General features: G+C 41.2%; 2 protein-coding genes across 2 annotated transcripts in view; both read left to right on the forward strand.

The window, feature by feature from the left end:
• The first annotated feature begins 4699 nt into the window (after nt 1–4699).
• arhgap20 (Rho GTPase activating protein 20) lies at nt 4700–36593 on the forward strand. Its single transcript, XM_061088770.1, has 15 exons — nt 4700–4814; nt 7704–7789; nt 15155–15331; nt 16470–16619; nt 17189–17230; nt 17562–17646; nt 17770–17847; nt 18160–18226; nt 18661–18864; nt 22845–23035; nt 23653–23817; nt 24944–25053; nt 25572–25761; nt 31470–31584; nt 33267–36593. The coding sequence occupies exons 1-15, from the start codon at nt 4707–4709 to the stop codon at nt 34964–34966; spliced, it is 3468 nt and encodes a 1155-aa protein (XP_060944753.1). The 5' UTR covers nt 4700–4706; the 3' UTR covers nt 34967–36593.
• Nucleotides 36594–66592: 29999 nt separating this feature from the next.
• Nucleotides 66593–71948, forward strand: part of LOC133021572 (radixin) — a 21378-nt gene continuing 16022 nt past the window's right edge. The window contains exon 1 of the mRNA XM_061088479.1: nt 66593–66634. Within this exon, the coding sequence (XP_060944462.1) occupies nt 66623–66634 (12 nt within the window). The 5' untranslated portion in view covers nt 66593–66622. The remainder of the gene's footprint in view (nt 66635–71948) is intronic.

Consider the following 71948-nt stretch of genomic DNA (forward strand, 5'->3'; position numbering starts at 1 on the left):
TTTTCCTTGATGGGATGAAATCTAGCTGTTTTTAGAGCTTAAAACCTGACTTGTCCATGTCAAACCACTGGAGTCAGGTCTGTTCAATTTCCATTTTCCACTTCTCCACAATGTTTCTTTAAATGTCTTTCCTCCCTCTCCTCCACCTGAGTCACTCCCTCTCACCACAGGCTTTGTCTCAGTCTGGTTCTCCCAGGCCTCCGCCGTCTGTCTCCCCCCCACACGTCTCCGCGGCCCCGATCGTGCATGGCCTCCCCGAGCCGCAATGTTTAGACAAACCGAAAGAGACAGAGACGCGCTGACTGTGAAGGGAGAGTGATGCCGAAATTTCCGCCTTCTCGTTCTCTGTAACTTACCCTGGTGTTTTGCCTCAGAGGCTTTAAAGGCTGCATCGTAAATCCCAGAGGAGTAAACACACCATGAGAACACTTTCAGAGAATTGTTTTGGCAGCGCTCGTTTTGAATGCAACGTTATTCTAAAAAAAACTAAAATTGCTTTTGTGCAATGGTTTTTTTTTTTTGCGATAAAGATAGATTGTCTAAAGTCAAAGAGATAAAGGATGGATGTATAAACGGATAGACCTGCAGTATCAGAGTTTTTCAAATGTTTTCAATCTGAATATTGCTTTCTAAAAAAAAAACACTTGGAATGACCAGAAACTACAGAAATGCCCAAAACATATTTCCCACCCACACATTATTTTGTTTTCCACAATTTGTTCAGCCATACCTCAAACGTTTGTCGCCCAGAAACCTCTGGGTTATGCTGTTCAGGAAAAAAGGGAAACAGTGGGTCTTTATTTTTGGCAGTTGACGTGGAAGTCTGGTTTCTTAAAGCAGCAGTGGTGGCGTTGGCTCTGGTGGTGGAGGTGTCTCTTCCAGGGAAGCCAATGCTGTTTTTGGTTCACAGCGACTCCCTGTCTGCCTGAAACATTTCTGTCATCTGTCACACATCAATCCCCTGGATCCTTCCATCCATCCACCCCCCCGCTAAACCTGCTCATCACGCGTGTTTGTTTTCAGAAGAGGTAGAAGTGCTTTCCTTAAATGCATATTCAGCTACGTTTTGTATGTGAAGCTGCATTTGTGCATTACAGTGCAAATTGCAAACCCAACACCTGAACCCTGCACAGACGAGAATAAAGCCTCCCATCAAAGCTCTGGACTCTGTCCAGCTCATTTTCTCTTTCTCTGGGATCGACTGTTTGCCGTCCAAGTCAATACTCTCCTCGGCTTCAGGTTTTCAATAGCCTGACTCCCCGGGCGTGACGGAGACATTCCCTCTCAGCCACACTTCAAAGAAAATGTCAGATGATATTTGCAAGGACACATATTGATTCTCTGTCTTTCCTTCAGAGAGGAGAATATCAGTATAGTGCAGATTAGGATTCCTATTTCTCCCCCGACCTGCAGTCAGTCGGCTCAGGCGTGAGGGGAATCCTGGAGTTTCAGATGGCGAGGTGGGTTCTAAAGTTATCACAGAGAAAAGTGTTGTTTTCTGCCATGGATACTGGAAGTTACAAGCAATAATAAACCCAAACACGCTTTTATATTTTTTATTGTCGCAACCCGGTGACAGAGTGGAACACTGAGGTAGCAGAAACGAAACAGTGCAGCACAGTGACAGTCGTGGTCGACCGGCGGCGTTTCCAACCACATTTCTGACACACCCTCAATTTATATTTTTCCTTTAAATCCAGACGACTCCTGAAAACAGCAGGAAACTAAAGCCGTCATTTCACCCCTAAAACTAGAGAGGGTTTAAAACACTATTTGTTTTAAGTTCAAAACCAAATGTGACTTGACCCAACTGGGCCCTTGATGAAAGGATGATTTAACTGCAGAGGGAAGGAATGTGGTTTCCTGCTCATCGAGAGACCTACAGACAGAAGCCGGCGGTGTTCCTCCGGCTGTTGTTTCATGCGTCTTGCGACATGATCAAAGGGGAACCCAATCAATGTTCTAATCATTGCATGCAGGCCACTTTTCATTGGACAGATAAGACAGAACAATTGGTGCATACCTTTGTATTTGTGCAGACAAGACAGTGGTCTACAATGATCTGCCTTACAAAACAATCCTGTCAGCTTGACACTGTTTTTACGATTGTTGTTGTTGCAGATGGCATAAATAAATAGCCTCGCAGATGCCTCATGTTTTGGCTTTTAGCTGTCAGACACATCAGAGTGTGACTCAAGCTCCAGTTTTCCGTCCAAGCCAAAGAGAAAACTAAACAGATCCACTCTGAACACGACAGGTATTCTGTTTTTTGTGTCCAAACCCTACTCAAGCCCAATGTTTTCCCGGATAACAGACCCCGGCAGTGTAACAAAACAAGTAGAAAGCCCAGCCAGCGTGACAGAAAATCAAAAAACAATGCAAATATCTTTCTCAAAATGTTTGTCCGTGTCCCTACAGGTTCACATTTAGCATAACTCATGCCTATTGGCTAGTCGGACACGCCCCCTAACAAAGCCAGGTAAAAGAGGCCTACGTCCTACCTGCATTTGAAGCGGTTGACCAATCACAATGGATTGGAGAGGAGGAGCCTGGGCTTCATAAAGAGGGGCCTTAAAGAGACAGGAGCTAAAAGCCGAGGGTTTCAGACAGCGACTGAAAAGAGGAGCTGCAGCAATGAACAATATGAGTAGAGTGAGGGGTTTTCTAAACATTAAAGCAAGTCAACATTTGCGAGTAATAACACAAATCAAAAGGATGAAACTGAATAAAAGAAGGCCAATAAAATGCCTCCTTTAATGGTTACTGATACAGGTTTATCTATATTACTTAAAACCAAACAAATCCATTCAGCTTTAACGGGGGTGTGTGCGCTCTGATCACCTTCAGTCCTTTGAAAGATAACACCTCCAGCCGCTCGGGGGAAGCTAACGTACAGTGAGGTGTACTGTAGCTACAGTGAAAAGGCCAATGTGTCAAACGTGTCCCGCTGTGGCTGTCTGCTCTGACATTCCTCCTCATCACTCATGTTATTCTTGGCGCTGGCAGAACATTCTTACACCTGGACCCTGTGGAAACTGCTTTCCTGTCGTACGAGAACAGTTGGCCTCTCTGTGGTGCTGACTGCCAGACAAGCAGAACACATGATGGGTGCTTCAAATGAAAACACACACACTTGTAGGTAAACACAGTCAGGATCAAGAGTTAAACCAGAGCAAGCGTTCATATCTGTGAGGCAATAAGGAAAAAGGAAGTTCTGCTTTCAAAATAAAAGCACAAATAAACTGATGAAGAATACCCATTCACACAATAACGTGAAATTAAACAAAAATCCTTCATTAAGTCTTGTTTTTGCTGAAATCAAAACATTTTTTTTCACATTGCCATTTAAAATTTGAAACAAAAGTGATGTAACAACAATTACTACCAAAACACAAAAATTGTAAAGATTTATAAACATGGTGCATTACATTAAACAACTAGATTTTATAGTAATAATATATATAATTTCCTTTTTAATTTTTTTTATTTATATAAATCTTTGGAACACCCACATTAATAAATAATTCACATAGTGAATCTGTCTGGATGTCTCTCTATTCATGATCTGTCAGGTTCCTTGTATCTTAGTTATTTATTCAATCATAAGGATATTTATTACCTGTCTATCTTTAATGTCTGTTGCAAACCCATTGAATCACATTTGCAGGACGAATAGCTTATTCCTGCAATGTATTATAAAACTGATTCTAATGCAACCAGATGCTCATTTAAACTCAAATTAACTATTTATAAGATAAAGCCAAAAAATAAGCCAATGCTCCAAAATTGTGTACTTCCCTGACCTATACTGCATCCTCTCTCAAAGGTTTGTAGAAAGCGGTTCTGTGTTTTTTTTCCATAATCATACTTACAAACAAAGCAACCAACCAACAAACAAATGGAAAGTGGTGAAAACATAGCTCCCTCGGTTGAGGTAGCTAGCATGTTCCCTTTTCAGCCTGTATTTATCTTTATTGGCATATGTATATATATAAAAATATAGATTAGATTAGATTAGATTAGATTAGATTAGATTCGACTTTATTGTCATTGCACAGTACAAGTACATATGCAACGAAATGCAGTTTAGCGTCTAACCAGAAGTGCAAAAAAAGGCAGTAAAGTGCAGAGTATTGTGCATATTAAAGTGAAAATGTAATAAATTGGATCTCTACAGTAGAAATATATATGGAATATAACAGTATTAACAGGAATTAACAGGAATTGAAAGATATAAGGACGATGAATACACTATGAGCAGGCTAAAAATATAAATATATATAAATATGAATACACTATAGGCAGGATAATACAGTATAAAAAAACAAAGTAACAGTCAGTGCAATGTACGAATGTTCAAATGTTCAGTGGTTGACCAAGAATATCAAATTACAATGGTTCATACTTGGATGGGTTTTTCATTCTCGCCTGTTTTATTTTGACAAGGTAGAGCAGTGCTCGGCTGATTCACTTCCTCTGACTTTACAACCTCAGACTCAGAACAAACTGCGCTCACACCAGGCTCACACACACAGACACACACAGACACACACGCTGTGGAGGTTTATCTATCGGAGGTTCATCATCTCGCTCCCCGGGCATCATGAGCTCTCCTCGGACTCGCTCTCTGCTCTTCGCCGGATAAACGTTGGACTTATTTACGCTCGTATCATGGGAATATACCGTCGGTGCGCTCGGCTCCGTGGATGTGTACAGCCTTGATGGAAACCATGTCACCGCAGCAGGGGACCATGGGCCAGAACAGGTCCGACTCTCTGACCGGAGAGAGCAAGGCGCCCATTGAAAACAAAAAGGTAACAGCGCTTCTCTGCTGATGGAGCAGTGGACACAGTGCGTCCTGTGCGTATTTACGCGCAGAGACTCCAGGCGCTTTCAATAGAGATAAATTAGTAGATTCAAACCTGACAGAACCCTCCCAATAGAGTGTATGTTTTTTAAAAGTTGACTATGACTATGGATGATTTCTGCGTAAAATGTCTGAGTTGTTAATTACTTATTTCCATATTTTAATGCTGGACTACTGAAGTTCCCTTTTTCTCACTGGTCTTGGAAATCTGCAGTTGTTGCTTCTCCTTCTCACCAGGTCAGTTTTTTGGACTGGATAATGATTAAGTCGTTGGTGATCATGGCTGTTTTAATTAAAAGACTTATCAGATTAGTTGCAAATGAACATTTAAACCACGATTAAGCACTTTTCATTTATTTGGTGATTTTGATTTGTCATTTGTGAAACTCGGATTTGATTTTTAAATGCGTAAAATCCATCTACATTGTGATATTTATGGTGATATTAAATTGTTCTGACTTTTAAACACCCTTTTAACAAAGAGAAACACTCATATACACTGGATTGTCTCTTTTTTAGTCATTGTTATCTCAAATAAATGTGTATATTAAGATAAACCAAACAGCAGATCATGCATGATAAGGAGCTGATAGTGAGGATTTGTCAATCAGATAGTCAAAGGAATGATCAGCATTTCAGGCCTCTCCAAAGTTAAGTTCCTCTTTAAACAACAGAATTAAACTCCTCGTTTTAACATATGATTCATCACCTCTGACTCTGTGGTTTAACTAAGCTGCAGTGACTGTAGTTCCTCCACCAGTTTTTGGTCACTGGCTCTGATTGAAGGGCTGATGTGTGAACTTGTAGTAAACAGCGCCCCCCTCCAGTGCATGTTAAAATAAAGGTTTAAGAGTATTTTTTCTGCAGCATCTCAGAAGGATGTGTAGAACTCATATCTGCTAAAATGATTCAAGAAAAGACCAAGTCAGCCATTATCCAAATTTTGAGTGTTTTTTAAACATTTATTTGAATATTGTTAAATATCAAAGCTGCCCTTTGTTCTTTGAAATAAGCTCATTGTCTTGCTATTGTCTGCAGAAATAAGTTTATATGTTGGATTATATATAGATATGTAGACTTTATGTCCCTGTTAATTGGGTTTTAATGATGTAATACCTTTACCATTATCGCTTAACCAAACCAAAGAGTGACGGTTTATAGCTCCTTTACAGCAGCTACAGTCAGTAGCTCCAAGGACCGTTCCTGTGTTATTGTCTGATTTCTTCCCCTCCAGGATATGCACGGCCGTGTTTTTATATGAGGAGACTTAATGTTTTCCCAAGTATTTCACCACTTCCCCGGCCCGCTGCACTCGGCCGTGGTTTGGAAAGTTTCTGCGCTCGGCTCAGCTTTGGGAAGTTGTGAATAAAGGGCTGTCAGCGGGCCACCTCCAGAGTAACTGGAGCCGCGCTTCATCGTCACGTAAAGTGTAAAGTTTCCACATGCCTCCCTGGGCTAGGAAGTTGTTTTTCTTCACACGTTTCTGTCCAAATGTTGAGGCTTCTTGACATGTATGACAGCTACATGTATAGATGGTATCTCTTTGTTGTTAACTGAACTGAAAACATTGTTGTTTTCTTTAAGTTAGTGCTCACAGTTCAGGATTATCCTTGATTTGTGTGCAGTCATCATACTCTGATAATTCAGGACTTCAGCTATCTCTGATTTACTGACTTTTGACCTTAATCAGAATATGATATATCCGATAAGAGTAGTTGCTTGTAGATTATTCCATTCATATTCCTGTTTACATGTTACAGGGCATAGTCTGATGATGATGATGTCTAGCAGTTGCAGAGCGTGACAATATAATGCGATTAAGATGTAAACATGTCCACATTATGCAACTAAGGTCAGAGTACCCCACAAGTCGTAGAATTGGTAGAATGGGAAGAATGGGGTGACTGTGGCTCAAAAGTTAGAGCGGTCATCCTCTGAAGAAGGTCGGGGATTTGATTCTTTCTCTTTGTGCATGTTGAAGTGTTTGGGCAGTATACTGAAGCCCAGATTGCCCCATCTCATAGATGCACTGCATAAATATGGTTGATGGCAAAAAGCTTGTGGTAAATCTGACTCTGCAGATTCAGCTGAGACATGAAAGTAATGAAGTCCTAAAACCAACCTCAAACATGACCTCTTCCTCCTCCTTTGGTGTGGTGACTTTGGACTTTATAACATTTCTATAGAAGGGGAATGTTACTCCAATACGTCTCCACACAATGAGACCTATTTCATATCCGTACTTTGGAATTTCTAACTGTTTCCATACCATATACTTTTTGGGGTGTTTATGTCTCAGATGCTTCTGGAATGTTGTAAATAGATCAGCCTTAAGTGGAATGGCTGTGGTTGCCACGGGGATGACTGTCATACTTGAGGCTGCACGTAATTCATCATGTTACAGTGAATATGAGAGGGATCGTAAACATTGTGCAACACCGTGAGACGACGTGTTCCTTTGCTTCACTCTCCCCCCGTCCGTCACCCCCCCCCGTCCGTCACCCCCCCCCGTCCGTCACCCACTTTTCTAGTCCATCCTTTACTCACTTCCTCTATTTCCTCTTTGCTGCTGTCACTTCTCTTTTTCTTTACAAAATCCTTAGACAAACAGACACTCACAGACACACACAATGGAGTTTTTTTCTATTTCCCTGTCTGCCTTTATTTCCTGCAAGCTTTAAGCCGTGCTGGCTGTGTGCTCTGCATTTCCATTTGGCCTCCTTCTCAATAACCACCATACAGAATGTCATTTATCATGGGATGCACAAATGGCACTAACCATCACGTTCAGTCGGTGCTTGCATTGAACCTCCCCCCTCTCTCTCTGACTGCATAGAAGATGAAGACCTTGGCCCAAAGACGACAGTCGGCGCCTTCGCTGGTAATCAGCAAAGCACTTACCAGATCGAGAAGCACGTCCAGGTATGAGCTCACACACACACACACACACACACACACACACACACACACACACACACACACACACACACACACACACACACAAACACACATTGGAGCCCTGACATCATTGTTGGCCTGTAGTTTGTCAATGGAGCGATGATATCTCTCAGGAGAAAACTGAAATTTGCAAAAAGAGTTTATTCGTACTCGTTCTGTATAAATGACGATTCCTCTGATTAAGGTTAACGGTGTTATTAGCGGTTTTCAGACCAGTACAGAACAGGAGATTTCCCTGAAACATTCTGGATTTATGGTTTAAGGGTTTAAAGGAGAGACATTTTGTCTCAGAATTACTAACGCAGGGATTTAAGCAAGTTATACATAGATATTGCACAGGCTAAAATCACCGGACTGAGTAGAAAACCTGAATGAAGAAAGTGGGAAGAAGTTTTTGAACTTTCATGATCACATGATTTGAAGATTCAGATTATTTACCACTCTGCTTTGAACGCTGACCTTCCAGACTCATTCATGGCTTAGAGCAGGGTCTAAATGCTTACCTCTCTCAGAGCTATCAGGATTTTCATCACCCTTGCCCACTATCAGACAAATCCTTTCCTCTTCCTTTTAACAGGGTCGGAAATCAGCCATTAAAAACCTCTCAGGGGAAGCATGTATTTACCAGGAACTTCACTCTGTTTAACTTAACTCTTTGCCTCTGCACTTTTTTGGGGGAATTTCATGGACTTTACCAATTTCAATAAAAACCTTCTTGTTACAGAGAAATAAATGGTTTGACGTCAATGGAAACATATGGAATAAAACCAGGAGGAATGTGGTAGTGTTTCAAACTTCAAATTTCTACTCTAAACCCATTTAGACTTTGAAATCAAAGTTTATCTGCCATCATATTTTCTCAAGTGAGCAAGTGTCTGTCTGGTGTGTTTATGATGTGTGTGCATGCTGGTGGCAGTTTTTAGTGACGGCACAGGGAGGTCAGGTTGGCCGCTGAACTGTGAAACGGGACCATTAGACCAGTGCTGAGGGAAACTCTTCACACTTTTAAATGGGTCAGCGCTCTTGGGGCAGTGTGTGCTTGTGTGTGTGCGTGTGTGTGTGTGTGTATATGTGTGTGTCTGTGTGTATGTGTGTGAGTATTTGTGGGGGGGGGAGGTGCAGAAGAAAGTTAGGGCAACTCATATTCTGCTTGCAAGCACAGAGGGAGGGAGAGACAGACAAGCTACTGAGTGAAAGACAAAAAGAGACTGACTGACAGAGTCTCTTAGTCTGTCCAAGTCTGCCCAGTGTGTGTGTGCGTGTGTGTGTGTGTGTGTGTGTGTGCTGGTTTTACAAGTCAGGAGGTATGGAGCCAGGGCTTGACACTCTCAGCTGTCACCTTTGACCTTTGACATCTCATCAGGAGGTGTACGGGCCGCTTGGGGTCATCTGGGGTCAACACCTCTCATGTCGTGTGAGGTGTTCATTAATGTCCGGATGAGTGTGTGTGTGTGTGTGTGTGTGTGTGTGTGTGTGTGGTGGTCGTCAGGTGACTCACAGTAGGTAAAGGTGAAAGATCACCACTGTGATTATGCGCAGGGGATATCAGTTATTTCCATATTTTCATGATGATTGATTAAGTTACTGGTTTCTTGGTTTCTTTTATTTGTTATGAATTTGTTTTGACAGCTTTTCATGCTTTGGTAGCTGTGGTATAAAACTTGCTATTAATACAGTTTTTATTGGTACACCAGTTGTGCCAGAAATACTTGGCAGTGGGTCACGCAGCACAGCAACACCACTGTTCTCCTTATCCAAATAAAACTCCTTGGCTCAGGTGGCCATTACAAAAGAAGGAAATAACCTATACCCTGTGTTTGTCAACCTAAGTGTAACTGAGCGGGTATTTGTCTTTCTGAGAACTTTGTACGATCACAAATTAAAGGAGGATTTTCCTCTTATATCAGAATCTGTTTTGTGTCTTTGAGGCGACCCCAGCCATCCACAAATCCACAGGGGTTCTTTCACATCTACCACATGAGCACAGTTCCTCATAAGTTACTTTAGTTCAGTAATATCTCACTCACACTCATTTTGTGTTTGTCAGTTCCACATACCTGTCGTGAGATGTATTATATGATTCTATCGACATTAAAAATCGATTATTACAGAATTGCTTTAATCATGTATTGTATCAAGCCTGCGATTCCCACCACTTTTAACCTTGTTTTAACTTTAACATTTTATATTTTCTGGTCTGATTAATAAAAATGTAATTAAACATGAAAAATCAAAGTTCTGATGTGCTTAGTTCGATTGATTTCATTGTAAAGAAAACAACATCATATAACAGATATTGACATTTACAGGGTTATTTTTATCAATTGTTATATATACCACTGACCATGTAGCCCTGTGTTGTCATGTTAGCTAATTTAGTGTGGCTGTGGCTCAGAAGGTTGAGCGGGTTTTCCATTAATCATAGGGTCAGTGGTTTGATTCCCTGTTTGTCCAGGTGGTGTCTGGATGTCTGTGTGCACGCTTGAACATCAACTGTATTCAAAAGCACTTTGAGTTGTGAATATGAAAGCAGTTGGTTTACCATCTCAGCGAAATACAAGGTTTTCACTATATCTCTTCTTTGCACACTTTTATCGTTTCTTCTCTTCCAACCTTGATAAACAGCATCAGCTCTTTGTGCTACATTCACACCTGTTTAAGAATCTACTCTGGAAGCACAGAATTACTTAAGGACAAAAGATCTTTTCATAAACTCGAGTTCTTGCTCTTGTTCTTATAACAACAGTGTGGAAATTAAATTTGTTTTAATGTGAAACTAATTAGAAACATCAGCTGAAAGGCTCCTTGGCCTTCAGCTCAGACACTTACATCACACACACACACACACACACACACACACACACACATACTGACGCACTTCACCCAGAAGTATATAACCTCATCTCACAGTGCAGGGTATTATACTGGAGTATAAGCAAATTATGGTGATCTTTGAACAAGACAACAAATACATGAACACACACTCACTCACATTTCATACAAAAGCCATTTCCTGCTTTTAATAGTGAGATCTGCTCAGGATAACATGGCCGATAGCCCCTGGCCACTTGTCCTTTACCGACTGAAAAAAAGGGGAGAGTTTCATTATTCTGACCTCATCCGCTGTCTGTATGTGTATGTGAGGGCATTGTGTGTCAGCCAGGGATGACATTACACTTTGCATACGGAAACGATTTGGTCCAGCCTATGTTGGTTCAGGCCAATTTGAGTCAAGGGGAAACCCGAAAGACACAAAGGGTGAAACAGACAGAAAGTAAATCGATTTTATGGAGGCCTGTTTTTATTTGATTTAGTGTAGAGATCACCTGTTAATGAAACAACAAGAAGATGAGCTTCTCATTGAATCAAAAAATAATGTTTTTGGAGGTGGGAATTTTTTTGCTTCATTAGCTGCCTGTGGTTTTTCTATCCAATAAATCAGCATTTTAAATATTAACACTGGATCATTTGATATATGTCGAACCTGTAGGAAGTCATCACCAGACTTTTGTTTATATGTCAGAAATTTATGGACCCAATTATTTGAAGAAAACTTAGTAATATTTTAAGCGAAAGGGATCTTGGTATGTTCCTTTTATCATATCTTTGTTTTCACAGGCTGGTGTTGTTTGTGTGTTTGTGCAAAGTGACGTCCTCTTTAATCTGCATGTTAACAGACAGTCTCTCTCTCTCTTTCTCTCTCTCTCTCTCTCTCTCTCTCTCCCTCTATGTCTCTCATAACATACAAACTGAGCTGTTGCTGCTTGTCTGTACAGCCTGTGTCTGGGATAAAGAGGTCAACCTACCGGTGATGCAATCCTCATGTCGAAACACACACACACATAAGTTTAATAAATGCCACTCCAACAGACTGTCACACACACACACACACATACCATCTGACATTCTCTTCCACAAATTCCTTCCTTCCTTCAAACCTGTTGTGTTGCCTCAGATTTAGCAAAAAAGCTGATGATACAGAAGATATAGAAACTCACATTAACACACACACACAAACACTCACAGGGACATTTGTGGGGTAAATAATAAAGCTGACCAGATGTGCAGAGTTATATAAGTGTGTGTCATGGCTGCCCTGAGGGAGACTGTGGACTCGGTGGGGGTTGGTGAGGGTTGTAAGCGGAGTTGACATTGCTCAGCGACTGAATGGTGTAACATGTTAATTAAATTATGTCAATGGGCTATTTTATTAAGGTATTGATCCCTAAAAACATTGACAAAACTTAAATTTAGGATGAGGAAAATGTGCTTGATGCAGAAGAAGAAAGTGAGAACGACACAACATGACATGAGCTGAGAGAAAAGTGGGATGACAGACATGTTGGAGAAGAAGAAAACATACACAGGGAAAAAGTGAGAGAGAAGAAAGTTACAGCTGTTTATCCAGTTGTTGTCCTCGGGGTGTATCGTACTTACACCTGTTGGATCATGCTTGTGTCCATGACTGAAACTCTACTCATCTGTCCCACCCCAGCCTCCTAGATTTAACAACTAAGTGAATCAAATGGGTTATTTCATTCGTGATTTTGACTCGTCCTACTTTGAGATTTACGCTGATAACATCATCCCTTATATCCAAATCTTTCCTGGTGGCACTTAAATATTCTTGCGGGGGCATTAGTATGCAGTGCTGTGTTCGTCTTTTCTACACCGGGCCCTCATTGTGTTTCAAAAAAGTCAACAGTTCTCGGCACAGAGCCGTGCCTCGACAAAGGTGGCCATGTATGCGCGGGCGGGACGACCACTCGATTTATCAACATCACATGTTGCACAATGGAGCCATTAGCCGCTCATCCATCAGACTCAAAGGGCGGCCGGCTCAGCTGTCAATCTCACATTCAGGAGTGAGGGGTGTGCGGCGAATACAGACGATTTTTGGGCAGCGAGACGTGAAAGGGTCTTTACAGCAAGGTTTGTCCGCGTGTAGAAGGTTGTGTGTGTGTGTGAGTGTGTGTGGCCTCTTCCGACTGGAGCATTTCCCGGACCTGCTTCGACAATAAGAACAGACAAGGATGTCTTTTTCAGACTTTTGCTCTGTAATGATTGTAATCGTGCTGCAACTTCACCAAGGAACTCCCCCAAAAAATCCTCCCGTCATCCCATTTGCATGTGGTCTCTCACCCCTGCTGTCCTGCGGTGTCCTGTGGCTTGACATCAAGAGAGCAGCCACTGCCATGTTGAGAAATTCAATAGGAGCTGAGCTTTGATGCGGAATTAGTCACATATCAAAGACTCTGGAGAAAACTCATTTTGAACTTTATTAGTTCTTTGGAGACAAAATTTGGAGAAAGAGCAGAGGGGGGGAAGAGAATAGAGTCATGTCCCTAAATTACTTCAAGCTGCAAGAGTCAACACTGAAAATTAGGATTTACATGTTGCAGCTTCCATGTCTTTGATACAGTTATAAAGAAATGCTTGATTTAGAGTAGTGGGCTGGTGGTTGTGTACATGTCTTCATGGTAAAAACTCATTTCACAGTAAAACCACATGGAGAGTTTTTTCTCTTTTCCAGGAACAATAGCTGATTGTTTTGCAACAGGCAATTTTGTCATTGTTAAAGCAACATGTTGTCATGTCATGTCTTGATAAAGTAAAGTATTGTTGACCCGAGAAATAAAAGAAAGACAAAACGGATGTATTCCTCTCAACCCATCCTTCATCTTCATTTCCCCACTCTTTCTCTCCCACGGGGCCTCAACGCTAAATTGGCTTCATTCATCGCTTTTAATTGAATTCACTCAGCAGCCCTTGGATTTATTTTTGGATGGCATACAAAGACGGACGAAGAAGGGATGCACTCCAGCGTGGTCGTCTGTTCTTTGTTAATAATTATATGACCAATCACTTACGCAATGCCGCTGGAAGGATTTTGGTGTATGAGCGAATTTGAACTTTCCTCCCAGCAAGAGTTGGACTACTTCTTCTATGTGGAAGGGGTTACAAACAGAGCTGTGTGTGGGGGGGTAAGTCCTAGGATGTGCATTTGTAAGAGAAATATGTTAAAGAGTGGGTGTGTACATGCGTGAGAGTGTGTGAATGTTTGTATATGCAGAGAGGCAGGGACAGAGATAGAAAGTGTGTGTAAGTACAGATCTACGTCTTTTATCTGCTAGAGAAGCGTAAACAGGAAAGGATGGAGCTCTCAAACTATTTCCTCTTCCTCCAAAAACTCCCCACAGTTTACATCTGTCCATCAGTGGCACATATTGACAGCAGAGATCGCAAGATAGAAGCTTCAAAATTAGAACCAAAGAGCCAGAATAGATGATGTAACACACACATTTTTTGGATGAACGATTCATGACCTCTGCCAAGGAGGTTATGTTTTCACCCCAGTCCCTTTGTTCGTTGGTTTGTTTGTTTGTAAGCAAGATTACACAAAAGCAATCGGAACAGATTCTCACGAAACCTGGTAGACGGACCCTCGGTCAGGGAAGAACCCATTGAATTTGGGTGCAGACCTAGATCAGCAGGGGGGGATCCAGGAATTAGTTTTAGTGCTTTTCACTGTTTTCTCAGAGAATCATTTGTGGATCTTGATGACAAGTTGCTAAATAGAATGGCAGACCATCACTTATTTCCTCACACATAATAGTAGAAGTCCTGTCGATGCTGGAAGGAGCCTCTGTTCCATCTCCTCCTTTTCCATCTGTTTATACTAATAGAGCCATCTTTGTGCACATGCAAATAATGTCTAACATATTTGTCCAACCAGCTTATGCAAGATTATATGTAGCCAAAGAATTGCACCATGGGTCCAACATTTATTTTATTGAAAGCACTTCATTTATGTGTATGGTTGCGACTGTGGCGAAACAGTGAAAGAAATGCAGTAAATAATGAGGTGCGTGTTACAGTTTTGCGCTTTGTTTCCCAACTGCACAAGCTGTTCTTTCTTCATCTTAGGTTCACCACCACATTCATGTTATGTTTTGTTACCTACCTCCTTGCTGATGTGCCATTATTCCCATATGCTGGAGGAGTTTGGAAAATCCCCTTAGTTCAAATGCAGCAACTGTAAAAACACTGGAATGAATCAAGCTTCCTGAGTTATTTCATATTCTCACAATCAATTCCTGCACTTTCATTCTTCTGTCAGCTGCTTTGATGCATTCAGGGGCCCAGTGCTTTGCTAAATGGCTGTTGAGGGGAGTGAAGAGAATTTGAGCCCAATGCTGCGGTCTGAAACCTGTTGATCAGAGGCTTGCCTCCGAACACTTCCAAACCACAAATGCCTCCTTTGGGGATCAATAGAGTATTTGATTCTTTGTGTTGTGTGTGTTTGACTCTGGATTGTTTTCGCCCCAGGGAAAGCTGCCTGACGCCAGTGAGCCCGGAGTCGTGTCCCCTCGTCCAGGCGTTCCTGGCTGAGTGTCCAGGCCGCCTATTCCTGGGACACGCCCAAACACAGCTAAAGACGGGCCTGCAGACTCAGGAGAGGCATCTCTTTCTCTTCACGGACACGCTACTCGTCGCCAAGGCCAAGTAAGTGCTCCTTTGCATGTCTTGGGAAATGACAGAGAGAGGAAACGGGTGTATGTTTTTGTGGCTGTGTGAGAGAGATGGAAAATGGAGACGGAGAGTCGTAAACAGGAATAAAACGAAGGACAAATTTCTGAAACCAAAACGCAACATTTCATCTGCTGCGCCTAGTTTCGCAAACAATAATATGTGGAAGATGGAGACGCGTCTTGAGCGACTACATCTTTCCCTCCATTCTTCCTCCCTCACTCCCCTCTTCCTTTCATTACTGCCTGCCCCATTTTTCTCCACTATATAATTATTTCCCAGCCAATTAAATCCATATGAAGCCTGGCTTGGATCAAAGCTACACTGGCCTGACTTGGGCCTACAGTATGGGGCTCCCCACCCACAAACTGCACACACACACTTTCAAAAATAGTCACTTGAAAAGCAGGGTTTTTGAAGTCAGCAAACACACACATACATGCACGAATGCACACATGTAAACACATGGGCATGTAGCGACGGAAACAGACTTCTGCTCTGTGCACTTATGTGCTTACTGTACACACACACCCCGAGTGCAGACACAGCGGGACCTCTGTGGTCTGTCCTGGTAGTCATGTGCCAGTGGGCGGAGTTGACCCTTCCAGCACAGAGCATAAGCTATAATTGGTTTTATTACATTGTGGCTGAACACAGGGTGAGTTGGAGGAATGTGTGTTGGCATGTGTGTGTTTGACAAAGAGAGATGGAGAAGACATTCATTTTTGTGTGTGTGTTTTTGTGCCTATATATCTCTGTGTGCATTCCACATGTGAGTTTGGAGTTTTTCCCTCTATAATCACACAAGTCGTGAGCGTGGCTGTGTTTAACCTCTGACTTTTAATATTCTGCTTCTATATTGAGTGTTTTTAAAGGTTGGCCATATGTTAGTGGTTTATGGAAGCTGTTATTTGAAGAAAACTTAGTCAGATTGGAAGTTAAGAGGATCTAAGTACGTTCCTTGTGGAACTCCTTGATAAGGGACTTTTCATTTTATGTATGAGCTTTTTACAAAATAGCACAAATAGAAGGTTTTTTAACCGAAAATCTTATGGTTGCTGATTTCAGCTTCTCTAATGTGAGGATTTACCTGTTACACACTGTTTTTTTGCAGGTCTCCAACTCATTTTAAAGTGAAAGCCCAAGTCCGGGTGTGTGAGATGTGGATGGCCAACTGCATTGAGGTGGTGTGTGAAGGAAGCACGAACACAGAGAGGAGCTTTGTCATGGGTTGGCCCACCTACAACTGTGCGGCCACCTTCAGGTATAGACCCACTCACACACTTACACACACACAAAAACAAATGTGCGCTTCCCAGGAAAATTTAAGTTTCAATTTCCCTAGACTATCGTAAAATTTAATAATTCGACATTCAATGCAATTTATCTTCCTCTAACATAGTTTAATTCAGGCATCCATTGCATGTCATTCATACCAAGCACACTAAACATATTATACATACACTATGTCCTGAGGTGCAGACGTATATTATAAAAGGAAATTTATAACCGAACATGCAATCCCAAAAGGGAGTTCTCAGTCATAAAGCTCTCAAACCACCTGCAGTAGAGTAGACAACCACAGATTCACAACAGGGACACAGGTGTCGCTCACATGCAAATACTTCAATATGTTCCTGTAACGATGGATAACACACATTCATTCTTCTTTATTCAATCTTATTACAATGTCTTACGCCTGGAATCCACTAATAGCAATGCATAGCTTAGGGCCAGGTCTGTGATTTTTACCCATCCAGAGTTACATAAGAGGGAAAAAAGATACACAATTTACTCTGATTATGCTTCATCTCTTTCTGTCGTCCTCTTCAGCTCTGAGGAGCAAAAGGACAAGTGGTTGGCGCTCATCAAAAGGTAAATGCTTGGTTAAACCACCCGCTACTTTCTGTTTGAAGCGTTTAGCTGGATTGTTTTGGTGATTTAATCTTTATTTTGCAAAGGAGATTTCCTTAATTTGCAGGCCACAAAAGATCAGATGGAGCAGAAGTGATTTAATAAGCGCAAATAAATTTAGTTTAATCACAGTGCGAACAGATAGAAAAAAGAATGTTATGAGATATATTTCTGAGATATGAAACATTTAATAGAGATCTACAGCTAAGATGAAGAAGTTGATATTTTACATGGTTGCATATTCAAATGCTTATTTCAAAACCAACCCTCTTATTTTGTTTCATTTTTTTAGTCGGATAATTGAGGGAAAAGAGAAGGACGACCCTAAGACCATTCCACTCAAGATATTCGCAAAGGATATTGGAAATTGTGCTTATGTAAGTTTCTCTTCTTTCCTTTTTAATGCGTAAGAGACATTAATATATTTTGTTTTGTAACTTATTAGCACACAAAGCACTTGATTTTTATTTGTTTATATGTTTCCGTAATGTTTCCATCAGGCCAAGACGCTCGCTGTCAGCAACAACGACAGCACCACTGATGTCATCCGGATGGCTCTGCAGCAGTTTGGCATATCTGTGAGTAAAGACCATATATACTTGTTATCATCCAGTGACTGTGGAAGGCTCAATAAACTCTCGGATGGATAAGCATTGTGCGTGTGTTAGGCATCTATAAAAGGAAATGTGATTTTTAGATGTTTTCACAAAATTTGTAGGATTTTAGATTTTATATCAGCAATTTTTATGTGACCATATCTAAATGAAGAGGATTTAAAAAACTGAAATTAACATCTAATGTTCACTGATGCAGTGAAATGATGAAGCATAACTTTTTAATTTACATGTACAATAGATTATTTTAATACAATTCCCTTTGTCTTTTTCTAGGGTTGCGTTAAAGATCACCGGTTGTGGGTGAGCTCCAGTAAAGACGAACCTCCGTACCCTCTAATCGGTAAGACCACCTGTCTCTGACATAGATTACTATTTAAAACATATTGTCTCATTATAGAACCACAGTCTTTTCCCTTCAGTCTTTTCCCTTTTCTCCATACAACATGCTTGTTATTAAATAATTCACTCTAACTTCCTCAAAGTTAAACCAAAAACATCCTTTCTCATCTGTCTCGTGACATTGTGGAAATCGAGTTGTATAAATAAACTGCTAAACAAGCACAAAAAACTTGTTTCAGTGAGTTATTTGTCACTGTGATTCTTCTGTGACATTTTCTCTCCATAATTCTCTGCTCTGTAGTTCACACCGAAATTCTAAAATCCTAATTTTGGATCGCTGATTCATCAACGCTAATTATTCCCTCGGCTCCGTGCAATATGCGCAGACTGCACATACCAAACCCTCTGACCTCTGCACCCTGACCTCTCACGCAGGCCATGAGTTTCCCTTCAGCATCAAGATGAGCCACATCCGGGACGGTGGGAGCAATGGCGGAGGACGCGGAAGAGGGAGGGATCCAACAAGTCCCACAGACTGTCCAGAGGTGATGCTGCTAGACCAGTGTCTCCCTCCCGACACCCAGTGCCAGTTCATCCTCAAACCAAGCAAAGTCACCCCAGGACAGGCTCAACTTCTAGGTGAGACTGGATTGAAGGTCCCACTACCTTTTCATGGAGATACTCCTCAAAACAAAACATGAATATTTCACAATCAAGTGCAGTTTTATATGTGGGTGACTTAAAGGCAGGAACGTCTGCGGAATTTTGTTGAGGAAACATTGCATCTTGTGTTATTCTTGTGAACATAATATCTTGAGAATGCCTTGAGAGAACTTCTTGAAATGTAGGACACATATTCAGTTGGACTAAAGGATGAATTGATTAGATTCGGGGGCCAAAGGTCAAGGTCAAGGTTGATGTGACCCCAGAAGTTTTGCCTTGTGAACACGATATCTCAGGAACGCCTTGAGGGAATTTCTTCATATGTGGTACAAATGTTCATTCGGATGAAAGCGTGAACCTGTTAGATTTGGGTTTCCAAATTTTAAAGGTCAAGGTCACGGTGGCCTTACTTAATATTTTTGACCCTTTGAAAAAGATATCTTATTCCTGCCTGTTGGAAAATTGGTTCAAATTCGCCAAGTTGTCACCTCAAAGATTAATGGGTTAGATTTCAGAGATCAAAAATCACTGTGACCTCACATAAAATGTATGCACGGTCAAACTGCAGGGCGGTCTCTCTGTTATTCTTTTAACATAAAACTGGCCCAGTGAAAACAACATGCATTTGTTTTCTTAGTTAGTTATTAGTAGAACTGCTTCCAAACTAAAAGTTGTTTGTTCTTATTAGAAGATAACAATTAGTCTTGCTGGGATTTAACCCCAAACAATCAACAGGTTTTAAACAAGTGGAGGTTTCCAAGCACATGTTGTTGTTTGGCGAGTGTCAAGGACGTATCTGTAAATTTAAGCCTGTGAAGCCACAGGAAGACGAAGGAGGATACAGACATATCAATGCACGACATATTTCCTTAAAATGAGTTTCACTTCCAAGGACAGTTTCTCTTTGTGTCAATGATACTCTCAAACATAGTCAGTTGCTGTTAGTCCTCATGATGAAACAACAGTGAGAAGGAAAAGAGACATGAAGAATGGTGGGAAAGGAGTTCTTAGCTGACAAGGGGTGACAGCAGGGGTTGGGACAGACTATGTATCAAAATAAGAAAAACAATAGAAGAGGAAGAAACCCCAGAAGGGAAGATAGAGTGTGAGAATAGGAAGATGGAAAGCGAAGAGAGGTGGCACAGCTATTGAGTAAGTCTGAAGGGTCAGAGGAGGTGGAGGAAAAAGAAACGCAGACATTAACAGATGGAGAATGAGGAATTTACAGAGGAACAGGCAGAAGGGGGGACCTCAGAAACGAGAGGAGGGGGATTGAAAACAGGAGGACGGAGGACAGGCGCGATGACGAGCTGCGGATACGGAGAAACAGATGGAAAAAGGAGGAGATGAGGTTTAGAGGAAAACAAGTCAAGGAGGAAAAGTGTGTGTTTTCCAGTCGAGGAGGCTCCAGTTTGCCAACCACAAGCTTCGCCTCAGATTCCTTTGCCTCAAGTGCAGCAGCGTCTTACGTAATCACTGAATTGCAGCTCCGCCACCATAGAGGCCTAATGGTTCACACCCCAACCCCTAACGATTGTGTGGATGTATTGAAAGGCAGCCATAGCAGAACCCCTTCACAATCCTTCGTTTGATTTGCTCTAAAGTTTATGAGACATGTATTTAAACACGTTGACATTTTTTTATTTTCTGTTGTGGCTCTTGCATCATCAGGACGGTGTTTGTCCAATATTTTATCTGCTACAAAAACGATTCAGATAAGGTGGGTTAAGGTTTGACTTAGAACCTGGTTGTAGTTAAAATTGTTAAATAGTGGTACAGCTGAAGTAGTCAAACTGGTTAATATTTTTTTTGCATGTAAAGAGATACAGCACCTGTTTTTTAATCTGACTATTTGTTTTCGTCTATGTTTCATTCCCCGTCTCTAAAACTCTTCCTCACCAGAGTGCTGTAATGATGTAACGCCTGATTAACAGCGAGGTCATGTTGTTTCAGTGATGGCGAGGCCTGCTGAGAAGTGCCAGAGCACGGCGATGGTTCTGTTACTGTTGAACTTTGTTCCAGAGTGTATTTGGGCTTGACGCCACGGCAGATCGTTAAATAATGGATTCTGTGGGAGGTATGCCACGTATTCTTTTGGGGCCCTTTTTTGGACGAGTGCGTCCTCCACCCACAGAAAGAATCCTTCGTTCGTTAGGAGAGAACCGCCCTCAGATATAAATCCCAACAACTTGTGTTATCAATGATGCATCTTTGGATTCTTGCCGAAAGTTAGTGTTGCCACAATTAAAACTTTACTACAGTGGGTTATTGAAAGATTTACTCCAGCTTTCAAATTTACTGATGACAGAGGTTTTGACAGATATGTCAGAGTAAATGCATTTCTTTATAAGCTCTGCCAAGAGGTCATGTTTTCACCCCTGGTTTGTTTATTTGTAAGTAAGATTAAGCAATAACATCTCAACGATTTATACGAAACTTGGAAAGATGCAGTGGAGGTATATGAGCTCTAACAAGTGACATTATAGTTTGATTAATTGTTCATGACAAGTTTCACAAGCCCAATGTGACATTTTCAAATTTATAAAATAACATATAATTCATTACACTATTGAGCAAATATTTGGTATTTGGCTCAATAGTTATCTTTATTGACTCATCAATTACTGTCCTTTATCTAATGAATCAATTGTCAATGAACTGTCAATTTGAACTAGAAGTAGAAAGCCACCATGCTGCAGTGTCCTTAAACCTGGTCCCACAGGTTTTGAATCGTCTTGCTGTTAGTTTGTCATTTTGTGTGATGAAGGATGAGATTAAATGGAAATGTTTGCTGTTCTTTTCCATCTTCATACGTGTCAGTGCACACGCAGTATGTGGTTTCATAACTGCAGGAACACGCTGAGCCGTTATGTCACAGAGAACATGCAGACACATTGAAGACATACCTGTAGACAGACGACAAACAACACAGGTAGACATTGTGACATGGCACCGCCGAGCGCTCGACAAGAGGCACACAGTCATAGGCCTCAGCACACAGAGGGTCCCATACATAATTCACACACATGCACGGATAAACAGAGACACACTCTTCGAATTAAATGGTTCTCTGGAGCGTGAGGGCATGTCTGCATATGTTTCTCTCAATCACAGATTCTTTGTTGTCTCTGTGTTACACAGTGCGTCTGTGTCTCTTTCTCTCTCTCACCTTTAAGCAGAGATGTTGCAGATTTCACTCCCTTTAGATTTGGTGGCACCTTTGGATACTGCGGGTTAGCAAACATCCAGTTTAATGGATGCTGGTTGCAGCTTTCCTCCCTTAACTGCAAAATGAGCCACGCCAAGTAAAGACCGGGTGCTGGGCTTTTCCACGAAACCCTGAAGCTGCGAGATCAGTTTATTGATATTGAGATATGGGTTCCACATACTGATAGACAGCAGCTTAATTCCTCCTTTAAATGTCACTAAATTATGTTCTTAACAATACAAATATATATTAATATTGCAATAAGTACACTTTCAGGCAACCATATAGGCCGTACTAGGTATCAGTAGTGGCTTAAGGAAAATACTCAGGGTTGCCACTTAAAAGTTAGATACACTTCAGTGCACACACAGTTTGTGGTTTCATAACTGCAGGAACACTCTGAGCTGTTATGTCAAAATGTAGAAGCGGTGAAGACACACCTGTAAACACGTAAACACGTAAACACAAAACCATATAGGACGTGGCAACGATCGACTAGGGGCATACAGTCATAAGCATTAACACACAGAGGGTCCCATACATGTATATATAGATAAACACAACACACACAAACACACACACTGGGTTTATAAATATTTATTTTTCTATTTTTCATCGTCTTTTTGGTCTGCCATTAGATTCAAATAAACATCATGTATACAGGTACAGTTTTGCAGGCTGGTGAATCGCTGAATGTTCCTGCATTAGCACCTTCAGCTCTCACCTTTCATAACTCTTCCTCTTGCAGAGCCCGGTCAGCAGAAGTCTTTTAAGAGGAAGAGGTCTCTGATCAACTGGCCTTTCTGGAGAGGCTCCAACACACAGCTGGACAGCCTGCCCCTTTCCCCGACCTCCATGTCTCCCACTCAGGGGCGGCTGTTCGGACGACCCCTGAGCTCCATCTGCTCTTCAGACCACGGCCTGCCCAAGCCCGTCATGGTGAGTCCACTAGAGGTCATGTGCACCAGTTCTGGAACCGTTCTGGAGGAGGATTTGGGGTCCACAGTGTATAGCAGCCGCAGAAAGGGAGATTCAGTGGGAAGCTTTGGAGCTTTTGTCTGATACTGCAGGGGAGAGGCTGGAATTACAAGAGATGGGATGTACACTCAAAAAAATAGTTTCCTCTGTGATCATATTATATTATATAATTCTATTTTAGAAAGCTAAACTGGATCAACATTAATCCCTTTTGATTTTAACTTCCTCTCTCGTCCTTCTCATTTAAAAAGCCACAAAAGCTCATTTGAAGCTGCAGAAAATAATTCACCAGACAGATTAGAAGACAGAAGAGCTATAATAATAATGTTTACAGATGGATACAGTGGAATAAAATTTCCAACATATATAAAGTAAGTGAATAAGATAAAGAACTGTTTATAAATCATACTTATTGAAAGGTCAGGCTGAAGAGATTTTAGGAAACGATGGAGCCAAAATAAACCAAGCAATCTTCTTATGAAGTACATCTATGGAATGCACTTCAATTCAGATTATTGGTAAAGAGAATAATATGAAGAGACAATTAATGAAGACTTTAATTCCACTGTCTCCTCTAGGACATGCTGGTGTTCCTGTATCTGGAGGGGCCTTACACCCGGGGCGTCTTCAGACGGTCGGCCGGGGCCAAAGCTTGTCGGGAGCTTCGAGACCGACTGGACAGTGGGACTGAGGACCCAGAGATCTCACACCAGTCTGTGTTCATCATCGCCGCCGTCTTCAAGGTAACACACACACGGACACAAACATGCACACACACAGGTCTGCTCTGTCTCACTCGTTTGAAGCCAGACAACAGAAAGCAGGAGCGACTGATGTGCATCCAAAGTCACATTAGTCCAGACAGGATAATCTGTCTGTGCACAGCCCGGCAGGCTGCCAGTCACACACACAAGGTGCAGCATTGTTCATCATCCAGGCCGAACAGTCGCTGCAGCGCGGAGCATCCTGAGAACAGCTGGGAGTTTTTTTACATGTATTTTACACAGATGATTCATCTCCCCTCTTTTTTGGGCTATAACCTGTTTTTTGCAGAATGGACATGGATGGCTGCTCCAGAATAAGATTATGTTTTTATCATGAATATTGGGCTTTACACTGTGTGTTTTCTAATTAATTTAAAAAGTGGGGAGCCTCACAGATGATATGATAATAATATGACAGTTTAAATATCTTTGATACATTGTGAATGATTAAAAGTCGCATCCAGGATTTAGTGGTGATTTCTGTTAACTCCTAAAGTTGTGTCATGCAGATATCACCTCTTTTAATTTTTCTATTAAGTTTAAAATACAGAACTTTTGCTGGATAAGAATCTTCTCAAATGAAAGCGATTGTGGGATTTGTTAATCATTTCATGGCATTACTTTGGAATTTATCATTATTTTTGCATTTTATAGACTTAAAAACTATCTCAGATATTTATATCTGTGTTCAATATCTGTTTACAACATTAACTATCAGGTTTGTATCCAGGGAGGCCAGTTAAACACATCTAAAGTCAGACAACCAAAAATCAACTAAATAACAAGTAAAACAACCAATATAAAACAGGTATTTGATATAGAAAACAAACATGATGATAAACATTTAGCTGATTCCAATAATGTATCTCCCTTAATTATCTAATCTCAGTTCCTGGTGAATCGCTGAATGTTCCTGCATTAGCGCCTTCAGCTCTCACCTTTCATAACTCTTCTTATTCACCATGTTATTTTTTATTTATGTACTTCCAAGATTTTGTTCGTATTGATTACTTTTACTGAGTGACTATTTTTATTATTCCAATTGCTGCTAACACACGGCATAATAAAGGATTATCTTATCTTATAATTGTATTTCTCCCCACAGGACTTCCTGCGAAATATCCCTGGCAGCTTGTTGTGTGTGGATCTGTACGAGCGGTGGATGGACGTGATGGAGGGGGACCGAGGGGAGGAGAGGACGCAAGCTGTCCAGAGGTACAACCGCTCCCTTCCAACATCTTATTTGGTGCCATCATCTGCTGCAGCAAACACTCAGACACAACAAGTCACACAGACGTTCATTGTGCCGATTGGTGACAAATTAAAGGAAAAAGACCTGAAGACATGGGGGCTGTGGAGGCTTGTGGCGGCTCAATGCCTCACTGTGGCACTCTGTTGGTGTTTCCTTTCATTACACACTGTTTACGTCTGCACAGAGAAAGACGGAGAACGAGAGGGGGCACATAGCTTCGCATCCAACATCAACAAACAGAATTCCTTTTGCTTAGCAAAATAAAAAACAAGTAACGTGTAAGAAACAATGAGAATGTGAGTTGAGAAATTCCTGTGGGGCCAGAGAGCAGGAGGTGACATTGCAACACACACACACACACACACACACACACACACACACACACACACACACACACACACACACACACACACACACACACACACACACACACGGGAACCAGTCATTCACCATCCTTTCCTCCTCTCTTTCTTCCTTTCAGGTTGCTCCACCTCCTACCTGGCGAGAACCTGCTTCTGCTGCGACACGTGATCTCCATACTGCACTGTATCCAAGGCAACGCCCTAGACAACCAGATGAACGCCTTCAACCTGTCTGTCTGCATCGCTCCCAGCATGCTTTGGGCTCCGGCACCGAGCACCCCTGAGATGGAGGGGGAGGGCACCAAAAAGGTGAGGAGGAGCGTGCGCACACAGACTCATGTACACACATATGGAATGTTTTGTGTAAGGGAGCTGATGATTTAATCTGAAATCTGCAAGGTGAGATTTGAGATTGCATCCACGCCATCATGATTTAGTTTGGTTTTTGACTCGTCTCCCTTAGTTCAACCAAGTTTCACGGAAATCCGTTCGCTAATTTTTGTGTAAACACACAAATCAACCACCACACCAGGAATTAAACATTTCAGGGTGATAATAGAAGAAAACTGCTTCAGCATGAGTGTGTATATATGAAACATATGTGACCAGGCAGGCAGACACGAGTTTGTCGGAACGGTAAGATACTGTGGTCTTTCTGACACGATTACGCACATACACACGTGCGTACACACTGCAGTTGCAGATACATGCACACAGTATCTCTGTCAGCTCAAGAGCAAAGTGTCAGCAGACGGAAAGTTTCCCTGCGGATGTGAGGGTCGACCTCTGAGCAGGATCTGACACATGCTACCAACAAACAGCTGTGAGGCACGCACACACACACACACACACACACACACACACACACACAAACACACACACACACACACACACACACACACACACACACACACACACACACACACACACACGTTTGCATGTCATCAGTGACAGGCTAAAATCACATTCTTACTCTGTAAAGTCTGAAGCCCCAGAGCTCGGAGCAAGACTTGACAGGAAAATGGGAAGTTTCACAGTTTCATGTTGATTGTTTAACACACAGGAAAACACAACTTTACAATTTCGCTTTTAAAAAGTTGTTTCACCCCCAAAAAATGAGAACACATTCTCATGTACCTCTTTTGATATATTTCCATACAGGTAACTCTGGGTCTATTCACTTTTCTTCTTGAGGTTGTTTGTAGTTGTGATGTAAGTGAATTTTTTCCTTAAAATATCTGTGAAACTGTTTAAGAGAAATACTTTGGAGATGTTTGTAACATGTTGTTACAGAGAGCATATCAGAAATATATCAGCTGCAATTATTTCAAGCATTCTCTTCATTCATTCTCTGCTGCTCTCCTGGAGTCGGTTTCTGGAGGCAACAGGTAAAAGAGGTAGACCAGACGTCCCTCCCTCCAGAAATGCTTTCCACTTCCTCCCGGGGGTTCCCAGGCATTACCAGACCCGATGAGATATGTAGTCTCTTCAGAGTGTTCTGTGGTCTGTCCTCCTACCTGTTTGATTTCTATAGTAAAACCTTAGGATATGAAGGAGCAGCAGATTTACTACAAACTCCCTCTGGACGTCGAGCTAGTTACCTATCTGACTTTTCTTGTATTCGAAATCTCCAGCTCATGACCAAAGGGATAAAGACTGTACATAAAAATGAACGACATAACGACCCTTCCTCCACGTTTCTGTCAGTTGAGATCATTCCTATCACACGTGTTCATGGTTTGGACAAGTTTGGTTTTAATTAGTTATTTGACTAAATAAGGGTTAGGGTTGAAATGAAATCTTGTCATTTCATCGTGACAGAGACTGACTCATGATTGGTACGCGGTGCAGGTATTGGCAGGACCTCCATGCTGTGGCTCAATCCCAAAATTCATCTCGGGAAGTGGGGACACGTCGTCCATCTTTAGATACAGTCTGTGTTTATGACCCTTAACCTCACAGCTGTAGTATTTCTATAGTTTTTAGAAATCTTCCTGTAGTAAATTCGTTTCTGGGGCTAAAATCTCCTTAATTGGATTCTGTTGAAGTTATTGATGCTCACTCTTTCTCCATAACCTTGGCTATCATGGGCAGCCAGACAAACCTGAATGACTCAAGTCCGCAGCAGAAGCTGAAGCTGCCTCACCCACCACAGCCCATCATGTAGTCACTGAGACTCGGAGCACAATGCTTTTGTATTCTTGGTGTCTTTGGAAACAGTTATTGAGTTACACACAGTCTCAGTGGGTGGCTGGTTTGCTTACCTTTTCAAAAGTGTGCCTGTGTACGTGTGTTTATGCATGCGTGTGTGTTTGTGCACATTGAGAAAAAAATATGCAAAGAATTTCCTACAGAATCCTGAGGACAAGTATGTGTTTTAGCAGTAAATTGTGTTGCTGCTGAAATACCGATATGTTTCCTTCTACACGCACACGCCTGCACATGCTCGCACACACACACACACACACACACACACACACACACACACACACACACACACACACACACACACACACACACACACTTGTCAGTACAAGTAGCCTCAACACCCACAAATACCTAAATATCTCCTTCACAAATACTCCCCTGATAACACTTTCCCTCTCACACACTGCTGGTTTGTGAGGCCGTCCGAGCACAGACACTCTTTTTCTTGGTAAAAAAAAACATACAAAAAATAACAAAGTGGGATTTCAACATTTCCCCCCCCCTGCGGTCGGGACCAGGGACTAATTTAAACGTGCGTGTGGGCCCCTGGCGGTGTAATGGCCAGTTCCCAACCTCGTCTGGAGACATGTGAACGCTCAGTTTCAGCCAATTCAGTTGAGCCTCTGTGTTCCTCCTACGTCCATGCAGCGTATCATTTAAATGTTTCTGGCTGTAGCTGTTTAGGAGCACCCGAGGTAAAAGCAGCTTTGGTGTGTGTACCACTTAAGATGGAGACAGGGAGACAAATCATTCAGAGGAAAGTTGTTTTTCTTTTGAGCTTGAAATGTGGAGGAAATTGTTTTTCTTTCTTCTGCTTTGTTTTTAATTATAGTGACTTTTCTGCAGTGCAGTATCTTGTGTGGGAGGAAAGGCAGATAGGTGGACTTTTTCCGCGTGGGTGTGGGTGTCTGTGTGAGTGTGTTTGTGTGTGACTTTGTGTGTGTGTTGACTGATGACCTTAGAAATACTCAGGAATGACCTACTAACACACAGCTGTAACATCTGCTAATGCACACACACCCACACACATACAGATTGTGTACACGCTCGCGGTGTCCTGCTGGAGGGTTGATGTAGTGTTGCAGTCATTGCATAAAGTCCGTTCTACAACTGTGTCCATATTACAAACTAATATTTTTCAGCATTCAGTTTCTAATTGACCTTTTTCCTGAAGAGGTGAAAGAGAGTTGAAGAAAAAGAAGCCGCTCTGAACAGGCTGCTGATGGATGGACACTGGATGCCCACAGGCTTTTCTCTGAATGTGCTCGGTGTCACGTAGCAGCGCTCTCTGACTGACAGGGAGGAATGCTGATCGAGTGTTTGAGAGAGGGCAGGAAGGACAGAATGAAAGGGAGAGTGACAGGTGAGAAGAGAACAAATCAAGAGAGGGAAGTAGAAAGGAAAACCGGAGAGAGGAGGACGGTGAAGATGAAAGTAGTGAAAACAATACAATTAGGAAGATGTTTTTAGGTAGATGTGTGAAAACGTTCTTTTAATGATTTTGATCAGACTGGATGTGAAGATGGACGACATGACAGCTCCCCCAAAGGGAAGCACAATCATCTTGATCGCCCCCCTGGTGGCTGGCTGCAGTATAGGTCAGGAGCCATGCCTCCTCCATGTGTTCAGAGTGGACATGGATTCACAAAGTTTTAAATACGCGTCAAATTTCCCCCCCCAAAGTTGGTTATGTATAGTCATATGTACATTTTTCTCTCTGGCTCCAAAGGACGACAACATTTTTGCAGGTTTTCATCTTATTTGCAGGTTTTTTTGTATTTATTTAACTGCTGCTTTTAGCTCCATATGAGATAATGTAGACAGATACCGATTTTAAGATGTCTTTTACAGTACTTTCTTTGCTAAAAGTATTTTGACGTCACGTTTCTACTGCACGTGCCGCAAAAGTTCACATGCGCTTGTTGTTGTGTAACTGCAGGTTATGGAAAGCAGAGATAGCTGAGAATTACCTATAATCCAAAGAAAAGTGTTGCCTCCGGGCTTTCATACAGTCATTAGGGCATGTGGTGCACTTTCAGAAGAGATAAAATGATGACGACAATGTTGCATCTGCTCTCTGGTAACAACTAGAAGAGATTAACATTTCTCGATTGCCAGCATGAATTTACCGTGGACCTCATTACGTTATATAACTCTGAAAATGCAGCCCTCATAAGAATAAATCAGTGGCAGTTTTATTGCACTGCTGAAAAATCTCAATCTGATCAAGAGACAGGTTGATTATTATTCGAAATGAAGTTGACATTTCATCATCTTTTAAGACAACTTTTCAGCCAAGAGCTTCCGGTGATGAGGGTGTGGATGTGCTGTAAAGCTATGATTTCTACTGCCTTATTTATACTTTATGTCCTGCCTCCTGCTGCTCTACCAAGACACCACACATCACTTGACTGTTTCTGACATTTTCCTGTTGTTGTGAATGCGTCTGACCCGAGTTAATGTGAGAAAACGACTCAGCTTTCTCCCAAAAGCTTCAGAAATTTTTAAAGTTTGGTTAAAGACCAGAATGGTTCAAAGTCCCTTGAAACACCTCTGATAACTGTATAATGTGCAAAAAGACTGCAGCCCCAGTGTGCAGTGTTTAACCAAACAGTCTGTTCCTCGAAGCAGTGACTCAATAACTGCATGTGGATACCACACACATACACACACAAACACACACACACACACACACACACACACACACACACACACACACACACACAAACAGACAACATCTGGCCCACAAACAAACAGAGAGAGGCCCTAAAGTCTGGTTGTCTCCACCGTGTTTTCCATGGTGTCATGGTGTCGCAGAGGCCGAATGGTGACAGAGAAAAACAACTAATTTATAAACACATCAGGCAGATTTTAATGGAAACTTTCCAGTGTCTCTTAGTCCCTCCGGCGTTCCCCTGGCTGTTCGTTTCACAGGACGTCATGTGTTTGGTACATTTTTTTCTGTTTAGACTGTGCTGCTAATTCCCGTAAAGCACGGTCACTGTCAGCGTGTTGCGAAACTGAGACTGGTGGAAGCAATAACTCAAACGTATTGGAAGCTTCTGCAAAATGTGTTGTTCCCATCAGAGCTGAGATTTGGGTCAATTGCCTCTAAATATGAAGATGATTATTATCTTAGAAGACATTAAAAGAAAAGTTACTGCACTAATCTCCAACTCTGCCGTTCCCAGCCAATAAAGGCCAACACATGACGTCATGTGTTATTATCAGGATGTTTTGTCGGAATGCAAATTCTTGTGTAGGCGTTGGAGCGTCGATTTCAGCAGCAAACAAATGAACCCAGACTTTTCTCGAGAGTGAAAATATGGAACATGCACAAAAACTCTTCAAACTACAAAATGATTTAGGTCACGGGGTCACAAAGTCAATCAGGCTGCAGCTACAGTAACAGCAGCCGCTCGTTTGTTTCAGCACAACAATATATCAAGTTTAATCGATGTTCAAATGTTGAGGAGGTGGTTTGAATGAGTTTGTGTTCAATTAGGCGTATGTGTGTGTCCGTGTGAGTGTGTGCGGGTGTGCGTTTCATGCGTTCCCCTCAGCAAATGTGAGAGTTTGAATTCATGCTGACATAAACACTTGGAAACTGCAGGTTTGCTGAATTAATGAAGAATATTTTGCATTCTCCGTAAAGGAGCTGCTTAAACGAATAAACTTCTGCCTCTACATAATCTCGCCTTCGTCCAAATGTGTAACAATGAAAATGAGCAGTCAGCAGCTACAGCGAAGCATAAAGAAAGAAAGGTAAAAGGGTTCGCTCTGTAACCGTGTGGTGTTTCCTCCTGCAGGTGTGTGAGCTGGTCCGGTTCCTCATAGACAACTGCAGCAGCGTCCTGGGAGAAGACATCACCTCGCTGTTCAGAAGCTTCAGCCAGAAGAGCAGCAGCAGTGACCACGGATCAGGTGAGAGAATAAAGGGAACAGGGCAGGATGAGAGCACAGAGCACGAGAGCACAGAGGTGAAGGGAAAGATTTGAGTTTGACCGAATTGTTTTTAAGATGGCCAAGTCTGTGGATTTTGATTAATTTAGACTTTCTTTCATGCAACCACTGAAATGAAATACAAAACTTGTCCGTGTTGTTTATATCAGCAAATAAATCCAACAATGATATTATAAATTGAACGGTTTTATACATTTGTGGAGATAAGTGGCTGAGAAGGGCTGAGTTTGTGACATGACACGAATAGTTTGTGGCCAACAATTAAATCTAAACAACAACAATCTAATAATCTGGAAGGTTCAATATTAAAAGCGTTTATTGTCATAAATACAGTCCTTTACAATGAAGTTCTTTCTTTGCCTTCTAGTATGAAAACAGTGTTTTTTAGAATTATGATAAATAGAACATTTTAAAGTTAGAAAAATATGTACAATCAAGCATACATCCCATTAAACTTGAATGGGACTTTAATGATTAAGGTAAGACAAATATAAATATGTAAAGCGATGCAATACATAATATACACAAATACTATATGAAATGTGTGTGTGTGGCAACAGAACCTTGAATTGTTTTCTCAAAGTTCACTAACAATGCTTCAGTGTGCTACACACACACACACTTAAGAAGTTATCACAAGCTGGTTTGACATTGACTGTCTCACCTTCTATGTGTGTGTGTGTGTGTGTGCGACTGAATGGCCGAGGCTCTTTCAGGCCTGTTGATTGGGGTCAGCAGATTGACCTGCTGTAATTTCAGTGATTGCCAGGGTCACAGGTGTCGTTTAACACGCCATTGAATCTCCGCATTCATAAATAGCGCCAACTTTTCTTCCCGGCTCTATAAATAACCACGCGAGGTCAAGGAGCTCACAGCAGGACGGCGCTTTGTCCTCTGTTCTCTCCGTCTCCAGCGGTGAACCGTGACTTTGTTCCTTCAGCTCGCGGGTCAAGATACTGCTCTCACTGTTTCAGCTTCGTGGATAAGGGTTTTAAGAAGAAACTAAATTTGGTAGTTGAAGTTGCAGCAGTTCCTTTGTAAAATGTAAAGAATTTCACTTGAAAGGGAATGTTTGTTAAAGCTTTATGATCAAAAGGCTACAATACAATGAGGGAGAGGCGGTGGACTAGTGGCAGAAACTTGGACTACTGGCAGAAAAAGGTCTCTGGTTCGATGCTGGTTCGACTCCACGGAGTTTCAACAAAAACTTACCTGGATGGAATAACAACAAAAAAAGACGAACCTGGATCTGTCCATAAAATCAAAAAAGACTATTCTCCCTACCCTGTCTAGTGCCCCTGAGCAAGGCACCTTACTCCCCCAACATCTGCTCCCCGGGCGCCGTACATGGCTGCCCACTGCTCTGTGTGTCCTGCACCAGATGGGTTAAAAGCAGAGGACAAATTTCCCTCAATTGCATGAGAGTGTCTGTGCATGTTTGTGCATGTGTGTGGGACAAATAAAAATGTATCTCTCCATCTCTCTACTATTACAGGAACATCACTATAAAGACTTATTATTTGTTAAATTATTGTGTAAAGTTTTGAATTAAAATATCCAGATTTTGTTGGTTTATTGTTTAAACCTACAATAATATTCTTTTCCTCCTCTTCCCTCTTCATCTTCCTTTCTTCTCTCTCCAGATGCGTCGTCCTTCCAGATGAACGACTCGTCCTACGACAGTCTGGAGAACGAGCTGAACGATGACCCGGAGTCTCCCTTCCAGGAGCAGCTGCCGCTCCGGGACAAAGACAAGCCCGACAGCCGCAGCCGCGACTCCGTTATTACCCTCAGCGACTGCGACCCTGACCCTGACCCCGAGAGCGACCTCCTGCTGCAGCTCCCCCCGCTGGCCAGACCCAGGAGGTTCAGCCCGGCAGTCCGACAGCCTCGCACCCGCCAGGTGAACGGCGTGTCGCAGGGTCCCAGGAGGCTGAGGAGAAGCTCGGAGCCCGCCTTGGCCCTGGCGAGCACGCCGCCATCGGGCACTCTGACGGCTCACGCTGACTGTCTGCCTGCAAGGAAGGCGAGCTACGACGCCGCCATGGAAGGGGAGCAAGAGCAGGGGGTGGATGAGGTGTTCCTGGAGCAGGGGCTGAACAGGCTGCAGCTGAAGGAGGAGGGGGAGGATGGACGGGAGAAGGGAGGAGCCAAAGTCCAGAACGGAGGCTGGAGGAAGGTGAAGCACACAGCTCCGCCTCCGTTGCGACTGGACGCCAGCTGTTCCAGTCTGTCGTCACCTGCAACCTCACCCACCGGCTCCTCCCTCAGCTCTTTAGACTCCGCCTTCTCGCAGTATTCTACTGACTATGCCACCAATGGGGTGATCCCATTGGTCGAGCCTCCTCTCTCCCCTCTCTATCCTGGGCGGCCCCTGCTGTCACCCAGGGACTCCCCCCCTCAGAGGGAAGCCACGCCTCTATGTCCACAGCCCACCCATCCCATCCGGACCACCCAGACCACCTCCCACGGCCTCCACCCTAACACATGGCTCAAGAGGGACCGCCGCCTGTCACTTAAGCAGTCTGATAACGGGCACACAGACGAGGACTTGCCTGCGGTTAATGGGAAAACAAACCCAACCGGTCATGGCTACTCCGTCGGCGCTCAGGAGGCGGCGGGAACGAACCGAAGCTGCCAGCGGAGATCCAGCAGCCCTCCGTCCTACCAGCAGGCTCTGCAGCAGCTGCAGCACAGTCGCTCGCCTTTCTACAAGGGGACCGAGAAGCCCCTGACGGTCAAAGAGCTGCGGCAGCTCCATGACCAGACCAGTACCCACAGACCCCCGATCCCAGCCTCTCCTAACAACCCAAAACCCCCCATAGGAAGTGAGGCCACACAGAAACTGGCTGGAAACGAGTGTGCTCAGCCCCCGCAGGGTGTTTTCTACGGACAAAGCGGCACCACTCTGGTCCTCCAGAGGCAAAAGTCTCACTCTCTAACTCCGGCCATGGAGGGACACAGAGGGAAGACCCTTCCCCTCCCCCGCCGAGCGTCTGAGCCCACCAAGGTCTCTGCAAACGCCTCTCACCCGTCCTCCAGCCTCAGCCTGAACAGACCTCGAACCTCTAAGGGTCAGGCCCAGGATGCCGGCCTCAGAGTATCAGACGTAGAGCCCAACCACGCCGAGCCTCGCTTCTGCCTGTCTCCCTCCGCCACCCAGACTGTACGGGACTACTTTTCCTCGCAGGATCAGGAGGATGCAGATGCCTGCTTGCGGAGGAGTCAGGAGGTGGCGCTGGCGATAGTGCAGGGGAAGAGGGAGTGGCAGAGCAGGCGATGCAGCGACCCGCGAGTGGACGACTTCGAGCAGCTTTTTTTCGCAGAAGAGTCATACGTGTAAATAAGAACATTGTACAGACAAACTGTGTATGAGAGATGAATTTATAAAACTGTTGTCATTATTAATGTGATTATATTCTTCCATATACTCCACCTGGCAACAGGAGTCAACCCGGTGCTACAAAAAGGTAGTTTACTGCAATGGTACATCCAAGGTTCAAAATCATAAAAGGCAGAGATGCTCCTCCTGCATCGGTGCGTCTCCTCATGGGAATAATCTTATATTATAACAAACATCTGGCAAAAGTACAATGAAAGTTGTGTTAGTTATAATCCCTCACATTTTTGCTGAAGACAGTAGTTCTTTCATGTTTTTCACATTGATGTTGCTTCGAAGATCCTCCACAAATGTATTTATTGAGTATTGATGCCCAATTTGTAAGAAACAATTAACTGAACATCTAGATTCCTAAACATCAGTAACTGTACTGTCTGTACAAGTTAAGTTACAACCCTCTGAAAAACATGTGTTCTCTGACTGGCTGTCCTTGCTTTACCTTCAGAATGTGATATAATGAGGGAAGAGTCGAAAATGAAAGATTGAGGAAGTCCTATTTCATTCCTGCAAAAAAAAAAGAGAGAGAAATCAATGATGTACATTGGCATACGTGTGGTGAATAAAGTTCTCATGTAAAAATAATCAAGTCAAGGACACAACCAGAGGTGACAGATGTTGACAGAGGCTGCAAAAGCACAACTATTGGTTACTGCTGCTCTGTACAATAATGACAATAAGGTCAAGATGATCTGATGCAAACACTGTTGACCTGGTTTTCAGTGATGTTTCCTGCAGTGCTAGAGGAGGAAAACCCAGATGTCTCCCACTGTACATTCCTAAAAACACAATATATCTCAGAGTATTTTAAATAGCAATTCCACCTTTAATGACCGATTGCATCTGTCGAGTTTCTGATTCTTTCTTGTGGAGTGTTTATACATCTGAGTCAGTAAAATCAGTGGGGCTGGTATTTGTTCGTATGAGCTGATTTTCCAGGCGCACACCACACAGTGTTGTCCTCTGCAACTCTGGTTCATGTCTCTGTCACCTGTGAGAGGAGGGGAAGGTGGGGGAGGAAGAATAAAAACTGTCGGTGTGTGTGTGTGCGCTTGTGTGAAAGTTTGCTGAGTATGACGTGATCATTGTCGGCCTGAGCAGGAATGTGAGGAAACTTTTGCCACTGAGGGAAAAATCCCTTTAATTCTTGCTTTCATTGCACTTCAATAGTTTCACAGAGAAACCCTGTTAGTCTCACAGGAACGTGAAGGATTCGGCCTGCGTGTGTGTTTGTGTGTGTGTGTTGAATGCACAAACAGTCCCTGTAGCTGTTGTACGTTTGTTCATAATAATATGATGATGTTGCAGTGTTGATTTCTGGTGTGACACTTTACAATTAATGACCTTATTTCCCTGTGTATTACTGCAAAGTGTGTAGATACAAACCTGTAGATTATGCAGTATTCTCCAAGTATTACTATGAACTGAACTTTTCCACAGAACAACACTCTGGAATAAGGTCATTGTCATGTGAAGTGTTGCCATTTTAAATGGTGTCAAAATGTACTTTAATCCTGTATTATTAATATTTTAATTCCTCTCTCCATTACAGTGAATTGTGTCCAACATGTATAGCTCTGCATATTTATGATATAGAAATATATATATATATAAATATATATAAATATATTATCTTGTTCCTTTGGTATGTTGTGTTGTGTGAGAAATTCATATGTGTATTTTTGTACATGCCAATTCTGCTGCTGCTGTCTCTATAGAAAGTATATTTGCTACAAAATGCACCATTTGTATATTGTGTACATCTGATGTCCAGTGTTCACGAGAACAAAAACCTTTTTAATAAATGTTGCTCTTGTGAAAACTACTTTTGTCCATCAGCTGTGGATTTTGTTCCTTAAGTTTTAAGTGGATATATTTTGGTCTTTTGGACGATAAATCTCAGCAAGAATTCAAGGGAAAACTGACAAATTCGGTACAAACGTTTACTTGGACTCATGAATGAATTCTAAGAATTCGGAGGTCAAAGGTAAAAGAACAAGGTCACTGTGACCTTATGAAAAACCTGTTTTTGGTCTTGTGGGTTCTTGTGAACGTGATACATCCCCAACACCAACAGGGAATTTCATTATGTTTGGCACAAACGTTTAATGGACTCAAGGATGAACTGATTAGAATCCATCTTTGAACGCCTTATTTTAAGAACCGCTTGGGAGAATCCTTTTAAATTTGGTACAAATGTTAATTTAGACTCACTGAGTATCTAGTTAGATTTACGGGTGTCAGAGTTCATAGTTTAAGATAATGGTGGCCTCACAAATCATGTTTTTAAATGTTATATCTCATGATGTCTTGTCTGCCTTAATTTCCTTTAGTGCCTTTGTGCAGCTTGATTGGATTTAAGGGGACTGTATGGCAGCATGTAATAAATTCAGCGGCCTTCTAGTTTTACTTTTTTTTCTCTTTCGGTGGTCAGAATAATAGTTTTGCTTTATCTTCTCATCAAAGTTGTAAACACTAACACCCTCTTTGACATGAAGCCTCAGGTAACTTTCGTGGTGAGCATGTTTACGGCTACCATACTTTGTAAAGACCAGCTGTAAAACAAAACTGATGTTAATGTCAGGACGCGTCTGGAGTCATTTCTGCCGACTCAAAGATGTTAGAGGTGAGTCTGGTTGTGTCCTCTACGACCTGGAGCAGAGAGGGGAACAGCGGCTGCTGGTATTTATAGTTCAACATACCTGCCAGGTGTATATCTGTAAAACCTACAATATACAAGAACATGGGTAGAAGTCTGGTGTGTTTGCCTTCTTGGTTACACGCTTACTCGTGGATTTACAGCTCAGTGTCTCAAGGCAGGAAAAGTTTCCTCACAGCAAAAACCTGATTTCGATAAAACCTGCTGAAAAAAGACACCATCTCTTTATCACTTGAACACAACAGATATGTCACAATACAAGGTGAAGTTCGTGTTTCATAAAGATTATCATTATCTAATCAGTAAAACTGAGTAAAGTCAGGCTCCTTTACATTTTACACAACCAACAAAAAACATATAAATAAAAACATGCAAATCAGGTAGTTTAGAAAAGTATGTACACTCTTCACAAGATCACAAACACATAGATGTTGTTGAGATACATCTAATGCCCAGCAGCACCCATTATCTATTTATATTATAGGTTTATAAAAAAATATAAATAAAGGTCAAGCTTCGGATTCTAGTGACGTCACAGTGACCCACAGAGACAGTTGCATCTGCAGCAGCTGTTGGATGATAAAAAACTCTATCTTCCTGGTTCCTGCTCTGTTTCTCATTCTGTCCGATGCCTAGATTTCCCCCAGGATCAATAAAGTATTTATCTATCTATCCTGGTCCAGCAGAAAGTAGAGCAAATCACACTGAGGTGAGGGGTTCGATTCCCACTGGAGACAACAGACAACTGCACTGTTCGTGAGTACCATGTGCTTTTGATAAACTGCGAGATACAAAAATTCCCATGTCTCCTATTATTTTCTGAGTTTGTAGAGTATGTCACAAGCTGAACCTTCAACCTCACCATGATCCACTGTGCACCACCAGCAGTATTGTTTTCAGTCCGCCTTTTTTTATGTTGCAATGTCGAAGAAAGTGAAAACAAATTCTAGGATCCGCATCTTGAACCAACCAACATCCCTCCACCTATACGCTAAAACCATATTTCCCCATGTTAAATACTGTGGTAAATGGTTCCTGGATTCACATCTTAATCCACATCTGCATCAGAATTGAATTCTTCCGTGGAGCAGACCACATGCCTCCACCATGTTTGGTAAAAAATGTTGTGGTAGTTTTTGCGGAATCCTGACAACAAGCAAACAGACATAGGTGGAAACACAACCTCCTTGGCAGAGCTAACTGCTGCTGCAGCATAATCCACTGTTAGGGTCTATCTGGGCTGTTTGTTGGTAGTATGGTTGGCTGTTAGCGTTAGTCTCTGCTTGAAGCATGTTTCCCTGTGTTTATGTGGGGATTCTGTGGAGGTTAAATGATGGATGAATGTAGCTCACAAGCTGTTGTCCTACATAATGGAAGATGCTACAAACTTTGAGGCAAATAGTGGTTTTCTTTTGAGTGTGTGTTTGTCTGAGGGCTTGTTCCTGGTGTCTGAGGTGTCTCACACCCTCAGTCGTATTCCTGGCAACAGAAAGGTTTTCTTTCTTTTTTTCGCAATGATAAGGGAAGTTTATTAGCCTCTACGTGAGATTCCAAAACATACGCGCAGCTCTCTGTGCAATGAGATCACGTCTGATAGGATATTTGCAACCGATGAAATTTAGTCAAAACAGCAGTTAGTCCTATCGACCCACTCCAACAAGCATGCCGCCCCCTGACCAAGGAAGCCTGGTGATTTTCCCACACAGTTGTTGTTCTGACACACTTTCCTGCTGCGTTGAGTGAAAAGCAAACTCTCCCACCAAACCCCACAGGACCCTCCATCTGATGTCAATTGAGTCTTTTCATGCAAAATATTGCATCATCAGAGGAAAAACTACCTGCTGTAAAAGTCCCAGCATATTCTAGTGTTGTTTCTTCCAAGCTGAAACCCACAAAATATAATTGCGCAGTAGTTCATGGTGCTGTTTACACGAACAGAGACGTTTGAAGAAAAACATGTCAGCTTCTTGTTTGACATTTTTACATCTCAATACCACAAATTTCAGCTCAGAAGAATTTAAGACCTCCAGTAAAAGTACGGTTTCAAAACAGCAGAGAGGATTTATGTGAGGGAACCAAGAACTGGAGGAGATGAAATGCACAAAGACCTGCTCAAAAGTCAGTGAAGAAGAAGAGTTTGTGTGTGAGCATGTCAGCGTGTTTAGGAAAATGAAGATCTATGTTTCTGAGCATGTGAACGTCCATGTTTGTAGTGTTCCCTCTTTTAAATACATAATTTTGTGTGAACTTAATTGTCTCTTTATGTGGAATGCAGAAAGGTGACGTCAACGCAAATAAAAACAGAGGCAAAGCTAATACTGCAGTCTTTTGGAGTCCTTTCAGCTCATTACCTCAGCCAAGGAGGTTTGGTTTTCATTGCTGTATTTTGTGCAAAAACTATTGAGCCGATTATATTGAAACTTGTGGAAGGGTGAGGTACAGACCAAATGATTGGTTCCATACTTTTGTTGTCTTTCTTTAACATTGTGAGACAGGGTGTTAGACTTTTTTCATGCATCGATTTATCTGTCCATTGTTTTCCACTTATCGGGTTAAGGAGTACCAGAACTAGTATACTGGAAAATTTGCAGTGACATTTACTTAAAAATAGCTCGGTAACATTTCCCACGCAGAAATTCCTTGTAATCTTTACTTGGGAAATCCTCAATTAAAGCAACATACTATGAATTTGTTGCATTTTTAACATGAGCTACTTTTGTCAATACGATTGTTTTAATGTAAGAGTTCAATAAAACATGAAATAACTGATGATTTTTACAGAAACAGACCCTTTAATTCCCCCTTCAACACTGATGTAAGAGGTTGCTTTTTACACATACAATCTGTTGGGTATTAAAACATATCTAAATCAGTGCTAGCAGTAGTATTAGAGACTTTCATTTGAAAAATTTAGTCAGACTAAAACATTTTCAAAAAGGAAATGTGACCTTTCTGATGCATTTCATATAACACACAGCATTTTGAAGTAAAAGCACTTAAATAAAATTGTATTCTAGAATTTAAACAAACAACCCACGTAAACATTACAGGGCCCAAAAATATGTTTTCTTGGTGTAGGGTATTCAAGATGTCCCTCTCCCTAGCCAAGAGTTCCAGCTCTTCCAGAGGATACAGAGGCATTCCCAGGCCAGACAGGATAGGTAGTCCATCCAGTGAGTTATGGCTCTACCCCGGGGTCTTCTTAAGTCGGGCGTGCCCAGTTAACCTCCCACCGAATGTGCCCAGGACGCATTCTGACCAACACCTCAATTGTCGTCTTTCAACGAGCCCAGCTAACCGGTTTAGTCTGCTTTAGATGGGATCTTGTTCTTTCAGTCACTAGCCTGAGCTCATAGGTGAGTGTTAGAATGTAGATCGACTGGTAAACTAAAAGCTTTGTCTTGCAGCAAAGCTCACATAACGGCTGATGGCCCACCAACCCTGTAACTCATGACTCTAAGACACACCTCCTTCATTGCGGCAGCAACTCCACCCCAACCAGGAGACAACAATCCACCGTTTTCCAGAACACTGCAAATAAACCCTTTGCCTGATCTCTTACCTCATCCTTGTTTTTTTATGCTGCCTGGGGACAAGTTTTATGTGTAGAAAATCACGATTTGTGAAAAGGTCATGTACCAACCTTCACTTAATGTTTGTTCCCTTGTCTTGGGCTGTATTGTACCTGAAATGAACACATCCCTGCTTCTGTGAGTCTCTCTTGATTAGAAGCTTCCAACATAAGACGAACTCTGTGGCCAAAAAATGACCCTGCTCACTTTTCTTCTCATCTACAAAGCCTCAGTTTCCCATTAGATGTGTGCCTCGAGTTCCCTTTTCAACAAGTATTCCCTGTTGTCTCAGTGCAGCTCACACACCCAAACACGCACCCTTGCACTCACCTATAGTTTCTCAAACACAAAAAGGATGACAAATTCACAAACACCCAACATTCAAGCAGACATTTAGAAGGTTTTTGCCTCAAACACCCCATCAAATCCTGATTTTAACAGGAAAATAGGCAGACATGCACATGCAGGGACACACCCTCAGTCTCTTATCTAACATGTGGAACCCTCCAGGCGACTTACCCGCTGTTTTCCACGTGTGAGTGCAAATGCTTTTGTATTTGTGTCCCTTTCATGTATGTACCAGTGAGGGTGGGAGGGGGGACACGAGCCTGACCTTTGCTTACATTAAAAGAGGGCGATTAGGTCAAACTTTCATCCACCTCTTTGTTATCACCACCTACCGTCTCATCCATGTTCCCCATCCGTAAAAGGCCAAAGAGCTTTTAAAGATATTTTTAAGCTATTGTAACAGGGAAACCCCGGAATCTGTCTCAGGGACTCCCTCAATAAAGGAATCTTTAATCTTGAGGATATCATGTGTTAGTCTGCAGAACATGGCGGCTGGAAAGTGAGAAAACAATGAAGTCAGTAATTTATCAACCGGAAAAAATGAAAACACATCATATAAATGTAAAACAATCAAGACAATTCATGATTAAATGTTTCAATACACCTCCTGTGACAACAAAATAGGAAGCCTATACCCTGCAAGTTTTGATGCCTTGTTCTGCTGTTTGACTTTCTGCTTGTTTTGGGATTTTGAAATTTTTCTTTTACCTTTGCATCGCTTGCTGCCTGCCCATGTTTGACATCTAACTCAAAACTCAAACTGTTGACTAAACTTTGAGTTTTGCCTGATTCCTGCATGTAAGCCTCTGTTCTTGGACTTCACAGCAGCATTGTCCTTGACATTCTTATTTGTCTTTTACACCAACATCATAAGATATTCCCAGTTTAAAAAAAACACTCTTTTGCACGATACGAAGTCAGTTCCATACTTCTCACTGGAGATCGTACTCACTCACCAAAGTTACAGGGAGGAGTTGGAATGAAAGAGGAAAAATTCTCCATATTCTTCAGTGATGGAGAAATAAGGTATTTTAACAGAGATTCCACATTTCCCAGGTATTACCCTGTACCAAATATCTACCTATGCCTGCCTTAAGTAGTGGGGAATATGAGACTTTCTATGTGTGGATCAATGCATATCTATATTTAGTTATCTATATCTATATCTATATTTAGTGATGTGACCTATGAGCAAAACTGAAGGTATCAAGAACCCCTGACACCCAACCTACCCAACATCAAGGCCTCGAAAGTCCCCACTGTGGCACTCCCTGTCCCTCTCTGGTGGTCGACACGTATGTGAGTCATGGTTGGTTGCGGATCAAAAAATTAAGCTTTGTTCTATATACGGGATGTGCTGGCCAGCTTTCTGTATTCATCCTGTTGCCATGATTTTTCGTGTTATGCAACAGTCAGAGGACTGTTTCATGTTTAAAAGAGGCCTCCACAGAAAAACACCCACAGACTGTTCTGTTAACAAATGGCTTATACGCCGTAAACGTTTAGAGTGTTAACCTCTTTATCATTATTTCAATACTTCTGCCTGTCTGTGTGTGTTTGCTTAACAAGGACAAAGTAACATTTTTAACTTTCTTTTCTCTTTCAAAAAGAAGACAGGGAGATGAGAAAGTGCAAGAGAATCCGTCACTGCCCTGTTCACTTAGTGTGTAATTTACACCACAAAAAACATCTGTCTAACTTATTACCTCTTATTACCAAGTAAGCCCTTTGATGTGACAGAGGCATGTGCACACACACACACACACACACACACAGACACACACAAACGCACACACACACACGCAGAATTTGATATATAATGCAGCACCAGTACCCTCAAGACCCAAACCCATCTGACAGTGAAATCAGATGACTGAACACATGATGTCAACTCTTAGAGATGAGTTTGCATGGAGAGCTCATTATGTCCAGATCAGAGAACTCAGAAAAAACGTCATGATAACATCATATTGATAATAATATGATGTGAAGACATGTCTCTGATACAGTCAAGTTTCAAAGAAATGTTATTTTTTACACTTGTGAAACATTGAGGCCAAAATTTGATAATTTTGTAGAATTAGAGACATGAGCGAAATGATGGATTTAGAAGTTGAGCAGAAGATAAGAAGTTTACTCTGACAATATAATAAACGTACCTGTGTTGTGTGTGTGTGTGTGTGTGTGTGTGTGGGAAGGCGAGTGTATTCCTTCCCATTATCTGCTTACAGATGACCATTATGTTCATGACCTTCAACCCCCTTCTTAAGCTTCCTTGTTTACTATACTCACACCTTTGTTCCATCTCTGCAGCATGGGTAATTTTGATGTGTGTGTGTGTTTTGTGTTGCCGTAAGCCAAGAAGTGACTCAGAGCTGATCTTGAGGTGATATAACACATCCTCTGGAAGCCATATTGGAAATCTGCAGCTCTTGCACAACAGTGGCTTTGAGCTAATTAAGATTGAGAATGTATGTCATTACCTATTAGGTTTGGGTTTTGACCAAACATGCTGACATGTCATTTCAAAAGATCAAATTTTCCTTTCTATTTAAATCCAGTTCATTAATATATTGTTTTTTATACACGCATCCTATCTGGTTTGGGAACCTCTTGAAGTTCTCCAGGAGAACCTGTTCTAAATGACGCAGTTACTGTGTGTGTCTGACCTCTCAGTAATGAAAAGTGCTTTGGATACAGTCAAAAATATCACGTAATTAATGATGTAACCAACTGGACTGTTTCAGTTCAGTACAACATTATTTAAAATAAATAAAGAGGAACGTATCGTGCATACCTCTGCCAATACCTCAAGGTTCCCCAGCTGACTGTTATACTCGACACTTGCGTGACATGAAGTAACGGGCTCGATTGTTGCACCAGGGGAATGACGATCTTGTCACAAACATCTTTAGTTTGGCTGGGACTGATGAAATGTCCAGGAACATTTTATGAAATGTAAAAGTGAAAAAATAATTTTCAAACGTGTAGGTCCATTTGTTTTATTGGAAGCTGTGCAGACAGTGCATACTGGTAAAATCGTTCTGACCCAGTCTGTGAAAGAGTCTCATTGTGTCTCAGGGTGTCATGTAACCTTGCTATGCTGAAAACACACACATGTTTTTCTGAACCTTCCCAAGCTTTGGTTCACATCTGGACTGCCCCCGGTGGCTGGCTGCAGTTCAGGTCATAAGCCTGCGCCTCCTCCATGTTAGGGAACGGCACATGGACCAAACTAAGTAAACGTCAAATAAATGTGGTTTCTGCCATTTTAGGTAGCTCTACCCACACTGACGTATGTTCAAGTGAGCATGTCTCTGATAAGTTTGGTTTTAATTGGTTATTTGATGCCATAGAAATGGATTGAAGGGTCACGATTGACAGCTGAGACTGACTCATGAATGTATGGGCGGGACATGATACTGCAGGTTCACTCCACTATCACTACTGCACAGACTTTGGCTCCAAATGACGTCACCAGAGCCAGATGGCAGTGGAATATCCAGGATATTTGGGCTTTATATCTGTACAATAGAAGGTTATGGAGACGGGTTGTCCATCTTTATATACACTCACTGGTTTCTACATCATCACATAATAACTTCAGCAGCTGCCACAGCAAGGGAAACAACATTTTCATCAGCTCAATAAATCCCTGAGAGGGATTTGATTTACAAATGCCCTGAAATCTGATTAATACAATCATTGTAAGTGGCCATAAGAGGCTTTTGATCCAATTGCGGTCATATTTGACTAACTGAACAATAGAAGTAATGAATAAAAACAATATCCAGGCAGGTCTCCATCACTGATGGGAGTATAATCTACCATGCTGACCTACTTTCTGCATTTCTATTGGCTCAAAGCCCAGCAGTTGTCTGGAGTTCACCAGCTGTCATTCACCAGCCTATTCAGTGGACTGCAGTGTGTGTGTGAGTTTGTGAATGTGTGTGTGTGTGTGTGTGTTGGAGCATGTCCATAGGCCAAGTCCAGCCTCATTACGAGTTTGAGTCGATAAAACTTCTGAACAATAATATTAATATTTGGTTTATGATCAGGTCACGACTTTAATCCGCAGATCTAAGGTCGTCCGTGTTCTTTTCTCCTGCAGACTGAGCGAGTGCAACCCCGTTCATTCAGGTAACAGCAGTGGTGACATCTGAAGACGACAGTGGATACAAAACATTGCTGCAAGACCTTTAAGAAGTAGAAAACACAAAACACCAATCCTCACTGCTTACCTGTAAGTTTTAGAATATATTTTTAACCTTTAACTGGTTGTTTTTCGGCTAAAGCTGAGTGTACACTGATGGATTTTAGTCTGATTTTGACCAAATTTCTGGGACGCACAACTGACGGTACAGTGAGACAGAGTTTCAGTTTTGTCAGTTGTCTTCCAACACGAAATGCCAAAACACAGTGAAAGTGAAGATAAGAAATGGTGACATGTTGGATCATAGGGACAGAAATCATTGAGACCAAGCTGGGGCAACAGTTTAGCTGCCTGTTTGGTGTTTTCATCTCCTCTAATCTGGACTCACATAACAGAGAGAAATGTTGTTGGCTCACAAAATGGTCAAGACACTGTATTTGACTTTGACTTCTTATTCTTTGAAAATAGTCAGATTGGTCACGAGAGGCAGACTGGGACGTGGTCTGAGCATTCAGGATGTGGCGTGCCGATTGGACCAGACAGTGTAAGCACAATAACAACAACAGAAGTATAAGATCAATAAGATATCCCCTGGCTAGCTGGCTCAGTGATTTTGGAACCAGTCTGTATGACGTCATTGACAGATAAATCATCATCACATTGATGCAGATCTCCTCGGCCTGTCTGGCGTGTATCTCCACACGCCTCATCTGTTTTTGGCCCACTCACATGTTGCCGTGAGGGGCCAAATGAGGCCCTCTGACGGCATCACTCCCACTTTAACATCTGCCATTTTGGATCTGACAGAAACACGTGCTGGATATATCACCTCCAGCTCCTCCCCTGTGACATAAAATTGGATCCTGTGTTACCAAAGGAAAATTATGACTGTTTCAGCATGAAATAAGACAGAGAATACTCTGAATTCATGGAGGCACCTGTTTTCTCTGGAGGTGAACAGCAGCAGACGTGAGGATTGTCTCTCATACAAATTGACGATAATTGGAAACAAGCTCAAACTCAACATGAGCGGGAGAGGAAACCAGGTGGAGAGGAAGACATAGAGTGAAGGAGCTGTCAAGTTCAAAAAGCATCAAAGCGTTGTCTCCTGTCAGGGTTGAGACGAGGTGAAACTCTCAGAAAAAGGCTGTCAGCGAGGTCAAAGGTTAAAGTCTGAACTGCGGTGGACCAAGCAGAGAGGGAACCTCAACTTCAACTTTTGAAAGAAGGAAGATTCATTTACAAATTGTTTATACTGTGTTTTATTTTGTAGTGTCAATGATTTATTTCACAGGACTTGTTGCAACTGTTTTGCCTCGTTGGTGAAATCTGAGCCAAATGGTTTCGAGGACAAATAGGAGCTGAACTAATGTGTGGTCGACATGATGCCTCCATTGTTCAATTTTTGTATTAAAATTTTCATCAAAATAGAATCAAGCAGGTGAACGCACAGTTAGAGCCAGAGAGCAGATATGTGTATGCAAACAGAGACTCACACACTTTGCAGCAAGGATAGATGTCTAGTATTATCCACCTGGTTGTACAGTTAAAATGAAATCTCTATAGAGACCCTGAAAACACACAGGTCTGCAATGTCAAATACAGAAATGAGATTTAAATAACAAACCCTCCTGGCTGGGAAATTATGCTGTGGTGGTTTTTAGCCTGGAGAGAAAATGAAAGGTCACTGATAGAGAAGCATTAGACTCAGCACACAGCAGGCAGTCTGTTTATTTCTGACAGTTTCACCCTCAGCTCAGGCCTGTGAGAGCAAGAAGAGAAATGAAACCAGGATCTCACTGAGGCTGGTTTCCGGCTCCAAAAAATAAAATTCTTTGGTTTGCACAACTCTAGAAATATTTCTCATGACTATTATGTTCTGTTTATTTCCAAAATGTCAGGGAACTCCAAGGGAGATGGCCGAAAAAGCAAAACAAGAGATATCATACCAAACTTTCACATTTGCAGACTCAGCATGCGTCAGTTTCATCTGTTTTTCCAGAGTCACGTGTAACTTTCAGTCCGATCTTCTTCTGCAATGAAATCACGTGAGAAAAGCATCATCTTCAGTGTCTCTGTGTCTGTGAGCAACTTAGGAAAATATAAACCAAGCATGATAGAAATCTGAGCAGACTTGCCTTCGTCTTCAAATATTTACTCCACAATACCATTTATAAACAATTCTAAATTGAAAACTACTGTGTTTACATCTGGAGTCACATTTCTAATGAGGTTCAGGGCGACCTGAGGTCACATCCACTGTTTGGTACAGAGTGGAAAATCATCTGTTGATCTGTGTACATTCAAACTGTTTGCAACCTAATACATCAGAGGAAATTGATTAATATTTTCTGGCGCTTGGTTTTATAGGGACACTGGGTCATGGTTTGACTTGAGCTGCCACGCTGACCTGCATCAGAGCGGTGGTGTGATGAATTCCTGCTTCTATCGCAGGTGCATAAAAACAAACAGAAACTCCCTCACACTTACAGGGCAAGAGGGTTCAAACAAAGTGCTGAGTTTGGAGGCAGACGTCCTCCCTCTCTCTCCCTCTGCCTGACGGTTCCCGGAAAAGAAGATGTTATCAGTCCAATACCAAAACAGGTCAGAACTTCAGGAGAACAGAGGCCGCTGGTCCTGACGAGCAGACGACCGAGGTAAATGGTAAATGGTTTGTATTTGAAAAGCGCTTTTCAAGACCTGATGACCCCTCAAAACGCTTTACAGCACAAGTTTGCTATTCACGCACACATTCATACAGCACTCTTCTATCATACATCAGTCACACACTGTCCGGCACGTGGAATAGGGGAGAAAGGGATCAAACCTCAGACCTTCAGGTTAGTGGATGACCTGCATGAGGACGATACATTTGAATGTATGTTTGTATGCGATGAATAATTGTGATTAATTAAGTGACAGCGAAAGGAAAAAACATGTGTTTGAAGTTAAAGCAGAGATGGACAAAGTCACAGTTAAAGACGATATGACCCAATTAAAAGGCGACAAAATAAAACGTCCTGTTACCTTGAAAATAAAACTGGGGATTTTTTTGAGTTTAAACATTATTGGAAACATTTTGAAAAATATAAAGTCACAAGTCAACAATATATATATCATAGGTCTAATTTATTTTTAGACATTTTGACGTTGAATTCTTACATATTTTATCTAAGCTGGACTAACCACTGCGTCACAACTTAGAGCTCTTTTTTGTAGTTCTTACTGTTGCTAATAATTGTTAATAACTGATATTAAGGCTGAAAATAAGTAATGTTGGGCACTTAGACAAGTTTTAAACAAACACCAGCGTTAGACAAAGTTAGCTGGATGAGAAAATGAATGAATTATTTTTGCCAAGGAAAAACATCTTGCAGCTTTGACTTGTTATACTTACTGTGACTTGAGCCGTTATCAGACATGATCTCTGAAAAAGTCCTGACCCTTTCTCCAGCGTTTTCCCCTCACGTGAAGAACGCAGCAGGATATTGTGCGGCTCATACAAGATCGGAACTGAATGAAAATGTCGGAACATTCAGACATGACAGAACAAAAGCTCTTGAATCTCATGGTCTTTCAAAGTTGACATCTTCGTCCGATTCTTCTATTTCTACGGCTCCTTTATTTTCATTGATTGTTGCATTCTGTTATTTTATTTTTTTTTCAGTTTTGCATCCGTCAAATGTTAGAAACATGTCATCGAAGTTCTCACTCGATTCTTGTGAAACCCCTGACATTTTCCTCACACTGGCTCACTCAGACCCTCTCTGGAGTTTTCACTTGGGGGCTAGCAGGACAAAATCTGGAGAATGTCACGAACAAATGACTTGGACGTTTGGGTTCTCAGCCCCTTGTGATAACTCCAGGAGAATATTCAGTGCGTGTCTGGAAACACCTGCAGTTATACTTTCAAAGAGTGTTTTGGCTAAACTTCCTGAAAAGAAAAGTTGGCTTATTGCAGGAGATGCTGATTTTCCGTTGGCCTTTGTGATTTCAGCTATTAATCAGAGAACATTCTTATCATAGACAATAGACTGGATGTCAAAAACTCTGAAATATTAGATACAAGTTGTATTGAAGCAGAAGTCAGCCTGACCTATCAAATCTTTTCAAACTCTTAGATCTCAAAAACCACAGGAGTCATGTTTTGAATTATTCTTCCTCCCTCGCTTTCTTTTTTCCTGTTGTTTTCTCTCTCACTCACTCTGTTTTCTCCTGCTCCTCCTGCTGCATTTCGTCATTTGGAATTTCCACATAATTCTCATTTCACGTGCTCCCCTCATCCCTCCCTCCCTCCTCTTCTCTTCACCTCTGTGTGTCTGGGCTGTAGCTCTTTGAGGCTGTGATTCCTCCATATAAAGCCATGGACACACTGAGGGTCTCAGGCTGAAGGCAACACGTACCACATGTCACCGTGATTGATTGTCCACCATGTGAATGTACACGTGCACAGTGAACACTGTGACGCTAATCCTACCAACAACATAAAATCATTCTGCTGGCCTCATTTTACTCTTATTTACAGTACGTACAGCATTTTATTACCGAGATGTATTTTAATATTATGACATATAATAATATTATTATTTATAGATACAGCATAACATCCAATTGTTGGAATCAAATTTCAAAATGTCTCAATGTTTATTTATTCATCACCCTGTGTTTCAGCATCATCAATATTTTCACCCCTATCTCTGTGTGTATGTACAAAATAACTCAACAACACGTCAACGGAGTTTCTCCAAACTCACTGGGAATACAACTCAGTAATTTATCTTTAGATGATTAACTATGCAGATGATTGGTCTAAGGTCAAAGGTCACAATCAACTAATAACATATATACACATTTTTCAATATATCTCCAACCTTAACAGGGCTATATACAGTATACAGTTGATATGTCATCATGATGTCACTATGAGGTTAGAAAAGTCTATATATATATATATATATATAGTAAAGTAATGCATTAACGTGGCAACCAATAAGATTAGAGATAAAAAGATTAAAGGTCTGCACGTCAATGGCGAATTGTTCTGAAGCCAATTGTTGTAGCAAAGGATAAAAATCACACCTGTGGAAAGGAAAGTTGGGATCATAGATGTATTAAAGAAATCGAAAAAATAAACTGCAAATCAGACTGGATAGTGGAGAAAGCTGCTTTACCACCACTACTACTTCTTCATACCGGATTTTGTCAGGAGCAGCCATTATGGTTTGTATGTTGTGTCCATGCCGTAAGCCAAAAAATATCCTTGGGCTGCAAAGCATTTCTGAGTGAAAATTCCATGGTGATGTGAAAGACCACATTGACCTGATACAGGGTTTCAAATTATTGATAACATGCAAATTGATTGCACGATGGACACGTTCATAGCTTGCAAAAGGCCTTAATCAATCTTTCAACATCATATAGTGATTATATATATGTGTTTGGATATATGGCACAGTTACAGTATGAAAATGCTTTTCATTCATTTATTTATTATTTACTTCCCTTCAACAAACTAACACCTGAGCAGCACAGTGAACACTTTCATTAGATTTCTTTTCCCATTTTACATCGTGATCACCCCTCCAGTCATAATCGTGAGAATTACAATCCCCGTTCTACGAAAGATAGAATCAGAAATATGATTTATTCAGCACTTTTTCAGCCAGAAGCGTATTATTCCACTGGAATAATATTTCACTTGGCATCCAGAGGCCACTGATGGCAGGTTTCCCCCGTTTCTTCTTCACACAGCTGAAAACATCACGTCATCCTGTAGGAAACGCCAAACTCTGTGTTGAGCGTCCAAATCTACGTCGCCCTGGCTACCCAAACAAAACCCACTGATATGTAAAATATGGAGATGATATGGAGCGGAGGATAAATGATGATGAGTAAACCTGTCTCTCTGAATGTGGAGGGAAATTAAGAAAAGCAGGTTTATTCCTCTTTGGCCTGTTTTCTGTTAGGTGGAAGGCAGCAGCTGAAATGTTAGAAATGCCAGAAGTTGAGTTGTGGAGACGTGGGGTTGTGAGATGATGGATTCAAAATGTGCGATCTCAGGCTATTGCAAAGGTCATGTTCTATAATTCGTATTAAAATGATTTTAAGTGCATTTTCCGTGCAACAAAGACGAGACGCATATAAAAGTAACATCACATTTCCATAGTAATGTAAGTGTGGTCTAACCTATGAAAATAACAAAACCAATGAGCCTGTCTCCCAAAGATTCAGCCATACATTTGTGGTTATGAAAGCACATATTTATAAATGAGTTTCCTGTATGGGTAGGAACTGTATTATATAGTAAACCCCGAATGGTGAGTGTTTCCCATCTGTTGTTGATATATTTATTCAACCTTTACTTCACTCATGAACACATTGAGGTAGAGACCTCATTTACAATATAGCTGTGTAGAAAATAAACCAAACATTCCAAGAAAACACAAATAAGAATCATAAGAACGTGCAAACTAGTGAAAACAAGAGCACAAGTAAAATCATTGGGAATAAATACAAAATGAAAAAAATGTGAAAGCAACTAAATCAGTAAAAACAAGAACAACAGGAGGTAAAACTAATTGCCCTGAGGACAAAAATTAGTTTTAAATGTATGATTTTCCATGTAGGATATAAGTGTGGGATTGAGTCAGAGTTGTTTAAAGGTTCATGGTAATCAAGGGAAATGTCCATCAGTGTAATGTGGCTCATTTATAATTGTTAAAGGCGCTCAAAGACGCAGAGCTGTAAAATAAATTGTATCAGAGTTTGGATACGTTCACAACAATGTTCTGGGGGATTAGTTAATGATCAGTTCTGGTCTTTTCATGGGATTTGTTGACAAGGATAATAAAAGAATAACGTCACTGTGTCCTTTAGCCGGCCCAGAAAGTATTCAAATACAATGGAAACGTCTCTGAGGTGAGAATAAGATAAATGCTTCACTACAAATGATTCACAGTGTCTTAGTTTGCCATAACCTCTGCCTGCTGTAGAAATACCACAAAGTTCGATCAAGGTCAGAGAGCTTGCAGTCACAATGTTCAACCACCTCCATATGCAAACATGTGGGCCATTGTAAGCTGTACTGTACCGTTCAATGAGTTTTATTGACTCTTCTATCAAACATCTATCAAACATCTGTTTACTCACCACTTCAAATAATCAATAGAGAAAGAATGTCACATGTTAACATACTTTTAACAGTCCAGTGCTGTTTGTTTTATATGCCAGATAACAGAGAACTCCAAAGGTAGTGTATATGTACTGTGTGTGTTTGTTTGTGTGTGAGTGTGTGCGTGTGAGTGTGTGTGTCTCTGTGTAAAATCAAGTGGTGATTTGCTGCCCCTCTGTGGCCATAAATGCACTTAATAGACTTGTAAAATAATGCATTCCTTCTACCTGCAGGATTTATATGTTTTTTTAAATTCAGGGCAAAGAGAACTCTCCAATGTGTTTTTGTTCCTATGGAAAAAAAATATATTTCAGGGCCTGAGAGTAAAATTCTAATATAAAGATATATATGATTTACTTCATAAGGTTTTCCAGTAAAGGTATATAGACAGTTTTAAAAGGACATCCACCGGAACCCTAAATGTTTCCACCATGAAAATGTCATAGAATTTATGAAGTCATTAATACATCACATATGATTAAATAAGACATTTACAAAGATAAAATATGCTGCACATGCATATGCAAACTCTTTTCAATCTACACATCAATAGCATTGACTGACATCTTTAAATTGCTCATTTATTTTGAGCAGCTGAAAAAGCTTCAATTTAAGTTATTCTCTTTTATGCACAAAATACTTATAATCGTAGCCTTGTTTCATAATAAATGTGCAGTCATCAGTAAAAGCTCATCTGCTTTCACCAAAACACAAATTGCTCTGATGTTTCCTGCCGCGGAAATGAAAAAAAGAAGCCTACAGTAACAATAATCATCACATGGGAAGATTAGCCTGAGCTTGTATTTGAAGGTCATTGTGCAGCCACCTTTTCCTGGGGCTCGCTAATGAAACAGGACACATCAAAGATTTGATTCCAAACACATACATGCGCTGCACCTGGAATCATAAGCAAATCTCTGCAGGTGTGTTGTGTCAACATGTGAGTGCTCTCCAGGTTTTTATAAATAATTCTAGGAATAGAACCATTAAAGAGAGGAATCGTTCATTTCATGTCATTACTTAGAATCAGACTTCATTAAAAAAAAGACCACTCTTACTTCTAATACAGCAGAGGGAAGCTTAGTATAAGTGTCAACACTGTCAGCTGTCGTGAAGGGCGAAACACTATGGAGTTTATCTGCTTCACTCCACTTTGCTTTATTAGTTGCTTTCTTGTTTTTTTATGATTATTAACATTTGATCAGTGACATATCATATACTTGTTTTGGGCACAGGACTAATCTCATTGAATGAGTCAAAATAAAAGCAATGATTGTCTGTTTAGTCAGCTAATCAAAGACAATGCCTGCTATTTGTTGGCAGTTTAAAATATTTTCATTAAGTTGTTGATAATCAGGGAAAAAAGTTCTCACTTAAAACCCATTTGCTAGTTACAAAAATGACATGAGGTGAAGGATGTCTTGGATTTCAGGTCAGAGGGAAAGAAAACGGCAAACACACACCCTCTAGTGGTTGGATGATTACAGTTTTTGTTCATATTGCTTGTGTCCAATTATTAAAAGATCACAAAACGTCTCCCTTTCTTTTTCTTGTTTGTCTATTACTATGATAAACTCAGATCTTTCTTTTCTTTTCCATTCACGTATTTGTCTCTTTCCTTAGGAGGTCAGAGGTCAGGGTCACTTAAATAATACAAACCTACCATGAGAGACAACAGCAGACTGGGTGTTTGAGGTGGATTCATCTGGTCATCAGGGACAGTCTACAGCCACACAGGCCCCTGATGTGGTATTTGAACCCTGAACTCGGACACTTGCTTTCCAAAAGACAGTCAACTAAAGAATAGGTTAACATACTTCCAGAACTGAAAACACACACATTTATACAACCATTTCTTTGCTGACTATGAAATGTCTCATCACTACAGTCTATGAAATATAATTTCTGTTCTTAAAACTTGATGATAAAAAATTCCATACTGACCTATAACCTCAGTTATAAACATGGGAAAGCCAGTTTAGTTTTTCTTGACACAAACTCTGCAATTATTATATCAGAATTAAAATGATTGACATATAAAACAAATTATACATAAGAAAAGGAGGGTGACTGCAGTGCTTTGTATCTAATGTTGCCCTGGAGACCACCGAACAAACTGGTGTCTTACACTTATCAGCCACATGAAGGCAGTGTTTCTCAACATAAATTAGTTGTGACAAACCAGCATCATTGAAAAATTACAACTTTAACAGGTTTCTTAATATGAAATGGCAAATAATCATTCAACTGAGCAGCTTGTATACTTACGATCCTTAGATTAGACTGTAAAAAGGAAATGTCACAAAACAAAACAACAATAATGCAAAACATAATAAAAACAACGATGCATTAAGACTTTTGCTGAAACTGTTCTGTATTTTGTTTTATTTTCATACTGATACGGACCAAGTTTGAAATAAATATACTGGGTTTTATTAACTGGACTCAAGAATCTTTGGATTAAATTGTGATAATAAAAAATGGCGGCAAAGATTCATGTTCATGTTTGTTTTTGGTACACAATAACTACCAGCTGTGTCCCTGTAGAGCACCCGTGAGGTTACATTAAACCAGTTTAATGTTCCACATCATCTCATTTAACTGCTGACTGAAAAAACCCTGGGGAGAGAAAGTGAAAGGACGCGGCCTTTAGGAGGTTTGGAAGAGGAGAGGAACCAAAAGTTGGAAGGAATGTGATGTGAAGAACATGAAACTGAGTGATTTAGTGCATCTGCATAATGGTGCATGATGTAGAATAACAAAGAGGACATTTACGATCATCTGCGGTTTCTGTTTCACATTTTCATTTTCCTCACAGCGTTTCACATTCATGTCAGTGATGTTTAAATGGGTTACAGACGCAAACTGATGAATCAGCCTCCCAGGAGATCTGTCATTATAATCTGGCCTCTATTTTTAATCCGACTATTCAACGCAGCTCCGTACTTAGACTTACTTAGGATACTCCTTAATGTTGTGTGAGCAAAATGAACGAGGAGAACAAAAGATAAAAAGAACGAATGTGCTCTACCATCGATGGTGCTACATAATAAGGATGCACACTGAAATGTATTCAAAGTTTCTTAAGCCTTTTAGAGAATAATATTGAGTATAAACCACAATTATAAGAGATTAGATACTGTGCATTAGTAGAAATTAAAGCAATACTTCTACCTGGTGCATTAATCTTTGTTAATATCATAATCTACAGGAAAATGGATATCTGTTAACAGACTCTTCTTTGTGAGTTTGTTGTTCTTTCTTTGACTGTTTGGTTGTTAGCAGAATGACTCAAAAACTTCTGATTTGATATTTGATTATGTGTAATTTAGTGCGGTTTGGTTGGATTTAGGTGAGTGTTGGGCCTTGGAGAAGGCATTGTTCTCTGAGTTCCATTCGAGTCGAGTGATGATTGATTTTGCGGCTGATCATTGAATGTGTCTGGAGCTTTTTGGAAGGGAAAACAAAGGAGTAGCCCTACTGTGGAGTCATCTGCAGCCAAGCACCGTTCTGTTTAATGGTAATGGTAATGTGACTGCAGGTGTTTGTATTACTGGGGTGAGTTTTACTGTAGAGTTTTACATGTGGAATTAAGTACTCTTGGATTTCGTGCATCTCCACAAACCAGGCTAGAAATCCAGACTGGATATCTACTCTATAACATGTCTATAAACGTGTGTGAGAAATTGCCTGCTCCATATCCTTTCAGGGGTGAACTATACTCTATAAGCATGTGTGACCAGAGGGGTCTCTGCAGTATAAAACGTCTCCTGGCTGGGTGGTCCTGTGTTAAAGTCAAGGAGTCCTGGTCGACTCCCCGCAGCTCTGCAGAGTGTCATCACCGGGGCGAGGGAGGGGGTGAATCTGCAGGACTCCACCACGCCTCGGTCACGGTTCGGCAAGTTCGTCAGCCATATTGACTGTGTGCACCTCCGGCCGTGGGAGCCTGGCAGAGGAGTCTCTCCCGCAGCCCGTATCCCAGTATCACCGCGTCAGCCCCCGGTGCGCACCGCGTCCGGTAAACAGCGCAGAGGAGGACGGGAAAGGTGAACCGCTCTATTTTTACGCGCGGTGGATCTATATAAAGACGCGCAGCCAGCTGGAGGGGAGGAGGGGGGGCGACAGTTGGACACATCCTCAGAGGTGAGTTTGATCGGCTTCGTCTCTGCCTGCCTCCCGTTAATCCCTTTCCAACCGGGTGTGGCGAGGGAGGGAAGGGGGTGTATTCTCCTCCTCGGGCTGGGTGTGTGCCTTTTACGCAAACGCTTCACAGATCCACTTGGAGAATACGGGGACCACCTTGCGTGCGTGGACCGGACACATCAGCCTCTTACCGGCGGACGTCGTGCACGTTACCGGAGGGGGGGGGGAGACCGGGCTGAATAAAGCGGTGTCACTTCAGATATTACGCAACGGACACCAGCGGCAGTGAAGGTAATTAGATGCGAGTCCATTACGCCTCATTGTTTCGAGTTCAGGAGTCTCACACTGTTTACATCTATGCGCAATTACGCGTGCCCGGCTCCTGGTGGTTGGAGCGGGTTTTAGCGGCTGTTGTTTTTTCACGCAGAAACATCGCTACTTGTGCCGCAACTATTGTGGCGAGTGTCGCTGCGTGTTTATTCTGCGACAATGTTTCAAACTGATGCGTTGCAGCGGGTTGGAACGCTCCTCTGGTGCCCTAGGTGGCTTCTAGAATGTCAAATCCCGTTATTTGTTGCGCCTCTCTCTCTCAATTTGCAGCCACTCCACAGTTATTACACGCATTCGTATTATCGTTGCGGTTATTACATGCATTCTTATTAATAGCGATCGTACGTTTTGCACGTAAACATCCGTCTTGAATCGAGGCACCTTAGCGCGCCCTTACGTGACGCTCCATCTGGCGCAGACAGATTGCTCCGTCCGCTGCGTCGCCGGCACCTTAACGACTCTTGTGTGATTGGCCTCGTTGCAAGCCGGCGGAGAGAGTTGATTGGTCATTATCTTCTGTCGCTCAAATCCCCCTCCTGTTGCTCCCGGCTCCGCCTCCTTCCCGGGGACCAAATTACAGCTCATTTGAGAAGGAGGCTCCGCGTCATGTCATGAGATAGTCCACCTGTACCTGGTTTTAGATTTCTCTCTCTGCCTCATTCAGCTCGTAGAGGGTCAGGCTCGTGTTGTCCTGAGCAGACAGCCATAATATCTGTGTTCGTTTGTGTTGCTTGTGAGTTTCAAGGCTTCAGGACATTTTTGAAATCCAATTAAATATGACTTTTTGGAATAATTCATAGGTGAATGTCAGCTTTGTTCATATAGCACATTTATTTTATGGAATATAGCGTACTTTAAGTTACCATCTACCAGTAGATGTTAGCGGGCACAAGCGGGTGTTAGGGACATAACCTCAGTGCACTTTACCATCATTAAGTGTTTTGGCCTTGATCAATGATGCAGGCCGAACTTGAGGGTACGCTGAGGCTAATGCTAAATCTGACTGGCTACTGGCTTGTATGGCAGCACTATAGGACAGGATGGAGAATATCCCATGTATATTCTACTTTGCTAATTAATGCCTCTACCACTAGTTGATGTTATCGGATGTTAGGGACCAGCCGGCTAAAACAACCTGCTTGACCAAAGTGCTTTAAAAAGTAAAAAGTATAACAATGCAAGAGGCAATTTCTCATAATATTAATGATAATTAAATACAATCAGCTGGGACAAAAGCATTCTCACCTCCAGAACACAAAGAAGACCACAGAGAAGAAATGTGTCTTTAACAATGACTTGAAACGTGCAAGAGAGGAGCCAGATCTAATTTGGAGTCGTAAGCTGTTCCACAAGTTTGGGGCGGCTACTGCAAAGGCTTGATCGCCTCTCATCATGAGCCTAGTTTTTAGGGAAATCCAGGTGCAGCAAAAGTTAACAACAAAATGTTTAAATCAATCCTATAACCAACAGGAAGCCAGTGGAGGGAGCGCAACACAACATGGTCCCTCTTTTTCACTCCTGTCAGGAGGCAAGCAGCAGCATTTAGACGAGCTGCAGGCGTTGAACGGATGACTGGTCTAATTCCACATTCAGAGAATTACGGTAATCAAGTCGAGGAGATATGAAGGTGTAGATCTCTAGATCTTCAGGTGGGACATAGGCCTTTGTCTTGGCTAAAAGTCTCCACTGAAAGAAGCAAGACCAGACAACGGAGTAAATCTGATTGTCAAATATGGATCATGAATAAAAAATCAACATTTAAAAAAAATAATTTGATCACAATCTATAAAACTAAGGATTGAATTAACATTTTAAATGTATTGCCTACAATTATGACCTCAGCCAAGGAGGTTATAGTTTCACCCCTGTCCGTTTGTTTGTCAGCAGGATTACGCCAAAACTATTGAACTAATTTCCATGAAACTTAGCGTAGGGTCAGGACATGGGCCAAGAAAGAACCCAATACAATTTGGGGTAGATCCAGGACTTTTCTTTCCTTTTTCTCCAGCATTTTGACATCAAGCATACTGTATTTTGACATTTTCATAGGTTTCCAATGAATTTTCTAAAAAAAATCAGGACTATTTAGGGGACTAATGCTTAGAAGGGAGAGCAATTTGTTGCAGCTTGACATGTGCACTCTCTTAGTAGCCGTTCTAGTTTTGGGAAGAGGTTTGGAAAAAGGTTGTTGGACACCCAGACCCTTTGGAAGGTTGCTAACGATGCAACATCCATCTACCAAAGAGCTCAGGGACAATTGGGCTCAATGCAGAAACACATTGAAGCCGTTTTTTACAAATGAACAGACTCATTAAATTCAGCTCATGAATCTGGACTCATTCTTCACAGAGCAGCTGCCGATGTGAGAGCGTCTGAGGCTTGTCTGCGGTGTCATAGTGTTGGCTGAGTAGCTCCTCAGGCTGAATGGCTTAATCAGTTTGATTCATTGAGCTTGTTGGAGGAAATCTGTATCTGTGTCTTTGTCCCTCTGAGTTTCTGTCATGTTGCAGTTTACACTTTAAATGTTTAATGAATTTGTTCTTTTATTTTGGTTTCATATTTTTGTTATTCTTTGCTCTATCAGCTTAGTTTACATTCCCAGTCCTGTTAAACCCAAAGTAAGAACAATAAAACAAAAGTGAACAAATGCAAAATAAGCCTTTTATATTGAACCACCGTATTGTAAAAGTGCATGCATGCATCAGTAATAAGTACAGTAGGTCAAAGCTAAACCAGGGAGCTGCTCTGTAGGGAATTAAAATCACATTTTTAACAATCAGTTTATTCATTATTTCCAATTTGAAAACAATGTAATTCAAGTCTGTTTCATCGAAGCCCAAAGTTTTCATATATTTATTTACTTTTTATATATGAGAATAAACTGTCATACTCTGTATATATTTTCCAATAATAGATTAGTTGAGATGATAATAGATTCATCGATATTAAAAGTAATCCAGAGCTGTGTTTTTAAACTGTGCAGAGTAGGTGTTTGTCTTGGTTGATATCAGTTGGTGCCTGAGAGCAAATACTTTAGTTTCACAGCCCAGATCATAGCCAGGTTCTCTGACCGACGCTATCCAGTTTCTCTTTCCATCTCTCATCTCACCGTTACGTCTTCTACTGCTTCATTTCTGTGACTTTCTTTTCCTGCCTCTGTCATTGTTATGCGTTCTGTGAGACCCGTCCATGTCCAGAGGCGTCCTGTGGTCTCAGGTTTAACCTCAGTCCGCCCTCAGTCTCGTGCCAAATACTGAATATCAGCCCACTACATCCTTTTAAGTCGACCTGGGTGAGTGTCAGCAGCTCCATGCAGGAGCAGACAGGAGTGATGATGACTTCAGCAGCTGTTCAAACCGGTTTTGCCACTTTCTCTTTAGCCAAATGAATATTTATTAGAGTCAATATTGATCCCATGAATATCAATAATGTTGAGTAATCTATCTTGAGGTTGTTTGACTTATCACAAGATTAATAAGTAATTATTATTATCTTATATTCCAGGTTTTCCCCAGGGCAGGGAGTCTGTGGTCTTCTGTCATTACCTCCACCAGGATGTTATCTTTTCACTCTAGTCTGTGTATTTGTTTGTCAGCTGTTTTTTTTTATAACTTTATTTGACATCGCGAGATTTTGCGTTTTTCTTTTCTGTTGTTAGGTAGATTAGTCAACCAACCGACATTACTGTTAGTTGTTGTTAAAATTGTTAATTTAAAAGTCAACAGTGGTCAAACTGGTTTTAAAAGTTTTCCAGCAGAATGTATCCAAAGAAGGGATGTTGAATTAATTCCAAAAATCAAGTTCTAAAATCATTTTTCAAATATATTTGTGAAGGGATTGTCAGCTTTGGACGGCTAGCTTACATTTACGTAACAAAATGATGTAACATGACTGGCTTAGTGGTCACATATACGAAAAAGTATCAGAGACAAACCTTTTCTTCATTACTCTTCTAATCGGTGTGAGTAAGGAGGTGATCAAAATATTAGCTTCCTGCCGGCAGGTAAAATTGTCTTTGCATGGAGTTAAACTGGTGTGAACTTTGACCTGCAATATTAACTTGGCGTTAACTTCGTGTGACCTTGCCCTTACCTAACGGATAAGTCAAGAGGGCATGCAATAGGTCAAGCTGACAGTTTGAGAGATCTCTGCTGCTCATGATCTCTGCTGGATCACGATGTACTTCAGACAGTCTGATGAGCTCCTGGACTGCATGTTTTAAAAGTTGAGGTCATTACAGTTCCAATTTGAACTTTCACACCATATTCAAATTACTGTTTGAAATTCTAATAAAAACTGCAATAGTAACCTAAAAATAATGGTCTGATTTCAGTGTTTGTAGCAGTACTTGAAACCAATGAGCCCCTGGAAGTTATGAAATGTGAGAATTAAAATAGCTTAAAGAATGTCGTGAGAACATGGAATTCACTGGAGTGTTTGTGCAGAACCACGGTAGCAGTCCTTTAAGTGTCAACATCAGTTTGCAACATGTTTGTTTGTGGTTTCATTGGTCTCACCCTGCACCGACCATTTGTGCTGTTCCACAAACACTCTCCTCCTTTACACTGGATGACAAATCACCTCACACTTGTGTTGTACAAGGACAGCCTTGTTGTCAAGAGGAGCAGTTGGCACAGTTTCCTGCTGTTGTAACAGCTGTTGGAGTGTGTGTGTGTTTGTGTATATTTGTGTGTCCTCTCTTGCACTTTAATTACTAGATGTTGTCGACTGTCAAAACACACATGTAATCCAATTAAATATTCCTCTTTCGAAGAAACCATGGACAGCTTCGTTATCATCTGTTAGGTTCGTTCTTTATCTTTAACAAATCTTAAAACATAATAATGTCATAGAAAATGACATCGCAAGTAAAGAAGCAAATTAGTATTTGTCTTAAATTCCAGGTAACTAGTGTCAACACATTCAAATACAGTAAATACAAAGATCCGGTATTCAACATTTATATGATAAAATAGACAAGATTATATTCAGTTTTCACCAGAGTCATGAAAAACCTTCTTATTGTTTTGATTTATAATTTTTTCCCACTAATAAAATGTCTTTAAATACACATTAACATGAATCCAACATATTGTAGCCAACGGATAAATGGAGGCAGAAGACGTTATCTTTCAGTCAGCAATGCACACATTCAGCGACACACGATAATAAAAACATGAATATATGAACCTGTTTAGCTTATTATTGAATGCGGAATAACAGGGTAGCTATGTTTATACATGGCACAATGCCCAGTTTAATATAAAACACAATTTTATACAATATATATAGTAGGGGTTCCCTGCTCCATCTCTCCATCAGTTGGGGGGTCTTTGGCCTGAAAAACTAGATCTTCTGAAAATTAAGGTGGGTTGAGCTTTTGTGCTCTCTCCACGTGAGCAGTGACCTGGAAGCTGTGACAGTTTCACTGAGTGAAGGGACACACACACACACACACACACACACACACACCGACCCACACGCACATACACACACACACACACACACACACACACACACACACACACACACACACACACACACACACACACACACACACACACACACACACACACACACACACACACACACCTTGAAGGCTTATACATCCACATTACATGGCAGTGGGCTGCTTAACAGAGCAGACCTGTGTTCTTTTGGCTCCAGATGCTTTCAGCTACAGCGCACACAAGTCACCCTGAAGTGTGTGTGTGTGTGTAGGCCAAGGCCTCATGTGTTTTAAAGCCATGCAGAAGCACTAAAATCGATTACATTTTGTAGATTGTTATCGCTCTCACCTTGCAGCTCGGAGGACTTAGCTGATGTTATTGGTTCGGGCCATTGACAGAAGAACCAACTTAGAAAAAATAAGAGATAGCAAGAAAGCATTGGAGAAGCAATGCATACCCTCTTTAAGCTTTTGCTTGTGTTTAAGTCCTATAGGATGCAGTGATACCTGGGAAAATGCATTTTTGAACAATGCATTGTCTGACTTCTTTACTTTCTCATGATGTCATTAATCATATGATATAATATGATGGGGAATCATTTTCTGATCAATTAAAGCTTTTTATTGTCTCTGAAATATTTTTTGAGGAAATATATATTGGAAAATCCGTTTTTTGGACCATGTTTTAGTTGATTTTGACCTTTTGAGTGATCAACTTCAAAAGTTTATCATCTTTAGAGAAACACCCAATAAATATTGGCAGCAGGTTTGGTGAATATCTGCCCATGCATTGTTGAGTTATTTTGTAGGCATACACACACATATGTTCAAATAGACGGGTGAAAATAATTATGGAAAAGGTGGAAAAGCAAAATCCAAAGCAAAAACCTTCATGATTGACTTTCTTCTCTCCAGTTAATAAAGGAAATCAGAGAAAATGTCTATAGTCAGCTCATTATTTTAGTATTCTCTGTCTTCCCCTATCTCCTGGCTGCAGGAATATGGGTCAAGGCACCCTGTGAATTCTTATATGCTCTGGCTCCTGCTCACGTTTCCTTCCATTAATCCTCTGCTCTGCTCCTCGCCCTCTCTCTGTCTTCCTCCATAAGGTGAAATGGAAAGAAGCAGCTCAAGAAAAGGAGATATAGAGCTAGAGGAAATTGCACTGGGAGGCCCAGCTCATAAACTCACTGCAGGCTGCATATTTTTCAGCTCCTTTTAGATTTTGTACCTACTTAATTAAGAGATTAACCCTAACCTCAGAAAAAAGGTTACACTTGCAGAAACTGGGTATCTTTGAAAAATGGATTGGGCTGTGTGATATGGCCAAAACTGTTGTTAAGAGTATAAAGTAGCAGCAGACATCATCTAAGTATGTATACTTTACCTTATCTGTGTTTTAATCAATTGTTATGGCCAGAAACAAAAATTTTCAAATCTGAGGTTGAACATTGACCTTTAATTGCTTGCACAATTCATAAGATTATATTGATGTATAAAGAGCTTTTGTTATGTCGCTATTGAAGAAAATCTCATCACCATAATCATAGTTATAATTTGATGGCCTGACCTGACAAATGATTCTGATTCAATCTACTGATCCACTGTGACAATCTAATCAAATTGTTCCGGTTTCATTAGTTAGACTGAACAGTTCATGTTTACGTCTCCAGCTTGTCCCGCTCCATCGCTGGCGTGGAATGAATCCTGGGAAATACAGTAATTAGTTGGTCCGAGAAGGATCCTTCGTTGCTTGGGAATCGAAGGATGCATTTCTCGCATTTTCCAAACTGGACAGCAGCTTTGACACCGTTGGCCTCTGGAGTAGCCTCCGAAATATGCAGCCCTTGAATTGGGACGCAGCTACTGTCACCACATCATCACAGAGTTGCCTCTTAAACATGGTTACCATGGTAACATCAAGTACTGTCCTCGTGCATGAACTACTTATCGTGTAAATGGAAGTGTAGAGAACTTATAAATGACAATCTTGAGTCAGTGAAGCTTTGTGGCTTTTAGAATGAGGCAGCTCTGATTGCGGTTGCAATCAAAGAGTCATCTTCCAGGCCTCATATACCTTGAGGATTTGACCCCCTAAAGAACATTGATGGGGGGCAGTGGAGTCTCACTAAGCTGTGCAATGATTTGCAGGACTCGCCCCTCAGTTACTCTATGTGGCACTTCAAAGTGAACAAGAATTATGTGAAAGAAAGAATTAGGACTGAATTAGGTCACTTTCTTTCAAAGCCTTTCCTAATGCTCTCTGATGTGATTATAAAACGTGCAGTTGGCCCTCAAGAATGTTTAATGTTTTTCAAATATTTAGAAATCCCTTTCCTCTGCCTGTGAGTATGATTCAGAAATGGAAACATAGAAGAGTTAAGGAATCATTAAGAAATCTTTGATGAGGGAGTTTTTTCTCACTACAGTCACCAAAGTGCTGCTCATTGTTGAAACTGTTGTGTTTCTATATAGTTTTAAGGTCTCAAAAATAAAATTGAGTTAAATCGATTCGTTTGAAGTTAATTGTGTGTAATTAATATAGTTTGTATCACATTTATAAGTTCCTGGCATAAGCAGAGAAGCTAGTGATCATTATGTCCATCAACCCGTCCATAATCATTTAGTTTCAGAGCAGAATCCCAAAAAACATTTGGAATATTTTCATGAAGCCTCACACACGTAGTTGTGTTAATAATCAGTGAGTGAAGTGGTGAAGGGATGCCTTCTGATATTTTGAGTTTGCCTGGATGCATCATCTCTTGATGACTCTTGTTGGATACAAGTTCATAGACAAGGACAAAATACATTTGCTTGTATATGTTTGTAGCAGAAATGAATGAAGCATTTAACTTTATTGAGTGAGTATATAAAGTCTGTTATTTTGATTGTAATCAGCATAAAGATTTCCAGACTCCAGGTTTATTCATCTGTATATAATCATTTAACTCGTTGATTGTTGAAACTGCAACACCACTTGTTTTTTTGAATGAATCATTTTGGTTTCCTTGAACAAGTAATCACTTTCCCTCTTAGAAAGCATCTAAGTGAAATCGATCAAACAATATGACCTATTTAAATAATTGTAAGGAATTTGCTGTATTACATAGCAGTAAGAAAATGTATTCTCGGTCTTTCATCGAGAAATCAAACTTACTTTTCATGACACAAAATATTTTTGTCCGTCAGTTTAAAAATGTTTTATGCCAAACTACACAAAGTTTGCTGAATAATTTTAGAAATAGAAACATATTGAAGGAATTCAGACCATCAACAAAGCTTGTCTGGGATATAATGTTCATATTGCACAATGCATATCTTTCTAATACTCAGCATTTTACTCTGAAAAATTTAAATTCAAACTAATTAAACATTTTGTTTGACACTTGACACATCACAAAGATTCTGCACCCATGGGACACCTACTGGCGCAGGTCAAAGGTCACCTCAGAGAGATCATTTAAATGTCTTCTAAATGAGAAACTGCGGACATAGCAAATTTTCTATCCATTTGTCTCTCTGTGATTTGCTCCTCCGCTTTCTATCTTTTCTATTTTGCACTCAACATTTCTCATCACTCTTTCCCAAACTGCGAATCGGCGTGTTGTGTTTTGACGTACACTCTGATGTTTATCTGTTTGTTTGTGTGTTGACATGGGTGCATTTGTGTTTGTTTGTTGTCTCTCAGGTGCTGGTGCCCCGTAGGGAGGCAGGAAGACGGAGGAGGACTTCTTTGCGGTTTCTCAGAATCAGGGGACAGGTGGAGAAAGGAGAAAGATGCCTAAACCAGTGAGTTTCTAATTCTATAGCTACATTCCTGCGACTACTGATGTTCTTAATTCCCACAAGGTTTGCTCACCTATCTGCGGAATTCTTCAGTATCAGAATTTAAAACTTAAGGGAGTTATTGCCTTAAAGTTTCAATGAGAAAAAACTGCTTAAGATCATAGCTGACTTACACCCTTCTGTGTATTTACTAGATTGCAGCATCTACAATATTGGTGATTCTAAGAAACTGATACTGCAGTTAAAACAAACAGCCCCTCTGGATACTTTCAGGACAATCTCAGGAGTTTCATGTTTGATAGCAGCTTCAGTGTTTTTAATTGCATTCTTCTTCTTTAACCATTTTATTTGAGCTTTTGTATTGAAAAGCTCAAATAATTAACAGGCTTGAAAGGCATGCATCTGCAGTGTGGCACAAACAAAATGTAAATACTCTTCTCTGCAAGTAAAGAAGTCAAGACCAAGAAAAAGGCGGAAATAGAAAATTAATTTAGGGTTCGTGTTAAACGTGTACTCGGCATCGGGGAAGTTATGTTGTTCACTCCTGTCTGCTTTAGTCGGTTGGTTTGATTGTCAGCTGAATTATGCAAAAAATACTACACGGATTTCCACAAAACTTCATGGGAGGACAAGAGGAATCAATTAAATTTTACTCAATTTCCCCGGAAATATTTCATGAATCTTGAGTAAATAAATTCATGCATGCTTGGAGGACTGATATCTATGAGTGTGTGCGGTTTGGTGCTGCTTCGTTGAAATTAAGGGACCTGTCGGAGGTCAGTCCCTAACTGAATGTCATACTAGTTTAGTAGTAAACTGATCATAGGCATGCAGTCTGCAGAAAAGTATTTTAACACCTTTAAACTGCAGCAATCATTTTATTATTCATGACATTCGAGGCAATCCTGCGATTAAAAACATAAACTGTAGTATAATTGTTTTCTACTGACGGCAGCTAAAGTAATCAGTTTAGTTAAGATGGTCACAATAACTGCAGAGCACCATTCAAACAACACCCTTTATTTGACCTCAGGGCTCAAGAGGTTTTTGGCTCGAGGGAGAGGTTGACTGTAAGTTCAGGATGGGTTTCAGGCTCTGATGAAAAACGGGTGAGAAAGAAATAGAAATAAACCATTGTTCTTTATTCCTGAAGTGCGGCCCCTCATGCATGCCAGCCTGGAGTCTTTGCATCAGCTCTCCCAGTCAGAAGTAATCTGTCACAGGGGTGTACGGAGCGTTTGGGAACACATAGACACACACAGTCACACAGACACACAACAGTCGGTCACTTTGTGGAACTGTCCTGTCGATTGAAAGGGGCAAACACAAAGAGGTCTTTCTCTGCTCTATTTTTCGACTGAAGGACACTGGGAGCTTTCATGTTGCTCTGACACAGACTCACAAACATACAAACACACACACAGCCTGAGTTTGCACTGCAGCTTAAATAAAAGGATTAAAGTTTGATGGTTGTGGAGCTTATTGTACCTTTTTATTATATTACCTTTATGATATTTTCACCTTGGAAACAGGAGCATGAATCTGGTCAAAGAGCACTTTGCCTCAATAGGTATTTGTTTTATGGTCAATAAACTGATGTCAAAAGTTGTGTTGGTGTTTTGAAAATTTGGCTCTTTATTATTTGTATAAACATCTTCTTGATTAAATTAAAGACTGTTACAACACAGAAAAAACTAATTCCATTTAACTATTTAATGCTCAGCGTTATGATTGAAAAGGACTTTCTGTCTTTTAATTTAGCATTTTTATATAACGCACTTGAAGAAAGAAACTCCCTTATGATGCTCCTCTTTTTAGCAAAGGTGGTAAATGTTTGCAGTTGCAGAACAAGTCGCTTTTATATTCTTAATTTCACTTCAATTTGATTCAACATCCCTAGATGCAGAGTATTTGAAATAAATTCAGTTTAAGTTGATAGACATTGATTTGCTGAAATGATAAATCTTTCTGACTGTAAACCTTCACTTGAATTGACTAAAAAAAAGAATGCTAGAGGTCAGTGAAAACGAGGAGGCGTGTGGTCGCAGGGTGTTTACAGTCCTGCTGTCTATACGTGCTGGCTGCCTCCACATCTATCTGCACGTAGCCCCTGCTCCATCAATCTCAGTAATAGGGAATTAGGCCAGGTCCAATTCCTGGAAAGAGACCAGGGACATGTGATGGGAAAAAAAAACTAATGAAAGGATCGGAAGTGAAGAGAGAGATAGAGAGAGTGTAATGGAGATGGATAGAGGAGGATGAGAAATGAAGGGAAACGATGGAGCAGCTTATAATAAAGAGAAAGGGGAAGGAGCAGAGAAGGAGGGAGGTTTTAAAAGGCTTTTAAAAAGGTTCAGTGCTTTTTGACCTTGTTTCCGGTCACATCTATTGAACATGCAATCACAAAGAGTTAAAACATGAAAATCATTCAAATGGATCCTATTGGCTATTATCTGACGATAAATTATCATCTGGGTCAACAGCCAATATCTTGGGACGTCAGGTGTAGACAGTGGAAGTCTGGGCTAACACTTTGTCCTCTTTACACACAAAATACAATTACATTTTTGCTTATCTCTGTTAACACCTATCTTCATATGAATGCAGATAAATGAAAAGGCCAATAACCGATGCATTTCTTTTCATTTATTCCAAGTCTTTTGCTCTGCACAAGAATTGTTGACCTGCAGGCAACCACAGCCTGCTCAAATGTAAATGGTCAAACTAGAAATAGAAACCGGATGGCCTCCAGATTCTGCACATCGCCATCACCTCTCTCATACAGAGGGCCGTTTGAGATCTAGATTTTGCAAAGGGATTTAGCTGTGTTGTGTCTGATAAGCACCCATGCAAAGAAGTCAATAAATTGAATCAGAGAGAAACAGATGAAGGGACGATGTGGCTGGAGATAACAGTCGTGTAGACGGCCAGATGAAGAAAAAATTCATAGTGATATGAAGAAATAAAGCTCAGATTATTGAAACGCACTGAAGGGAAGAAGAATAAAAGGACATAGAGGGATAAAGGAGATTTGGGAGAGGACTGATTGACAGGTACTTTGTTCATATCAAGCCGAGAAAAAGGACACCCCGAGCCCCCCTCGAGGGGAACCACTCTGGTTACTGGAGGCTGCACATTAACATCAGGCCTTGCATTCAGACAATAAACACATCAGCCCTTTGACCGCTCCTGTGCATTCTCTGGTGTGATATCTGCCAATGAAAATGCTCAAATGTCACGTCGGATGAAGAGCTTAAGCTGAGTGGTCCCTGTAGGGGTGCTTCATACCATTGAACACATGAGGTAAGGAAGAGATGGAAAACAGAAAGAGCAGGTGAACAAAAAGAGTCTGTTTTGTTGTCTCCCTAAAAGGAACGACGAACGATAAGCTTGTTAGCCTCAGGCGGGCCATTAAAAAGGTAGTCTGGACCCTAACCCTCCCCGAGGCTGTGTTTTAATGGTGTGTCTGTGAGCTCCATACACCCCTAACACAACATGCATTTCCCCTGGTATACATGTCTTTTTCATGGTGGTCAAAATGGGGGTTGTAGCCTACAGAAGGGCTCTGTGTCAGTGGCTATACCAGATAGAAGCAATCTTATCTTTACCTCCTATTCCAGCTTATTGTTGTTAATAAATGCATTGAAGCTATTCTCACTTTTAGCAACGGAACTGATTTGATTTTCTGGGTCTTGAATATATAATATTACAACTGAACTAATTTGTAAGACCTCAGCCCCAAAGGAACATTTGTTGCCCACCGGAACCCCACAAAAGAGCCTTGTTTATTTAATTTTCCTGCAGTTTTACACAGCAGCTGTAGGAAGTCTTGTTCTCCACATAGAGGTCACAGGTCAGGTACAGAGCAACACCCTTGAAACTGCTGCAAAATTGTTGTCTGGTTGAATAGGTGAAAGTAATTTTGGGACCATAATAATAAAAAAAAAAATCATATACTGGTCTGATCTCTTGGTGTTTGGAGTCAATGTCTGAAGAGAAAATCTTACAAACCTTGTATTATTAGGATATAGAACAAGACAACGAAAAATATGACAGACCTTCCTTGAAGTTAGGTCAGGAAATGAGGAACAGTTAGGTCTGTGGCCCCTGCTGCTGTTTCAGACTCCATTCAGTAATACAACAAGTAGACTGAGTCTTATACGTGTACACAAAGCTTCTTAGAGGAGAAAGGACAAAGAAAGGAGCCTCGGGGGAAATGAAAAAGAGCAAACATAGAGAATCATTCTGACCATTCAGCAACACTCACCCCGAGGGGATTCAATGTTGCTGGAGAATCCTTTAAAAGATGTATTGATTTCCAGTATGTTTTGGTGAGTGTATGTTAATGCCTGTCGGCACTGTGAGTATGTATGTGCATGAGTATAGATCTGTGCTTGCCCATGTTTCACAGAATAGAATAAACGTTGCACACATGTCAGTTCTATCATGATACCTGTCTGCTTGAATAAAGAGTGATATTTGAGCAGTTGGGTTTGTCCAGTGTCTGCATGTGTGCGTGTGCACATGCATGCATCAGATCGGTTAATCCAGGGTACGAGATGTGGTGGGACATCGTACATTATTGATTTATCGCCGCGTTTTGCACATGTTGCCCGTCCTGGTGTCCCTGGGGGCCAGGGGCTGGTGGGGGTGGGAGGGAGAGGGAGGGAGGCTTTAAATATTTCAGAGGGCCATTTTCATTTCTATAATGGGAATTATCCAAGTCACTAAAACTAATTAGAGGCAGGGTGTGAAGTTCATCCCCCCCCCATCCAGCCCCTCCAGCTCCTCTTCTAACCTCAACTAAATTCAAGTCACAGCTTCATTGGAATGTTTTAAAAATAGCTGCCAGAGCATCAGGATAACACATTAAGAACTAGAGCCGCACATGATTCATAACACAGAGATTTACTAACATGCACAACACAGCCAAAAGACTGTGGTGGTTATTCATGATGCAGACTTTAAGAAAATAATGATACTTTAAATGACAGTAAAACGTAACATGGCAATGTCTCAGTGTCTCAAGCAATGTCCCGGGTGGCTGTGGCTCAGGAGGTAGAGAGGTTGGTGCACTAACCAGGTCTGTGTTAGATCCCTGGCTCCCCCACTCTGAATGCCGAAGATAACGCACCTCGGCCGTGCTGACAATGCATGAATGATGTGCGATGGAAAAAAAGGAGACTCCATAGAAGCACTGACTGATGGAATACAATTTCTTATAATAATGCCTTTATTAATAGAACACTTTTAAAAATCTAAGTTACAAAGTGTTTACAAGAGCAGCGAAATAAAACAGACCGGTCATAAAATCATG

This window comes from Limanda limanda, chromosome 16 (genome assembly GCF_963576545.1).
Source record: "Limanda limanda chromosome 16, fLimLim1.1, whole genome shotgun sequence".
NCBI classification, from domain to species: Eukaryota; Metazoa; Chordata; class Actinopteri; order Pleuronectiformes; family Pleuronectidae; genus Limanda; species Limanda limanda.

Bases quoted from the DNA above. Each gene is read 5' to 3' on its own strand.
- arhgap20 (XM_061088770.1), top strand. From the start codon at position 4,707: ATGTGTACAGCCTTGATGGAAACCATGTCACCGCAGCAGGGGACCATG. The intron at 7,790-15,154 runs GTATGAGCTCAC...TTTTCGCCCCAG, and splicing joins AGATCGAGAAGCACGTCCAG to GGAAAGCTGCCTGACGCCAG. The intron at 25,054-25,571 runs GTACAACCGCTC...TCTTCCTTTCAG, and splicing joins AGGACGCAAGCTGTCCAGAG to GTTGCTCCACCTCCTACCTG.